This window comes from Cervus canadensis, chromosome 1 (assembly GCF_019320065.1).
Source record: "Cervus canadensis isolate Bull #8, Minnesota chromosome 1, ASM1932006v1, whole genome shotgun sequence".
NCBI classification, from domain to species: domain Eukaryota; kingdom Metazoa; phylum Chordata; class Mammalia; order Artiodactyla; family Cervidae; genus Cervus; species Cervus canadensis.
In genome coordinates this window covers 28,498,419-28,569,756 of record NC_057386.1, presented here as the reverse complement: position 1 = coordinate 28,569,756, position 71,338 = coordinate 28,498,419, and the positions used below count along the sequence as shown (strand labels likewise).

Below are 71,338 nucleotides of genomic sequence, written 5' to 3'. Positions count from 1 at the left end.
ATCCAGTCAGCTTAAAGAAACAAGACCCCCAACCTGGCTCATGAGTTGGAGGTGCTGCCTAGGAAGTGGAAAATGAAAGAAGGAGGACCCCAAGTACAAGAGAGCAGATCGGCTAGACTGGGGGGTGAAGATGGCATGTCAGGGTCTCGGTAGAAGCCTCAGCAGACAGCTGGCTCTACCCACAGCTCCTCTCTCTAAAGCCAAGTCCAGAACAGAGCCACAGAGGCTGTTCAGGGTGGGGCTGGGGCGTGGGGGAAGCGGGGGTCGAGACAGGAAACTCTGAAGGGGGCAGAGAGGAGTGCCTGGCAGAGTAACCCCATCCCAAACATCTAAAGACGGGCCAGGTGACAAGACAAACAATTCCCAGAGCATTAGCCAGGCGAACACAAACAAGCCCCCACCCCAGCTTCAACAAATAGACAAACACAAATCAAACAAAGCATCCTCGAGGAAAGAAGCCTGCCCTTCTCATCCACTGAGCAAGTGACCGTCCAGGTGCCATGAGCTGGGCCTGGTGGGAACAAAGGGGCAAACCCAGCCTCCAGACCCCAGGAGCTTACGCTCTGAAGAGTTCTGGACCAAGGGGGCTTGGGGATTGTGGCAGAAGCGGGAAGTAGACAGACAGGCCATTCCTGTTTCTGCCCTGGAGTCCTCAGGTTCTAGGTTCTTTGGCCAAATAACTAATTGGCCATACGGCAACTCTGCTAGAAAAATAAAAGAGGGACTTTAAAAAGGACACAGTGAGAAACGAATAACAAAATTAGACTATTGCAAAATCAAAATACCTGAAAACATTTAAAAGATCTGTAGGGAATTCCCTGGCAGCCCAGTGGTTAGTTTTCGGCATTTTTATAGCCCAGGGGCCTGGGTTCAATCCCTGGATGGGGAACTAAGATTCTGAAAGCTGTGTGGCATGGCTAAAATTTTTTAAAATAAATTAAAAATTTTTTAATTAAAAAAAAGTAAAAGATATATAGATTCATGGCAATACTGTGCAAATAACTTAATTTCCTTTGCGGACTGGACCTCAGTGCTAATCTTCCAAGTCTTTCATTCATAGTATTAGCCTTTTTTTTTTCTTATCTTGTTTGTGGATTCATCTCATTTGGCATCATGCTGCTTATTTTTCACTAAAATTTCTCCTTGCAGTAAGAGACATGTCAGTTTCCAGACCCGAGTTTGCACCAAGCTCCGTCTCATGCTGTGAGCCCCTCTCCTGCTTGATGCCCTGGACACGGGGTCAGGTGGCCTCTGTACAGACATTCCAAGTCCTACAGGAAACCAGGGTCCGGCCCCCACCTTCAAGACCCTCAGCCTCTCTCCCCTCCAGTTTCAAGATAAGAAACCAACTCAGGACAAAGTACTGTGATGCTTTGTGCTTTAGAAAAAAGGCTCAGGCCTTGGAGTGACAGGTAGGTGGGAGGATGGAGGAGGGGGAGACCCCAAGGGGGTCTGGGCAGAAGAGTGCAGGGCACAGAAAGAGGTCCACACCTTGGGGCGGGGGGGGGGTGACTGCAGAGGGAAGATCCGGGCTGTTCCCAGGCCAGGGAGGCAGGGTGGTGCCACTCCCCAAGAGGGGGCCCCCCTTCCCCAGCTCATGCCCTCTTCCTGTCTATAGTCACTGCTGGGTCTACCTTCTGTGGGAACCACCCCCACCCCCACCTCACCCTGTCCTCCAGCCCCAATCCACACGTAATCCAGCCTCCCTGAAACAGTCCTTCCCTGGTAGCTTAGATGGTAAAGAATCTGCCTGCAATGCAGGAGACCCTAGTTCGACCCCCGGGTCAGGAAGACGCCCTGGAGGAGGGCACAGCAACCCACTCCAGTATTCTTGCCTGGAGAATTCCATGGACAGCGGAGCCTGGTGGGCTACAGTCAATGGAGTCGCAAAGAGTTGGGCACGACTTAGCAACGAACACTCACTTTTCACTGATCCCCCAAGCGTGATAGGATGGCCTAGGATCCTAAGCCTCTGCCCAAAAGTTTCCAGAGCAGGAATTACTTCCCCACACTCCTCCCTTCCCTCCCTCTCCCCACCTGCTGAGTCCCTGCAATCTGAATGATCCAGTGACCTATCCACCCTGAGGACTTGAGCTCACTTTGCAAATAGTGGAACTGTTTGCCCTAAAACCTACCTAAATCAAGGCAGAGACTCATTCAGGCCTCTCAGACTGAATTTGGCATTTGTTCACATCCAGATGTAGATAATCTATACAGAACTGGGAGAAGAATTTACAGCTAATGTCATAGCAGAGTGTGTCCTCATTAGTTAACCTTTAACCTACCTTCCTGTACCAATTTAGATTCATAATTACCAGTGACAGGAAACTCAACTGAAACTGGCTTACGAGAAGTAATGTTTTGGCTCCTGTAATTGAAAGATCCAGAAACAGCTGACTTCAGGCACGGTTCGATCCAGGTGACAGAATGTTCTCTCCACTTGTCATTGGCCCCACTCATAGCAGGCTCTCTCCCCTTAAGAAGGAGACACCCCCTGGACACTCATTCATTCCTTTATTCACAAGTATCTGTCTATTGCGTACCTTGGGCCAGGTGCTGGGGGCGCCACGGTGAACAAAGCAAACCTCCCTGCCTTCTGCCTGCCACACCTCGAGAAGAAACCAGAAGCCCTGGTAACTGTGCTCCCCTCTGCGGTGGGCTGCCGGGTGACTAGTGACAGCTTCTTGTTCAAGACTAGAGAGAAAGGAAGTCTTGACATTGAGATGCTGGCCCCAATTAGCCTGACTTAGGGTTTGGGCTTATTCCTGATCCGATCAGCTCATGTACAGGACACAACTGTTCCCGCCCATCATGAAGTTTTGAGGAACCTGCTAAGAAGGGGATGGGCAAAGGGGAATTGCTTTGCAGTTTGGTCCTCAGAGAGGCCTTGGGGTCCCGAAGGTGAGGAAATGGACCCCAGGAGAGGCCCAGCAAAGGCACTGCCCAGCGACTGCAGATCATTAGATGCCCAGCACCACGAAGGCAAGTCTGATCATATACCACCTGTGGTCCCCAGCTCATCATAAGGAAAAACCTCGTTATATATAGGCATGGGTGAAGGTCCGTTTATTCCAAGGCCATTAACAAGGTGAAAACCCAGGGCGTCTCACTACCTGCTCTTTACAGCAAGTCAGCCACACCCGCGGGACTTCCCAGGCCTGCATCCTCTTCAGAGAGGCGGAGCTGTCCTTAAAGCTAAGTCAGTTCCCGTCAAGACTGTTTGCATCAGCACCTTTCAACTTCAGCTGCTTTCTTCTTCAAGTAAAGTGCTTCTTGGAAGACACTTCCACATTCTAAGGAAATTGTTTAGGGAACACTTTGGATGGAAAAGTCAGGAACGAGCCAGGAGGGTCCGTCTTCGAGCCACTCTGACCCTGAGCTTCTGTGAGCATCAGGTTCCCCTGTGCTCAGCTCCTGCCCAGACACTCGGGAGAGGAAAGCATCTTCTGAGAGCCCGACTCCCCCACCCCAGGCTGTGGTCCCCTCCCTTGGAATTGCCCCCGCTCCCTCAGCTAGAAAGGGACACTGGGCATTCTCCGTGAGGCATTTTAATGCTAATTTATTGAGTCCAAAAAGAGGAGCCCAACAGACATGATCCACTGGGTGGGATGCCGTGCGTTTGTTAGGCAGTATGAGAGGTTCCTTGGCAGGATATTAAATATTACCCTGGCTATTCACAAGCACTTCATATTTCAAGAAGGGAAGGGAGGCTAAGGCTGCATCCCATAAATCAGCCTTTCAAACAGGCAGAAAGAGGCAAACATTTGATAAATCTATGTCATCATGCTTGGAGATCAAAGGCGCTGACGTCTGCACTCACGCACCCGGAGCTCCGGCAGCAGCTCCAACGCTGAGGCTGGGCGGCTGGGGAGGGAGGGCTTAGCCGGTTCTGATCTGCGATCGGCCGGAACTTGGGAGAGGAGGAGGGCCTCCCGCTTCAGACTCTCAGTTGGGACCGTGGTCCCTCTGCTCCCCGAGCCCACTACCCTGTGGGATAAACGAGACCAGGGATAGACCCGCAGCCGCCAGCATCGACAAGGTGAAAACATATTGGCTGCTGGGCACAGCAGGAGGCCAGGTGGCCAGCCCCCTCTAACGAGGGTCCCATCCAGCCCAGGGCTCCCTGGGTCTCAGGCTACACTCGCCCCACCCCACGCCGGGCCCCTATCCCCTTCCATTTAGTGCCTCCCCCACAGCCCGGTCCCTTTTCTTACTCTTGCATCCCCTTTGCTTCTCCCCAGCTTCTATTTGACACAAAGGTACTATTGGGAGCCCCACGGAATGAATGAGCTCCAGAAGCTCTGACGCTGGCGCCCATCTGGACAGAGGGACGCTAAGTACAGACAGGTGGATAACTTCCTTCAAACACTGCAGCTTAGAATTGATGGGAGATGCTGAGCCACTTGGCTGGGCTTCACCAAGACCCATAGGCCTGTGCCCACTCTCTGGTGTATCAACTATCGCCCAAGATCTAGATTTAGAAGCTGGCCACTAGGATTGTCCCACCTCATTACTGAGACCTAAAATGATCCCTTCAATGATTATAATCCCCGATTCACAGATGAACAGGCTGGAAGCTTGGCTTTAGCTCCAGGAGAGTTTTAAGGAAGCAGGAAGGGCCCGTGGCTTCTTGCCGGCCTTGAAGTGCCCACAGGTGTTCCTAAGCTGCTAGACTGTGAGCAGGCTCAGCAGACATGGACAGAAATCTTCTTTCTTTGCAGGACACAGATGACAGCTCCCGTGGATGCATTCTAGGTCTTAGAACAAAGCTCATCCTCAGCTCGACTGACGTGTGTGTGTGCTAAGTCACCCAGTCATGTCCCACTCTTTGTGACCCCTGCCAGGCTCCTCTGTCCAAGGTCTTCTCCAGGCAAGAATACTAGAGTGGGTAGCCATTCCCTTCTCCAAGGGATCTTCCAGAGCCAGGGAATGAACCCAGGAGATTTTTTTTTTTTTAAATACCATTAGCGCCATATGGGAAGCCCCAGGTTTCTGGTTTCTCCACCTTTAGGCAATTCTTGAGGATGTTTAGGGCTTGAAGGGTGAGGACTGGAAGGGGAATTCACTGTAGAGGAAGTGGGACCCTCTTCCTCTGGGTCTGGAGAGGAGGGTGAACCAGAGGGTAAAGAAGCAGATGGTGTGATGGTCAGCTTCACATGTGTGTATGTGCGTTTAACTGAATTGAAGCACAGCTGATTCACACTGTTGTCTTAGTTCCGGGTGTATAGCAAAGTGATTCAGTTATGCATATATATTATTGTTCAGATTCTTTTCCCTTACAGACTATACAAGATATTGCACATAGCTCCTTGTGCTACAAAGGAGCTGCTTGTTGTTTACCTGTGTTATAAGTAGTAGTGTATGTCTGTTAATCCCAAACTCCTACTTTATCTCCCCACCCCACGAGACCCCTGCCCCATGTGGTGGTTAATTTTATGTGTCAACTTGGCTGGGCTGCATGGGGCTAGATATCTGTCTGCTTAGAGGTCATTCTGGGTGTGTCTGTGCAGATGTTTCTGGATGAGATGGACATTTGGATCAGTGGACTGAGTTCAGCCGCTCACCGCCCCCCCGCCCCCAGTCTGGGTGGTCCCCTCCGGTCCGTGGAAGGCGGGAATAGGACACAGAGGTGGGGAGGGAGAGTGGCCCTCTGCGCCCTGTCCTTCACCTGGAGCATCCCCGGACTTTAGACCCTGTTGTCGGCTGTCCTGCATCGACCAGCTCTGCAGGTCTTAGGACTGATTCTCCATAACTGTGGGAGCCAATTCCTTACCAACCAGCCAATCCATCAGTCCTATTGGTTCTGCTCCTCCAGGGAACCTAGGCTAAGCCAGGTGGGTTTTAGCAGAGCAAACGTGTAAGGAGGATATCCTTGCCTGTCACTGACTCAAGCTTTCTCTTCCTCACTCGTCTGCGCTTCTCTAATGTAGAGGAGGCTGCCAGTTTATTTTATTTTATTTTATTTAAATAATATTTACTTATTTGGCTATGCTGGGTCTTAGTTGTGGCCTGTGGAATCTAGTTCCCCGACCAGGGATCGAACCCTGGCCCACTGCACTGGGAATGCGGAGTCTCAGCCACTGGACCACCAGGGAAGTCCCCATCCTGTTTACTAACCTTTGTCACCTCACTAAGAAGGGATCCTAGCAGTTTAGAAAGTTTCAGTGAGATGAGCAGGGCTGTAGACACAAGGTTGTAAAGAGTTTTAATAGAGTCTTTACGTAATTGTCAAGGACTTGGCAACTTCTGGGTTTCCTTTCAGGGGGCAGGTTTTATATCTTTATATCACACCTACATGTGACCAGAACTGCCCAGACGGAGGCTGCCGAGACTGAAAAATAAAACAAAAATATTTATATGTCAATTTTATAGACTCTTCCCAAAGCACCGTCTTTATTTATGGGTTATGGGCAGCCAGCTAGATTTAGGAAGACTGATGATTACTCATAACACTTGGCACAGTGTCTTATGTCTAGAGCAGTAAGACTAATGTTTTTTGAGGCTCCCATGAGAGGTAACGCCATCGCCACCTAGAAAATGAACCCATGCCGCTACAACTCTGCAATTTCAGAGGGTCCATGCACCCCCCTGGTCTCTAACACAGGGCATGCGTGCATTTGTGCCCACTCATGTCTGACTCTTTGCGAGCCCATGGACTATAGCCTACCAGGCTCCTCTGTCCATGGAATTCTCCGGGCAAGAATATTGGAATGGGTTGCCAACTTCCCCAGGGGATTTTCCCAACCCAGGGATGGAACCTGCATCTCCTGTACCTCTTGCATTGGCAAGCTGATATTTTCTCACTGAACCACCTGGGAAGCCCCCTAATACGCGGAGGTGGCTCTTAAGAGATTTTCCTTCACTCTTTTCAAGTGTCTTACTTACGCTGACACATGTTTCATCTCTGGCTGACGGCCTCGGAGATTTCCAAGACCATATATATCCATTCCGTCCACACACTGATGGAGAAACCGCTGAACATGAATCTGGGTCTGCCCCTGGGCGCCGTGATGGCAGGGGTGTGTTCCCACCTCTCTGGGTTCCCATCTGTAAAGTGGGCACAATTCCTGCCATTTCAGAAGTTGTGGGAGGGGGAACCACGGAATAAAGAATTCATATGCTTTGTTCTGTACTGGGCTGCCCCGTGGAACTGTTTGACGAATGATTTCCCTGAATCGCCCAGTTGTTCTGGCCTCGGGCAGACACTGCCAGCGGCTCTGAAGTCGAGTGAGATTGGAAACAGTGCCGCAAAGCCTCCCTCCAAGTGTGGGCGCGTGTGTCTGCCCGGCAGGGCGTCTACCTGAGTCTCCTCCTCGTTTCCACCACCCGCTCCTGGCAGGCGTCTGGTCCTTTCAGTTTCTATTTTGGTGCTGAGTTCGCCTTCACACAACAGTGCCTCCTAAAGGGACCTCAGTCTTCCACGCACCCCACCTCCTCCTCAAATCTCTACTGCGCGTTTAGTACTTCAGATTTCTGTTCTCGTCTTTCAAGGCTGAGCACGTGCAGTTCACAGTGTCCAGCGGCATCGCTACAGAACATGTTTACGGGGTGGAATCCTCATCTCTCCACCCCCTGCTTCCCTTTCCTCTGCACGAGCCCCCAAGTCCTCCAGGCCCCTTCCTCCTGCAGGAGCCAGGACTTGCGGGCAAACCAGCCTTGTGTATTCAGTCACTTCAGTCGTGTCCAACTCTTTGTGACCCTGTGACCGTAGCCCGCCGGGCTCTTCTGTCCACGGGATTCTCCAGGGAAGAATACTGGAGCGGGTTGCCATGCCCTCCTTCAGGGGATCTTCCCAACCCAGGGATTGAAGCTGTATATCCTGCATTGCAGGCAGATTCTTTTCCACTAGCGCCACCTGGGAAACTAACCCTTACCTCCTCCCCACGTGTATGAGATTCCTAGGGGTGCTGTAACCAATGACCACAAACGGAGGGGCTTAAAAATGACAGAAATGTGTTCTCTCACAGTTCTGAAGGTCCAAAGTCTGAAGTCACTGAGCTGAAATCGAGGTGTTGACAGGAGTAACCGCCCTCCACAGCCTCTAGGGGAGGCTCCTTCCTCACCTCCTCCAGCCTCTACCTCTCCTTGGTATGACCATCACACTTGTCTCTGCCTCCTCGGTCACATTGCCATCTCCCATATGTGTGTGTGTGTGTGTGTCTGTGTGTGAATCTCCCTGACCGCCAACCTCTCTCATAGAAGGACATGTACATCCTAAGCCAGAACCCACCCAGACAACCCAGGTCAGCCTCCCTGTCTCAACACCCTTACCTTAATCACACCTTTTGCTATCTAAGATACTAGTCCCAGTTTCTGGGGGTTGGGGCCTGATATCTTTGGGGCACATTTTTCAATGTCATCACCAGCACCTAAAGCTCCAGCCATTCATTCATCTGCTCCGTTCTTGCCAGATAATCCCCGTCAACAGTCCCCTCCCACCCTCCTTGGGTCATCTCAACCCTGTATTTATGTCTTTTCTTCTCTCCCCATCCTGCCACCATCTGCATGGACAACAGCCTCCATTTTTAATGAGCCAGTGACACCCTTCAGTCTCACAGCCCCCAGCCTCCACCCACTTTTCTTCCAACCTCACTTTCCACCTGGCGCTTGCATGCAAACCTGCTCCTTAGGTGTCCTGCCCCCTCCACGCAGGTCTGCAGGAGGAGCTGGGACACGCACTTGCTTACCTGCTGTCTCCTCAGCTGCCTCTTCCTTTCCCGGTCTTTGTGTGGACAGCCCTGTGGGTGTATTTGTTCATATGTGGTTCCTAGAGCCACTGTCACAAATGACTACACACTTGGTGGCTTAAAGCAGTGAAATTTACTCACTCGCATCCTGGCACTCATGGTGTAGGTGGCCTCACTGGTTCTGGAGCCACTGGTGGAGGACGGGTCCCTGGCTCCTTTAGCTTCTGGGGGCCACTAGGCTCCTGGCTGCAAATTCTAGACTCAGCCTCCAGCTTCATGTGGCCTTTTCTCTGTCCTCCTCTTTCCTCTGAGGACACTTGTCATCAGATGTAGGGTTCACCCTGATCCAGAATGATCTCAACTCAAGAACTCAACTCTCAACTCAATGAACTCAACATGAAGGATCCTTACCTTCATGCCATCCGTGGAGACCCTTTATCCAAACAGAGCTGCATTCTTCAAGTTGTGGGTGGGCATTCCTTCTGGGAGACTGCCACGCAGACCTCTGCACCTGTCCAACTTCAAATCTGCAAAATACAGCACGCAGCAGTGCTGCAGCCAATGAAGAGCCAAGTGATGCAGGCTGGAAGGCTGAGGAAGTCACTCCCAACTGATGAACCTTCACCAGTGTGGGGCAAGAGACAGAAGAACCCCCATCCAGTGGTAGATAAACCTCCATCCCATCCCGTGAACCTCTTTCCACTCTTCTGAAGATGGCTAGTGGGAAATAAATTAAATTAAAAATAAAAAAGTCAAAGGAGCCAGTCTGCCTGTCTCAGCTCTCCTCTAAGTCGCCACCCACAAAATACTGGCTCTCCTCTCCTTCCCTGGTCTCACTTCTCGTGACCACTTGTAAGAAGGACATCTGCATTTGCTATTTGGATTCTGTACATCTTATAGATTTTTTTTGGTCCCTCATTTCCTCCATTACTACCATCTTTACATTTAGTTGATTTTTTTGTAGTGAAACACTTCGATTTCCTTCTCACTTCCTTTTGAGTATCTTCTATAGATCTTTTCCTTTTTAAAAAAGGAAACTTTTTATGTTGTACTGGGGTATAGCCTATTAACAATGATGTGATAGTTTCAGGTGAATGGCAAAAGGACTCAGCCATACATACACATGTATCCATTCTCCCCCAAACTCCCTTCCCATCCAGGCTGCCATATAACATTGAGCAGAGTTCCATGTACCTATAGATCTTTTCTTGATGGTTACTATGACACATTTAAAGTCTCAAAGATATAACAATCTAATTGCAATTGCTATCAACTTAACTTCAGCAGCACATTCTCTGATCTCATACAATTCCTTATCCACCTTTTTAATGTTGCTATTGTTACAAAAGATTATGTCTGTACACTGTGTCCAGCATCATATGATATTGATTTTTATGTGTCTGTCTTTTAAAACATATAGAAAATAAAAATAATACTGGCTTTTCTATTGGCCCATGTATTTACTTTTATTGAAGATCTTTATTTATCCAACTTTAAGTGGCTCTCCAGCATCCTTTCATTTCAGCGTGAGGGATTCCCTTTATCATTGCTTATAGAGCAAGCCTGAATTCACCAAAACAAACTTTCTCTGGACTTCCCCAAAGGGATCTAATTGCTTGAATCATTGCTAGGTAGTATCTGTGTTTATACTCAGGAGTCCTTGAGGCCAAAGACAGATGGAAGGTCATGAAAGTCTGCTTTCAAAGGTCATTAATTCCTTCCTGGATGGAGCCAAGGGCTCACCAAAGCCTCTTCCAGATCTTTGCTCCTACAATGCCAGCTTGCAGTACAGGAATCATTCAGGCTTCCTCAGTTCCTTTAGGGAAGAACTGTTTGTCTCTGAGCCACCAGTTAGGAGGGCCAGGAAGTGGGGAGAGATTCCACGTCTATGGCTATCTGTTTCCAAAACAATTCACCCTTAGTGTCCATGTTCTAAGCTAATCTGTCTTCTTCATTTGTATAATGAATAGAAACCTTTCTTGTATCTATATTTAAAGCTATCAAGATGGTTCTGCAGATTTGTGAGTTGTATGAAGGCATGTATTGCATTTCTATGTATTTATTTTTGGAAAAGATTTATTTATTTATCTTTGGAAAAGACCCTGCTTCTGGGAAAGATTGAAGGCAGGAGGAGAAGGGGACAACAGAGGATGAGATGGTTGGATGACATCACCGATTCAATGGAGATGAATCTGAGCAAACTCTGGGAGATAGTGGAGAGGCTAGGTGAGCCTGGTGTGCTGCAGTCCACGGGGTCAAAAGAGTCGGACATGACTTATCAACTAAATGACAAATTTTTATTTTTACATTTTTTTGGCCTCATGATGCAGGGATCTTAGTTATTTGATCAGGGATTGAAACCATGCCCTCTGCATTGGGAGCATGGAGTCTTAACCACAAGCCACCAGAGAAATCCAATGGACTGCATTTCTGTTACTAACACAGGGACTAGCCAAAGAGGTAGCTCAAGAAAATACAAATACATGAATGAATAAATGAATGAATCAAGACTTTGAGCTAGTGGAAGATCCAGAAACTCACTCACTTTAAAATGCAGGAGCTCTAAAGCAAACCACAGACTGACATTAAAAAGTATTTAAGTGGGCCATTAAGTAAGTTATTACTCTCATGCAATAACCCAATGTGCTTAATTACTTTAATTACTTTGAGTAACAACAATTTGTTGGCCACTGACTGTCAGTCTAGGATGGTGCCAGGTGCCAGGGCAGGGTTGGAGGAGGGTTTTCACAAAGTGGGAGAGTTGGTCTGTGGATAATGATGAAATGTACCAACAGGAGAAAGTGAACCATTGACAATAGTGAGCCATTCACAGTGAGGGAGGCTGGACTGGGAGTCTCTTGCATGGTGGAGTGGAGGCCATGGGGGATGAAGCTCTGTCTAGTCCCTTTTGCTACAGCTTAGATGACCTTCACTTTGTTGGAAATCAGTGTTCACTTCTGTTAACGAGAGTCAGAAGTCTTTTTGATGCAAACATTGTTATTTCCCGCTTGGGCTCAGGAACTCTCTGGAAGAAACAGAGGTTACCAGTTGGAGTTTCTCAGTCTGATCTACTTGTGTTTGGCTTGATGACCCCCAAGGCTCTTTTAAAACTTTATTTCAAACAAATAACTTTTAAAATCCCCTCCCATATAAAATGCAGGCAATTTCACATAAAAACCCAGTTTTCTATTTTAGCTTTGCTGGAAAAATTAGAAGATCTGGCAACACCGACCTACCAGCCCAGAGTGCACCTGCTGCTTTTCTGTTTCCTCAGCCTCCCCTCCTCAGCCTTCCTCTCTCACCCAGCCAGGCATGGTCTACACTGTCGGCCAAGTTTCAAGACATGTATCTGAACAGGAGGCATTCAAGTGATGCTCGTGGGGGAACGTCCGTGGGGGTGGAGGGTGGGAGGGTGCTCCCTGGGGGGTTAGACCAGAACATCTAAGTGTGTTTTCAGCTCCAGAGGTTCTGAAGGCACCCCCTCTCTACTTGCTCATCTGAGAATCATGGGCCATCATGAATTACAGAACAGAGGAGGGCACTGTGGCAAGGGATAGTGAGGTGACAGTCATTTACTTCTGATGCGGAAAGCCAGCATATCCTAGATGCCAGGGTGGGGCTGGGACTGCTCTAAGCCCTGATGGCATTACCACCCATTTTACAGAAGGAAATTGAGGCATAGAGAGATTACTAACTTTCCAAAGAGTTGTGGGAAAGCAGGTGACAGAACCAGATAGTCTTGTCCAGATGAAATCCGAATCGAGAGCCACAAGTGCACACAACCAAGAACCACTCTTTGAGCAGGAGAGGGACAGGCAGAAATTAGTGATGATGAGTACAGTTAATTAAGATGAGCACAGCAGAGCCTGTGGGCTAAACACCCATTGAATTAATGATAAAAGCGATTTCCTCAGAGAGAATTTTTCTCCAGGACAGTGTGTTACTTTCAACACATGAGTAACTTCCTCAGGACACAGAATTAGGGAAACCAAGTAAGAAGCTGCTGTGGGTTTTATAAACTAAGCTGGTTCTTAGGTAGATTCACTTTTGTACTTTTGTACCTTCCAGATAGAAATGGGGTTGAAAGTCTGATGCTGGGAGTTTAAGAGGTGGGCAGACCACTATGGGGATGAAGCCCACCTTTCAGGCTCAGAACTAATTGTCATGCATGGATGATGGAAGTCAGCATCACTATTTTATATTCACACTCTTACTTCACAAAAAGTACCAGGCGTTCCTATTTCAAGTGGGTTTCCCAAAAGTTCAAAATTCATCAAGCGCTAATGGAAGTCAACCGGAAATCCATCTTCGTTGGTTGTACAGCCAGTTTTTTCCATAATACACTTAGCAAAGCCAGGGAGACGGGGCAGGGCGGGGCGGGGAATGGCGTTTATGATGATGGGCAACTCACTTATCTGTTATGTCTGTCTGTTTGGTGACTGTTGGGAATTGGAAATGAGGAATAGGTTACGAAGGTGATTTCCAGAGGGAGAAGTGGAAAGCAGAAAAGAACGGTCAGAAATGAAAGAGGACAGAGCGTCCATCGTGAAGTGGGTGTGACACTGGCATGAGACTAAAGGGACTGTGAAGCAGAGCTGGAAACCCCTGGAATCAGCAGCCTTTTGGACACAAAAGAGAACAAGAGGTAGTGTGCGTCTGCATTTATTAAAGGCAAGCTGGAGAAACTGGTGATGATATGCAAAAACAGGGTCACAAACGCCTGGCTCTGGGGACCCTTCCAGGCTAAACATGTCTCAGGATTTAGAAGGGATGGCAAGTTATATTTCAGCGGCTTTGGTCTGAGAAAAATCTGTGTGTGATACAGCAAGTCTGTGGCTGTTGGTCCACATGACACTATGTCCAGCGACTTCCTGCCACTTTAAGGGGAATCAGTGGGAAATATCTGGAAACATATACATACCTTTGGGAGATAAGTTATAGGAAGCACTAGTGCCCCCAGACACCACTGAGGATTCTCAGGGTTCCTCTTCAGCCAATAAGCAAGGAGAATCTGCTCAAAGGTTTTCAGGTGGCCACCCGCTACTTGAAAAGCTCTTTAAATTCCCTGAGCCGATGACTGTAGGGCATTTACACTCCTGGGTGTGCTGCTGCTGCTGCTGTCGATTCAGTCGTGTCCGACTCTGTGCGACCCCATAGACAGCAACCCACCAGGCTTCCCCGTCCCTGGGATTCTCCAGGCAAGAACACTGGAGTGGGTTGCCATTTCCTTCTCCAATGCATGAAAGTGAAAAGTGAAAGTGAAGTCGCTCAGTCGTGTCCGACTCTTCGCGACCCCATGGACTGCAGCCCACCAGGCTCCTCTGTCCATGGGATTTTCCAGGCGAGAGTACTGGAGTGGGGCGCCATTGCCTTCTCGGCTCCTGGGTGTGGTTTCTACCATTCTCTCCGTGTGCTCCTCTGCGTGCAGTGAGAAGCTGTGTCTCTGAAGGTGGGTTTCAGTACAGACCAGATGGGTATCTGAAAAAGGTCCCACTGTGATGGCTGAAAAATACAAGTAGGCCAGGATTTTAAGGGCATTGGTAAGGAATCTGGATTCATGTTCTATTTTTAAAATTAAATGCTGACATGATTGAAAATTCCCCATCTGTATTACATCAGATGCCCCCATCCGTTCTATAAGAGGGGCTTATAAACTATAAAAAGTTTATCCTATGAATGTGTAAAAATACCGCAAGGTGCACTAATTATTAAAGAAATGTAAATTAAAAAACACAGTGAGGTCTCACCCATTAGGATGGCTGCTATGAGAAAAAAATAAGATAACAATTGTTGGTGAGGGAGTGGAGAAAGTGAAACCTTTGTTTTCACGTTGGTGAAAGTGAAACATTCCTGCTCTGTTGGTAGGAATGTAAAACAGAGCAGATGCCGTGGAAAACAGTATGGCTGTTGCTCAAAAAGTGAAACAGAATTACCACAGGATCTAGCAATTCCACTCCTGGGTAGATATTCAGAATAACTGAAAGGAAGGTCTTGAAGAAATATGGCTATACTCTTGGTTATAGCAACATCATTCATAATAGCCAAAAGTGGAAGGACCTCCACTGTCCATTGATGGATAAATGGATAAACAAAGTGTGGCTTATACGATGGAATATTGTTCCATCCCTAAGTCATGTCTAACCGTTTGCAATCCCTTGGACTGCAGCATGCCAGGCTTCCTTTTCCTTCACTATATCCCGGAGATTGCTCAAATTCATGTCCATTGAGTCCATGATGCTATCCATGGTTTAAGGATGGAATATTATCCATTCTCAAAAAGGAAGGATATTCTGACCCATGGCACAGCAGAGAGAGGGAGGCTTGCTTGCTCGTGTGCTGGGTCATGTCCTTCTCTTTGCAACCCCATGGACCTACCAGGCTCCTTCTCTCCATGGGATTCTCCAGGCAAGAATATTGGAGTGGGGCTGCCATTTCCTCCTCTAGGGGATCTTCCTGACCCAGAGATCGAACCCATATCTCTAATGTCTCCTGCATTGGCAGGTGGGTTCTTTACCACTTGAGCCATTGGGGAAGAGCTAGACAGGGAGGGAAATACATCAGGTCTGGCTCCTGGACAAGCGTGCAGGTTGCCCTGGGACAAACACCTGGAGGAAGAGGAGGCGAGGCAGGCTTGGGCAGAGGGAGACTCCAGAGGCAACTCGAGCCCCACATCCTCTGCCCACCCAGCAGGAGGCTCTCAGAGATGCCTGGAGCTGGCTAGGATGACCAGGCCTTATCCTCCTGCGTGGTCATTGGATGTCCCCATCCCACCCCCCAATCCCCTGCCCCTGCCTGGGAAAGGGCATGACCTCCGGCCTCTGCAGGAACCCTCTGCAATCTGGAGGGACTGACAGCTGGAGGCTGTGTGCCACCAGCACACTAACAGCTGAGACAGCTCATCCTTCACTGACCGGGACTGGGTGGCCTGTCTGTGTCCACACAGGAGGGCTGATGATTCATGGGTGAGGAGATAGGAGGTGAGAAGGGCTGAGGTTCAGAGTAGGCCTGGGGCTCACTCTGTGTCAGGCTAGCTAGCCCACAGCTTCCTCCATTGTGACAAGAGGGAGGAAGGAGGGGTCGGGAGGAGTCAGGTGGGTGGTCGTCTGGTGGTGTAAAGGTGTGGACATCTATGTTCTCAAAGAGGTTTTGAGAAATGCCAGAGGGATCATAAGAAATGCTGTCTCAGGGGCTGAGGAAGTGGGCCTCCTGGGGACACTTAGGAGAGTCGCACCTTTACATGCCCATGGAAGTTTGTGGAGCAAAACTTAAAGCTGGACCCATCATCTCTAAGACGTGACCTCCTCCAGCTCGGGTCCGGAAGACTGAAGGCAGGACTGGCTTTGGAGGATTTCCATGGCCAGGAGACCTTGACGGAGAAAGAAGCGGCTGATGGCATCTGGAGCAGAGGCATGCAATGACAGCCAGTGGTACTGAGGCTCAGAAGGTGATTCATTCAAAGTCACACAGCTGGTAAGTGACTGGGAACCAGATTAGGCAAAGTAATGCAACCCTAGTGACAAACTTCCCTGGTGGCTCAGATGGAAAAGAATCTGCCTGCAGTGCAGGAGACCAGGGTTCGATTCCCGCGTGGGGAAGATCCCCTGGAGGAGGGCAGGGCAATCCACTCCAGTGTTTTTACCTGGAGAATGCCATGGGTAGAGGAGCCCAGTGGGCTACAGTCCATAGGGTCTCAAAGACTGAGCAACTAACACTAACAGTGACAAAGTCAGGGTCCTGGCAGGAAAGCTGTGGGACATCACCTGAGTAACACACAGGTTGTGTAACAGAAGGACCACTTACAAAGATGCTGGAGGGGAAGGAGAACCTGGGGAAGGCATGTATTTGGCGCTGGAAAGGGGAGGTGTCATCACCACCCTAGATCTGCAGAGGTGAGCAGGCAACCATTCCAGAACCTGGAAGCAAGGCAGTGTAGGAGGACACAGGGGCTGTGTCTTGCAAAAGAGGGAAGCTGCCAGCCTTTGATGACCTGGCCCAGAGGGAGCCTGTGGATAAGGGAAGCCTGAGGACAAGGGAAGCTGCAAACCCAGAGCACAGGGGCCACGGGGAGGGAGCTGGAATCAGCACAAGACCTTGACTCCTTGGGACATCAACTACCAGAGTTCTTTTCTGGTGTTTTTGGGCACCAGAGTTCTTTTATCCTTAGGACAGGAGAAGTCATCTCTCTTCTGTGATGTACCGAGGGTCCTCCTGGGACCTCAAACTGCCAGAGCCCCGGCGCCGGGGTGATGGATTCAACTGAGGTCACTAGACACACTGTCCCCCAGGTGCAGCTGGAGCGCAGCCTGGGAAGCCATTTCCACTTGGCCGTTTCCCTCCGGCCACTCTTTCAAGGGGTTTCTGATGGCCGGTCTGCTAGCCTGCCTCTAGCCCTTAGCTCTGATCGGCGCTTTCCGCGAGGACAGGGGGCTCCGAGGCGCGCCAAGGACAGCCCCCTGGGAGCTGGGGCGCCGAGACCCCCGCCCCCACCCCGCAGCTGTCGGAGCGCCCCCCTGCGGGCGGGCATCTGGGCGCAGCGGGGCATAGGGTGGAGGGAGCTTGCAGCTGCCAACTCCGGGGTCGTCTGGCTGGGGGGCAGGGAGGAGACACGGGTTCCGGTGACAGGAACCGGGCTCCGGGCCACCAGCTCAGGCAGTCCAGGAAGTGCGACCTTTGCGGCAAGCAGCTGGGGGCCGGCCGGGGAGCTGGAGGGAGGGCGGGATGAGCGGCAGGGGCCAGAGCCCAGAACCAGAGAACCTTCAGGCGGAAAAGACCACGGGGATCCTTTGGCGCAGGTCCCCTTCTTTACAGATGGGGGATTTTAGCGCCAGAGGGTGAGCCGACAGGGTAGTAGGCAGCAGGAGGTGAAGAGGGACAGGAGGTGGCCTCTGGGGCGGCCTGTGCGTTTCTAAGGGGAAGGGGCTGCCTGCCAAGTTAGACCGTCCGTGGTCCTGGGTGAGCACCCCATTAGGTAAGCGCAAAAAACCAACCCAGAGAAAACAGCCCTTCCACGTGTGCTGAAATCCCATTCGCTCCTCTCTGGGTTTCCCGGGGGTGGCAAAACTTAGGCATAAATGTATCCAAGGGCGGCCTTTCTCGCATCTGGGTGGTCGCGTGGCGTGGGGACCCAGGACTGCTGAGCACTGGTTAAGGGCAACAGCTCCAATTGGGTTCACGGTCGGGCGCGCCGACAGATCCCTGCAGGTTGACCTCGGGTTACGCATCAGCTGATTGGGACGAAGTGGGGAGATGGCTTTGACTGAGGCAGCCGCGCCCGGGGATTTCGGGGAGCTCTTTGGGGCTGACCAGCCGAGTGGGAAGAAGGGTCAAAGAGCAGGGTCGCGGGGCAGGGCTGCTCCGCCCGGCTGAACTGCCCGCCGGGCGCTGCTCAGGCCAGGATCACCGCGGACATCAGCTCAGCGCGCGGCCCTTCGCTCGGCGGTGGGGATCGAACGCGGTCGGCTGGCTTCGGCGGCGAGTTGGCCCGGGGTCGCTCGGCTCCGCGGCGCTCTCCTGACAATTTCCGATGCCCAAGTCTTTGCTTCTATCCCCTCTTTCCCTCCGCCCCCGGAAAAAAAAAATCCTAAATATATCCGGCGAACTTTTTTTTCTTCTTTTACACTGGACTTTCACACTGGTCCCTCGGGACAGGAACCATTTTTAATTCGAATTATCGATTTAGAAAACCAAAAACAAACTATAACATTCACACCCAACCACGCCCAAAGTTAGCCATGTGGTAGCTACAATTCGTGTGAACACGCACAAATCATAAACCACTATCACCCACCCCCAAATCCACAGACGTCCGCAAACTCAAAGCCGCCTAGAATATACAGTGACTTCATTTCCCGAAATAATATGAATTTGAGAAAATGCTTCGGAGACACTAAGATTTTCCCTCTCGCTTAAAAAAAGAAAAAGTTGGCCTAAGCTAATGCTCAGAAATACACTCTCATGTTTCAGAACTTTAAAATAAATTAGTAATAAATTAATGTAATTAAAAACTAAGGGGAGATAAGTCACTTCCGAAGGAGAGGGGAAAGGAGCGCTGGGAATAAAATTTCCCTGAGAATATAAAAGGGGGGAGGAATCTTCTTCCTAAATTACTTCCCCCGCAGCCACTCTATTAGAAAATGTCTTGGGCTCCAGAGTTACCAGGAGGTCGCCCGGGGCACAACTGGGCGTGGGGGCCGGGTGGGGGCCGCAGGGTCACCCGAACCCTACTGGGTCGCCGCTCCCGCTCTCCAGCAGACTTTCCAACTTCAGAAGCTCACGACCGAGAGGCGTCCTCGGTGTGTTCCCGGCGGAGGGGAACAGGACCCGCGGCGAGACTGCGGGACTCGGGGAACTTCCTCGGGAGGGGACAGCGCGGCAGGGGGACCGGGGCTCGGCGATTCCGCCGCCCGCCCGCGCGCACTGGGAAGGCAGCGGGGGCCGCGCTCAGCCTGGGGCCGCGTGGAGGTCGGGATCGGAAGGAAGGTTCTGTCCCGGAACCACGCGGGGCGAAGCGTGGGAGGCCCGCTGACCCCTCTGGGGCCGAGTCTTCTCATCCAGAACTTCCTGAGTGCCGCCGGCGTGAACCGAAGCTTCCAACCGGAACGCGGCGCATCAATGTAGCAGCGAGGCCGCCGCCAGGCCGGGACGGGTCACTCTACGGAGGAAACTCTTGGAAAAAGACTTGGAGCGGACTTTAAGTGCAACTCCGGGATCGATTTGCTCCGAGTTGACTTTTGGCATAGAAAAAACACCTAATACTTGGTGTAACAGGTCAGCAAATCAAACCGACTCTTGATGCAGGCAAATGTTGGCTTTGATATTTATTCATGGGAGGGGAAGAGAACGTTTTCCAACGTCCCCAACAACTCATATCCGCACAAAACTTTCACACTCATTTTTCGGCGCCGGGAAAAATTCCCACAGCCTTTAACTCCATGTTAATTTCTCCCGACCTTTCTCCAGCACTTGGGGAAGCGAGGGAAGAATTTTTCCTAAGGACAGTTCCTCAGGAACTATCTAACGATCCACCGATCGCGTTAACCTGCTGCCCGAGAGAGATCAACTCCCAGCAAAGAGTAAGAAGACTTAAAAAAAAAAAAAAAGTTCGACAGCGTTTTCCACTTAAACTTCCTAAACCATGCCAGTTCCGGAAGGGCCCCCCTCCGAGTCTCGGCGTGGGGTGGGCTGGCATCTCCCGCCAGACTCTCGCGCTTCCACCCCTTCCCTACTTCTAACGCGCGCACACACCACGATCCCGCCCGCGAACCATCTGCATGGAGACGCGTGTCCGCACACAGGGGCAAATGCAGCCGAGCCCGGCTCCTCGGGAGCAAGTGCGGAAGTGCGCGCGGGCGGCGGGGTGCAGGGATCGCAGGGTTGGTGCTTTCCCTGCGTGCGCGGTCTCTCCAGCATCCTTCCTCCCAGCTGCGCCTGTCACCAGCCCCTGGTTCCGCCCCTCCAGGCCTGCCCCTTGTCTCTCATCCAATAGAATCCCCCGATTGCTCTCCACCGCCCCCAAACCCTTTCCACACCCCCATGTTCCGGGAGCTGGTTGGCTGCCGAACCCTCAGCTAAGCGGCGGGATTTGCATGGCGCCTCGGGTTTCTGGTAGGTGGAGCGACCCATCACTCCCGGTGGCCGGGCCCGCCCACTCTGCCTCGGTCTCCGGCGCTCTTCCTGCGCAGTCCTCCTTCGCAGCCTCCGCGGGGGAAGCGCCGGGGCTGCGCTCAGAGCTCGGTTCACAGGACCGCGACGAGGCAGCCCCGGCGAGCGGCCGTGCGGCGCGCACAGTCCGGAGGGGTCGGGACGCCGGAGGGCGGAACTCTACCGGCCCCGAGCGCGGCGTCGCAGCCCCAGGCCGGCAGTTGCCACCACCCGACCTTCGTTCCAGTTGTGGCTCCTCCCGGCAACATGTCAAAAGCCGCTGGCCGTGCAGCTGCCGCCGCCACCTGGGGCAGAGCAACAGCGGCGACCGCGGGCGCGCGGGGCCAATAAGCCGAACCGCCCGGCGTCCAGGGAACTCTCGCCGCGCTCCCTGCTCCCGCGGGCCCTGCGCCTTGTGCTGAACCATGCCCCTCGCCGCGCGCGCGGGCAGCGCATGGGGCAGCGCCTGAGCGGCGGCCGGTCCTGCCTCGATGTCCCCGGCCGGCTCCTGCCGCAGCCGCCGCCGCCCCCGCCGCCGGTGAGGAGGAGGCTCGCGCTCCTGTTCGCCATGCTCTGCGTCTGGCTCTACTTGCTCGTCTACTCTTGCGCCGGCTCCTGCGCCGCCGCGCCCGGGCTGCTGCTGCTGGGCTCCGGGTCCCGCGCCGCCCACGCCCCGCCGGCCCCGGGTCCCGACGGGCCTCCCCAGAGGCTCCCGTTCCCGGCGGCGCCAGCCACCCAGTCGGCTGCGGGCAGAGAGATGGCCGAAGGCGCCGCGAGCCAGGAGGAGCAGAGCCCCGAGACGCCGGACTCCCCCAGCCCCATCTCTAGCTTCTTCAGCGGGTCCGGGAGTAAGCAGCTGCCGCAGGCCATCATCATCGGCGTGAAGAAGGGCGGCACGCGGGCGCTGCTGGAGTTCCTGCGCGTGCACCCCGACGTGCGCGCCGTGGGCGCAGAGCCCCACTTTTTCGACCGCAGCTACGACAAGGGCCTCGCCTGGTACCGGTGAGTGTCCCGGGAAGGGCCAGGGGCTCCAGCCGCGATCCTGACGGGGAGAGGACGCGGACGTGGCATGCACCAGGGAACTGACAGGGGTACAACTTCAGACCACCCGGGCTGGAAGGGGAGCCGAGCGACGACCGCGCGGTGCTGCCCCGGGCTCCGCTCTCGCCCCAGTCTGGAGACACTTCTCCAGAATATCTGGCGGCTCAGCGGCCCACAGTGCCCAGGGATTAATCCGGTGATCTTTCCTCAGGATGGAGGCCAGCCACTGGGAAGGTGCTCAGAAAAGCGCGCAACCCTCTAACCGTGGCCGCCTCCCAAACGAATCTCGTGTTTTATTTTTCCTCTCGGATCCGGGACGGTCTCCGCCCCAGACCAACTTCTAGAGCAGCTTCTGCTGTCCGGATGGGGATGGGGTGGGAGCGACGCCGTGCTGAGCAGGCCGCGGGGAGTCCGTTCACTTTCCTAAGGGGGTCAGACCGCTCGCGGCCCGGCAGCCTGGGCTGCGGAGGGCGAGCGGGCAGGCGCGCGGCGCGTGGAGCGGTGCTGGTCCCTGTCGGGCAAAGGCGCGCACTGCAGCCGACGGGAGGCGCGCAGCTTTGAAGGCTTCCCGGCGCCGGGGGCACGGCCCAATGGTTTTCCGCCTCCCCAGCCCGGGTGCTGAGAGACCCGGGGGAGGGACGCGTGTCTCCGCGGACCCTTGACGCGCCGGGGTGCAAAGAATATTCTGGGTGCATGGATTTGAGAAATGCGGGTTGCGTGGGCTCCCGTAAACTCGGTTCTCGGGTCGGGTTATGGGTGCGGTTCCAAAGGGACATTGTCCCCCACCCCCACCCCCCCTCCGGGAGTCATAATCACGACCTCTTACCAAGGTCTCCCGCAGTCTTTGGGGGTGAGCTGTTGGGTTGGTTGAGTTTCCGGTGAGGCTCGGGTGAGCAAGGGGTCCAGACTCCAGCCTCGGGAAGTCTCGTCGCCAACCAGATGTCCGGCCCTTCTCCCCGGTCACTGCCTCAGACCCCCACAAACATAACTCCCTTGACTCGCCGGCACCCCTCCAGGCCCAATCAGCCTGCAAGAGGCTGGAGATTTCGGAAGACAAAAGAGGAGAATCGAACCAAACCCCATCCCTGCCCCCATCCTCTCTTTGGGGACCGGGAGAGCTCGAAAGATAAAAGGGGGCTGGCCGAGCGGATTAAAACCGCTCTCTCCGCAGCCTCGCCCTCCCCCTCCCTTTTGTCCTAACATTTTTATTATTGTCAGGAGTTGCCCAAATCTCGAGGTTTAGCCAGCCGTGACCGTCACCCTTCCCACCGTCCCCAGGCCCTGGACACCGGTTGTTGCGAATGGTGGCTCTGGAGCCCGGCGCCTGGATGCTCGTCCCGACCCCGGCAGCTAGCAGGGGTCCTGGGCACCCTCACCTGCGCTCCGGGCGGCGCGCGGAGGAGCGACTGCGCCGGCGCGTGCGGGTGCCTGGCTGGCAGATGGGGGCCGCGCTAATTGCCGGCTATTGTCATCGACTGTATTGTTGTCATTATTCCAGCCCCACCGCGCCTCCTCCTGGGGGATAACGATTCCGGGAGCCCGGACTGGCAGGCTTGTTACTAGCGCCCTCCAGGTAGAACCCATCGGAGGCCGGAGGCAGTCTGGCGTTTTCGGAGATCAGACGCGCCGGGGAGGAACTGGCAGGAAAAGAATTGAATCCTTAATGTCGGGCGGTTCCAGCAGCACCTGGGCAGGCAGTGGAAATCCCCACAGGAAGACTCGCGCAGGCTCCTGGGCGGCCGCCCTCCACCTGCCACGTTCCTTTTGATTGACTCAAAATGCTGAATAAAGAACGAAGTCGCCCTGGAAAGGCTGGCCGCGCGCCTGCAGCCGCTCGTATCGTGGCCCCCGGGGCGGCTGGGCTTGGGGGGCGCGGGGGCTTCGCCGCGCCTCGGGGCGGGAGGGGGTAGAGGGGGCGGGCGGAAAGTGCCTTCTTCCCCCACAGTCACATCGCTACACTGATGGGCCGAACTGTCCGGCCCGGAGGCCCAGCGCTCGCGGCGATGACCCCGCGGAGCGCGGCGCGAGGAGCGAACTCTAAACGTCGCAGCTCACCCCTAAAGCTGGGTTCCGGGGCTGCCTCGATTCGCGCGGGGCGTGGCCACAGGGTTAGTGGATTAAGGAATCTTTTCAATGCCATCTGCTTACTTACAACTTTTTAAATTAACTTGGAATATTCTGAATGTCTGCGCAAATGTGTGAACTTAATTATTTTGAAGGCGGCCGTTTTAACTTGAAAAACCGACCACACCGGGAGAAGAAGCCTAACCCAGAAGGCTTTTCCTAAAATCGGTGTCCAGGGAGTAAGCCCCCCTTCTTGCCCTGCCTCTCGGAGTTCTGTCCGCGGGCCCCAGTCTGCTGCTCCCTAGAGGAGCTCTGCTCGGCTCTGTCTATGCCATCAGACACTGGATTGAAGAAGAGTATAAATAATAATTAGCCAGCGTTTCAGTTCAGAAACAAGTAGTTAAAACAAATCCTCAAAGCTGGAAAATAGGAAACAGGGGAGACATTCTGAAGGCAAGGATGGATGGTTGAATCCAAGGGTCAACATCCGTCATGGGTTGGAGAAGGAGATTCTGCCTGAGTCTGAGCTAGCGGTTAGTAAGTTTCAGGGATTGATAACAGCCCGGTGCAGGCCTAACCGGTGACCCAAGGCCTAGGCAGATTGGCTTGAAGGCTCCCAAGTTGACTGTAGTTCCTTTCACGTGGCAAAACGAGACAGCATCAGCCCCAACGGGCGGGATCGTGGTGGGATGGAGCCCACAGTGGTAGCGATGTGGAGCTGACCTGCCATCCGCCAGAGGTCGAGAAGTTTGCCACTTCGTTCGTGCAGTGCGAGCTCAGTCACCCGCTTTCTTCACTGCTGCCCTTCAACCTAAGAGTTTGTTTTAGTCGGGGATGCAGACTCTTCTGGGTTTACTTTTCCAGTTCATCACTCAGCTTACTCTTGAATCTGGCCTCCCAAATTTAGCAGGTACTTATGAGGATCCCAGGGGAGGGGCTTAGCAGGACTTCTGGTGAAACTGGCCCTTACCTTCTGTTGCAGGGGCTGATAGTGTTTGAAAAACAGAGACAGGTGGTTCAAGAGAACCTCATACTTGCCAAGATGGTACATTTAGGCTTTCAACATTGATTTAAACTGTGACCAGTCAGTCAGCCCTGTCTGGCTCTTTGCAACCCCATGGACTGTAACCCTCCAGGCTCCTCTGTCCATGGGATTTCCCAGGCAAGAATACTGGAGTCGGTAGCCATTTCCTTCTCCAGGGAATCTTCCTCATCCAGAGATGGAACCCAGGTCTCCTGTATTGCAGGCAGATTCTTTATCATCTGAGCCACCAGGGAAGCCCAAAATTAAGTATATACATTCTTTAATAAGTTTTTCTTTTTGATTTGGCTTAGGCTTCGTAGATTGTCACAAATTTGAATGACCTCAGTTTGGGATTTAAGTTAGCCAAATATGGTGTAACTATTTTTTTTTTTTAATATGTAGAAATATTCCTTAGACTTTCCACCTTGACTCTTCTATCCATGTTTGGCTATAAAAACTAAACTGACACTTTAATGCTGTGGCCACATTAAAACAAAAGTGCAGTGTGTGCGTGTGTGTGTGTGTGTGTAGTTTAGTAAGGTTGGCAGCTAACACTTACTGAATGTTTTCCCTATGTGCCAGGACCTGTTTCAGGTTCTACAGGATTAGCAAATTTAATCCTCATCATGATCCTGGGAAGTCTGTACTTCTGCAGATGAGGAAGCACGGGCACAGAGAGGCTAAGACACTGGCCCGAGATCTCACAGCTAGAAAGTGGCAAAGCTGATACACCAACCCAGGCAGTCCTGCTCCAGAGGTCACTCTGTGCCATTCTGCCTTGCTTAAGTGACAAAACGTGACATTGGTCATATATGATGAATTCATAACTGAGTTGCTGAGTTTTTTTTTTTTTTTTTAAGGGTTTTGAGTTTTCTGTTGTACCTCCAGTGACCTCAATGAGGGTTGCTCACTTTGTCATTCAGCGTAAAAGAAGACCAGCTCCAGAACAGGATAGTAATAGTAAGGACGTCCAAAGTTGGTTTATAACCAGAGTGAGGGTAATTACATTACCCGGGCAGTTTCCTTTCTCTGCCTGCACCAGATAGTGAGAATCAATGGAGAGTCATTAAAATGACAAAAATATCCCCAAGCATAAAGACTGAGAAAACATGGCAAGTGTCCCCACTGAGAGTAAATTTATTCTCCTCCATTTGTCCTCTTTTAAGGCTGGGAGACGTGGGAGAACACAGGGTTAAATGAGATGTTCCAGAAACTCCTGGAATGAATTTATTCATTTTAAAAAGTACAGTTTCAAATCAAGACTGAAAACATGGACTTCTTAACCAGAAGACCATTACAAAGCTTACATTTTGAGTAGAGTTCTTTAGTTCTAGAATCTAAAACCCAGTAACTTCAGAAATCTCTGTCTGGAAAGCTTATACCTGAAAATAGCAACTTTCCCTACATTTTAAATTTAACAAATGCTGAGAAAACTAATTTCTCCCCTCTTTATTTAGTCTGTTTTCAGAAACTTGGTGGCAAAGACTGTTTCTGTCTTCCCTAAGGGAACTTTAAGATAAGACCTGATTGGGGATAATCTTTTGTGAAGTAATTGCATTTTTTCATTCTATGAGTTTAAATCAAATATGCAGCTCACTTCAAGCTGCTGAGTGAAGATCAAAAATCTACATTTATATGCAACAATTTGAAATACAAACCATCTTGTTACAAAGCTGTCAAGATTTATTAGCAAGACAGTGTAGCATGTGTTGGACTCTGTTTTCAATTAGGCACCTAAATTAGACCATAAAATGGTTGATTAATCTTTTACAAGTTGAGGGGAAAATATAACATAAATTAACCTAATCATAAGTGTTTTCCCAGATGCTCTGGGTTAATAAAATAGTCAATATTAAATAGCAACCTATTTGTTTTAGGTAAATAAAATGCTGAAGTTCATGAATTAAATTACACTTATTATTTTCCAAATGATATGCTATTATTGAACTCGTCTCTAAAAATCAGGTTGCAACCCACATCATTAAAAATATGTATCAGAATACTGCAATTTGACTAAGCTACTAAACTAGATTTTGCTTTTTTAATGGAGCCAGATTATTGAAAATTTTCAACTTAATGTAGACTAATATTTATAAATATTTATCTTTTATAAATATAAATATCTTTTATATATAAAAGATATTTTTCCCAGCTAAAGTTATATTTATTGCTAGATATTTTTTAAAGTAACCCATCACAAGCTTCTGTTGTTTTTTTTTTCTGCTTTGCTCTTATTATTTTTGTCTGAAGGAAAACTTTTAGATAGTTTGAAAAATCAAACTATCAAACATTTGGAAAATCAATAAGCCACAAAAACCTCACTCCAGATATATATGCCGATGTACTGTTTTGTTGAAAATGTTGTAGGACATAAGGTTTTCTGATTATATGAGATGACTCTTTGAATCACCAAAATTATTTAGAATTAAAAGCACACCAAGAATTGAAAAAAAAAGGCATTTATGTAAAGCTTCAGGACTGAAATACATGACCAGGGCTGCCTGCCCATGGCTTTGGTTGTCAGAGTTTTTGAATACCCTATGCTCTCAATTCTGTGAACATGGAAATTAAGTTGATTGACAGAAACACAAAATGTCCAGTCTGGAGGCACAGCATAATGAGCACTTCTTTTGCTGTGAATAGACTTAGTTCCCAAATAGGGTGCTACTTCCCTCTTTTAACAGTCAGTGATTCCAGAGAGTAAGGGAAATTTCAGTGCTAAGCTGTTGGGATAGTCAGGCATCTCAGCAAAATGAATTCCCCAAGTATATGGCATATTTTCAAGGGTAATGAATACAATATGCTGCCTACCTCAAATGAAAACATTTACCATGACCAAAAAGAAATAAGATACTGATATCTTTGAAAACTCTTCGGGAATAGAACATAAAACTTTAAAATATATATATATATTTTTTTAAAAGATGACCTTGTTAGAACTCTCCTATTCTTCTCAAACTATACCAAAATAAAATTAACACCAAATAAAACTGATATTAGTGTATGTTGCTTTTTCTTTCAGATTTTAGATTTGGGGGAAAGTTTAGGATGTGAGGAGCAATTACCAGCTTACTGATATGTTAATGAATAATTTTTGTTCCAGTCAAAAGACTGTGAAAATAGGTCTAATGCTTATAAAATCCCCCATTAATTTTCTCCATATGGAGATGAGTGACATTGGTTTCCTTTATATCTGAAATTCTTCCCTTAAATACCAGCTTTGTGACTTGAAAAATATTAAAAGTAGCCTAAGTTTACTGGGGCATTAAAAAATTGTGCTTCACTGTGTCAAGTATGAAGCATTTTTAAATTGCAAAGCTGAAATGCAGTTTGTTGCATCCCAAAGAGAGCTGCTTTTAAAAATAATGAGTCCAGGTCTGGAGAGAAAGAGCTGGCATAAAGAGTACTGCCAGCAAGGCATTTATATTTTCTGTTGCATTTTAAAAGTGTGTGTGTGTGTGTGTGTGTGTGTGTGTAGACAAGAATTTGCTGTGACTTTAAGTTGATACATTTGTTACAGAACAGATGAATTCTTGGCACAAAATATTTTTGTCCTAACTATAGCAAATGTGTTAAGACTAATTTTTGTACACTGCATTTCAGTCCAAACTAGACTATTGCCAAGGGGTCACTTCTTTTAAACTACACTTTGAGTAGATGTGAATGATGCCATACGCGTTCATCAGGCAACTTGGAGGCACATGATCCAGAATTCCTGTTGTTTTTTTTCCCCCAGATCTTTGCCCCACAATACTTAACAGGATTACACTTGCTTAGAAACTCACAAAATGTGGAGAGATAGTTATGGGCAACATGAAGCTTGGGGCTACAAATGGAGAGTGGGAGAAAAAAAGGTACATATACATTGGGAAGAGAAGATTTTTCAGACACACTCGACATAATGAATGGGGGCGGGAGGGAAGGTCTGGTGACAGAAATGGCCAACAAGTCCCAGCAGGCCCGACAGGCCACGTGTCTACTCTCTGGCAGCCATAGGGGCGTTTGCGCGGAGACCCCAGATCTAGAGGGGGTGGGCGATGCGCAGTCAAGGGCGCGAGACGCGGCTCCTCCGCCCGCTGGCCTCGGGGACTAGAGCGCACGGCCCCTGGGTCGCGTGGGACCCCCGCATCTGGTCGGAGGAAGCAGATGGCGGCGCCGCCTCGTGTCGGGGGCGGGGCCCGCGGCCCGGCTGCCCCTCGGCCCCGCGGGTCGCCGGCCGCGGCCACGTGACCAGCCGAGACGCCGCGCTCGGGCCTCACCTGTTGGGCGCAGCTGGGTCAAGCATCCCGCGCTCGCAGGGGGTGGTGCCGGCAGGCCTGGCCCCACGCTGATTGGCCCGAGCGGAAGCCGGGAGGCCAATGGTAGCCCGTCTTAGGGATGGCCCCGCCCAGAGTGGGGCGGGCGGGGGCGCGGCCGGGCCGGGCTTCCTCGCTGCCGCGCATCCTTCCTGCGAGCTTCGCGGATGCTGTGAGCCGCTTTACAAACTGGGCTTTTCTGCTGATCTGTGTCTCTTTGAACGTTTGCCTCTGTTGGGTGGAGCAGTTAGGACGCCGGAGTCTGAGTCTGCCTTTCCTGCGTCCTCGATGTCCGACGTGCGTCTGAATGAACGAATTCTGTAGATCTGGGTGTGGAGGAAGCTTTGTCTTTTTAGGGCCTTATTGTGGGTGGAGAAGAGAGTGGGACCGTTTTCAACCTTCATGGTTCTTTGCTTTCTCCTCCTCACTACCACTCCTCACCTTTCTCTTTTGGGGGTGGGATGGGCTAGGGTGGGGAAGAAATATGTAATCCTCAGTTCACTGACTTCTATAAGGGATTCTTAAAATGCAATTCAGCACGTAGAAAGCCAAAAATAGGTTCATTTCTATAATGTGACCCTTCAAGTGACAGAATGAAGAGGAAAGGTGGAGAAGACTCCAACGGACAGGAGAGGAGGGCAAGGAAAAGCCAGTAATTCTCAGCCCCCCTTGCGAATCCTGAGTCTCTGCTGCACTGAGGTCAGGGCCCGTCCTCCCCAACCCATCCCCGCGGCGCCCTTGGGGTCCCCGGAGACACGCTGTCCCGGGCGCCCTCCGTCTTTCTGACACGTGCCCGCAGCCTGCAGCTGCCTCTGCCTCTAAGGGGAAGGAATGTCTTCACCGACAGTCTGAAAGCTGCCTTTTTGCTCCTCCAGCCACACCGGCGGGCATCGGGGGAGGTGGGGTGGCACTAATAAGCTGACCTTCCCTTGTTCAGGCAGAATCTGAGCTCCTCTCGGGATGAACTTTACACAGTGGCACTGAGAATTCTGCTGTGGGTTTGGATGAGGGCGGCCTTGGCTTTCCCAGGTGGCACGCGGTTGGTAAAGAATCTGCCTGCCAATGCAGGAGATGTAAGAGATATGGGTCAGGAAGGTCCCTTGGAAAAGGAAATGGCAGCCCACTCCAGTGTTCTTGCCTGGAAGATTCTATGGACAGAGGAGCTAGTGGGCTACACCCCATGAGGTAGCAAAGAGTCAGACAGGACTGAGCACACACAGCTTTGTCCTGAAAGTTTTTTCCAAGGTGCAGGAGATGACCTGTCCTAAAAGGGCAGGAACTCATTTAGGACATTGCTTACTGCCACAGGAGATGCTGAAAGAACATAGGACTTGGCCCACGTGTCCATTAAAGTAATCTTCCGGAGGGAGACCACACACCCAGCTGACAGAGAAAGGTAACCTACAGATCACTCCTGGTGCCTCTCCCTCATCCCCAGCTAAAAGGTCTCTTCCTACTAGTCCTCCTTCTGGCTGGAAACCCTGCCCCCTGACTGGAAAGGCACCCTGGCTCAGCATGCCCAGCCATTCTACTCGTATGCTGGTCCTTGCTCTGACTGTTTCATTCTCCAGGCACTTAGCATGTGCTGGTTCTGTAGTTAACACAGATCCACGAAGAAACAGACATCCTTTCCTAGCAAAGAGTGTTTATAGATGCCCAAGTATGTGTGTGTGATCCGGGGTAGGAGAGCAAGGTAAGGAGCTCTCCTCACATTGTCATGGACTTGAAATGCTTATTGGAAGAAGGGAAAGGTGACCATTTTAAGTCTTTTTCTGTCGTCAGTGAGGGCTTCCCAGGTGGCACTTGTGGTAAAGATTTTGCCTGCCAATTCAGGAGACACAAGAGATGCGGGTTCAATCCCTGGGTTGGGAAAATCCCCTGGAAAAGGAAATGGCAATCCACTCCAGTATTCTTGCCTAAATAATTACATGGAGAGAGGAGCCAGGTGGGCTTACAGTCTACAGGGTCGAAAAGAGTCAGACACGACTGAGCATGCACTTCTATTACATGCACACTACTACATAGTCAATGAATAATACATTCTTATAAATCATGTGTACCTTTTTAAAAAACTTACCCAGCAAACACTTCGTTGTTGTTTAGTTGCTAAGTTGTGTCTGACTCTTTTTGACCCCATGGACTGTGGCCAACTAGGCTCCACTGCCCAAGGCTTTTCTTAGGCAAGAATCCTGGAGTGGGTTGCTATTTCCTATTCCAGATGATATTCCAGATCAAACCTTTGGCTCCAGCCTCATTTCCTTCATTGGCAGGCTGATTCTTTACCACTGAGCCACGGCACTTACTTTATATATATAGAGAGAGAGCTTGCATTTATTTATTTGTTTATTTGCCACACCGTGCGGCATGTGAGATCTTAGTTCCCTGACTAGGGATTGAACCCGTGCCCCTGCTGTGCAAGTGTAGACTTAACTGCTGGACCACCAGGGAAGTCCTGGTTGAGTACTTCCTTTTAAAAATATATACATAGTCTTTATTTCTTGGAGCAGTTTTAGATTCACAGCGAAATTGAGTGAAAACACTGTATATGCCCTGCCTTTCACAAGCACCACACACTCCACCCACCATCAACCTGCAGCCCCAGAGCTGCACTTTTGTTCCCACTGATGAACCATCATTGTCCAAAATCCTTAGTTTGCATCAGGATTCACTTCTGATGTTACACATTTTATGGTTTTTGACAACTATATAATGACACATTTCCATCTTACACAGCAGCATCAATGGACATGAGTTTGAGCAAACTCTGGGAGATAGTGAAGGACAGGGAAGCCTGGTGTGGTGCAATCTATGGGGTTGCAAAGAGTCGGACATGACTTAGTGACTCAACAACAGCAGAACCATATCAGTGCCCTTAAAATGCCCTGTTTGAGCACTTTTATCAAGGGCTTTCCCAGGCAGCATTTGAGGCCCCAGGGAAGATCAAGAGACATGAGCTTGTCCTTGAGGGGCCCATGTTCGTCGGTGAAGTAAAATCTACAGGTTCAAAGAGGTTTCAGAGCAAGTTCAGGGCAAAAACCATTAGTCCTGTTGAACCACTAATACATCTAAAAACTATTGGAAGGAGACAGAGGAGTGTGTAATAAAATAGTGAAAATTAAGAAATGTGATTTTATATTTCACTTTTCTGGGATGTCCCAGAGAAAGCTGAGAAGAAGGAAGGAGAGTGGATGTCTGTTACGAGGTGATGCAGTAGGGGGGAAACAGCCCCTCCTTAGCGAGCAAGGTGTGCTGCATGCGGGCCAGTGGTTGGAGCCGGTTTCATCTTAGCAGCTTGTTTCCAGTCTGCAGAGGAGGAAAGGAGCACTCACAGAGATGGCCATGTCATCCACCTCTGTCTGTAGGTGGCTCAGCCCCTTGAACCCAAGGCCTCCCTGAGGGCCCTGCAAACTCCACAACTCGGAGCTTCTCTCCCAGGCTGAAATGCAACAGGACATTCCTTCTGGAGCAGATTAAGCCCTGTCCTTTGTTGTTTCTTTCTACCCACCCCACCCCAAACACAGGTTTTCTATATTAAAGTGTCCCCAAGATTATATTTTTTTCCTCTTTTTCTGCCCCAATTTATGCTCAGTCTCAGCCTTGTCTCTGTTGCAAAGACATTTGCATGGGTGCTGGTGGATTTCATGCATGTCACCGCTGCACTGACCCCAGCCTCTGGCGTCATCGCCCGTGCCCTTCCTTCCGAGATAAGATCTGTATCTCTGTGATGCCCCTTTTCTGACCGCAGCCCCCCTCCACGTCTTCATTCACCAGCCCATCTCTTTCTCTCACCTGTTCCTGGAAGCTGCCCACCATGAGCAGGACACTCAGGTTCTTAGTTCTCAAGATGACACTGAAACCCTCTGCGATCTCCTGCTACCGCATCATCTGACACCTAACCACCCTTGCCCCCACTCTGCACACTCCCTGTTGCGTATCATCCCCAGAAGCTGGCAGGAGAAGGTCCTCCCCCAGAGTGGCCCTGGCCCATGGAGTTCCTAACCTCCACAAAGAACTCAGACCATTAGCCCTGCTGTCACCACCCCTGACCCATGCCAGGACTGCCACGTGCATTGATCCTTCTGAATGACATCCTCTGCCTGCAAGCATCTGTCAACACATCTCACCCCAACCCCAACATTGGGAGAAACTGTATAGAAATTGAAGCACCTCAAGGAATTCTGCTGTTTCAGCCACCTCTCTGCATGGCCTTGTTTCCTGTATACTTTATCTAAAACATCCCTCCATTGTTTGCAGGAAGTGTACTCTCTTTTCTATATTATTTGAAGAAAATAATATTTAAAGAAATAAATTTTATCTGTATATCTGACCTATATATATGTGTATATATACAGATACATACTTAGGCTTGCCAGGTGGTTCTAGTAGTAAAGAACTCACCTGCCAATGCAGGAACCACAGAAGATGTGGGTTCGATCCCTGGGTCGAGAAGATCCCCTGGAGGAGGGCATGACAACTTACTCAAGTATTCTTGTCTGGAGAATCCCCGTGGACAGAGGAGGCTGGGGGGCTATAGTCTATGGGGTCCCAAAGAGTCGGACATAACTGAAGCAACTTAGCACACACATGTATACATGTATATGTATTTCTTTGGTAACTTTTGTTCATATGCCTATGAAAAACTGTACCGATCATTAAGTGTGCACCCTGATGAATTTCACAAGCCACATCCCTGTGTAATGGTGGTTTCAGAGTCCCCAGGGCCACACCCATACTCCCTTCTGAACACTGTCCCTGTCCCAGGGATGACCACTGTCCCACCTCTCACCACTACTGATTTGTTCACCTGTTGATGGACTTAAATTAAATCCTTGAATGAATATTTATCAGTTCAGTTCAGTTGCTCAGTCATGTCCAACTCTTTGTGACCCCATGGACTGCAGTACGCCGGGCTTCCCTGTCCATCACGAACTCTTGGAGCTTACTCAGGCTCATGCCTGTTGAGTCGGTGATGCCATCCAACCACCTCATCCTCTGTTATCCCCTTCTCCTCTTGTCTTCAGTCTTTCACAGCATTAATGAGTCAGTTCTTCACATCAGGTGGCCAAAGTATTGGAGTTTCAGCTTCAACATCAGTCCTTCCAATGAAAATTCAGGACTGATTATCTTTAGGATAGACTGGTTTGATCTCCTTGCAGTCCAAGGGACTCTCAAGAGTCTTCTCTAACACCACAGTTCAAAAGCATCCATTCTTCGGTGCTCAGCCTTCTGTATAGTCCAACTCTCACATCCATACATGACTACCAGAGAAAGCATAACTTTGAATACAGACCTTTGTCGGCAATATTTATAGTGTTTTAAAAACATGCAAATTCATTGCCGATGTTGACAGATTTGGGGATTGCACTACAAATGCCAATTTTCTTTTCTTTTAATTTTTACTTTTTATTGGAGCATAGTTGATTAACAATGCTGTGTTAGTTTTAGGTATACATAATGATTCAGTTATACATATACATGTACCTATTCTTTTTCAAATTCTTTTCCCATTTAGGTTATTACACAATGTTGAACAGAGTTCCCTGTGATATATACTAGGTCTTTTGGTTATCTGTTTTAAATATAGCAGTGGGGGACTTCCCTGGTGGTCCAGTGGTTAAGAATCCACCTGCTAAATGCAGGGAACATGGGTTCAATCCCTGGTCCAGGAAGATCCCACATGCCGCAGGGTGGCTAAGCTGCTTAGAGCTGATGCTGCACAACAAGAGAAGGCACTGCAGTGAGAAGCCCGCGCACCCCAACTAGAGAGCAGCCCCCGCTTGCCGCAACTAGAGAAAGCCCACACACAGCAATGAAGATCCAGCACAGCCAGAACAATGCCCCCCCAAAAGCCCTTCCCTTTAGAAAAATAAATATAGCAGTGTGTACATATCAATTCCAAATTCCTAGTCTATCCTCCCACCCCGTTTTCTGTTTTTGATGAAGGATCTGACAGTTCTGGGCTTGCCTTCCTCACGGCAGCAGCTGGAGAACAGCTGAGTCTGTGAATTGGGGTGGGGCAGGCATCTGTCTCTCCCTTGAACACAGTCCACACTGTTCCTTATTGTCTCACAGTCGGGTCTGGCTACCAACTTCTTTCGCCAGCTTCCATCACTGTGCCCTCAGCAGGCTAATTGCCGGTTAGGCTTTCCAAGAAGCTTATGATGTCTGTTTTCAAAGATAAGGGCTCGTCTCTGTGCTGCTTATACAGAGCAGGATGTCTGATGATGCTGGGCAAAGGGGCGAGGCTGTTTTATACCCTGCCTGGTCCAGGATCGCCCCCGTGGTCTCCATCTCTGTTATCATCACTCCAGGCTGACTGCTTTCCCCACACGGAAGCCTGAGAAGTAACTGCAGGGCCAAGTGGAAACACTGGCAGCCTTGAGCCGCAAACAAAGCCAATAGCCTTTTTTCCTTAACATGCATTTTCCCCTCTTTGTGTCCGGGCCAAGGGGGGAACACTTAGAAGTGTTCTTTGGTGTCACAGCACTGGAAATGAAGGAAACTTTCAGATTGGGTGTCGCTGGTAAGGGAGATGAGTGGGACCTTTTACGGAGTGAGATGGGGATTAGTTTTCCTATTGGTACAAACCTTGAGTTACAGGAGGGTGGATCTGCATTTCCCTCCATGCGCTCTGCTTGCTCCAATGACTTTGTTATCTCCTGACGCACTTAGCAAGGACCCCTCCTCATCTTGGGTGAAATCCGAGTGCCTGTGTGCGTGGCCCCCTCACCCCGCCTGGAGGTGGGGGAGGAGTCTGGCTAGGGCATTTCCCACAGTCTGGAGGTGAACAGTTTCACACCGTAGTGGGGTCCTCAATGGTGTATTCTTGACTAGCTTTTCACTCTTATCACACTTCCTTTCCTATAAAGTTACGTATCTTTTACCAGGACACTTAATACCCACCTTTTCTTTCTATGGGGCTGTGAGCATCAGGCAGTAACGACACAGCCTTCCTGCCAAGTCATGACCGAAGCATCTGGGTGGCCGTCCTAATGGGACTTCCCTCATGATTTGATTGCATCCACCAGACGGTTTGGAACAACTGGGATGGGCCAAGAGGTGTGAAAGTACTTGGAAAATCAGATGTTAAATTGTTGTCAGTCACTTCAGGGAGCTCATGGTCTTATGCAATGGGTTGTAGTGATAGATAACATACAACAAAATGAGAAATGCCAGAGGAGCAGAGAGAAGAGGGCCCAGAAGAGAGGTCACCATTGAGCTGGGCTTTGATGTATGCATAGGAGTTTGCTGGCTGATTATCCCAGAAAGCATGCAGGGTAGAGCCGCTCTGTGAAAAGGCCCAGAACAAGGCCTGGTCGAGTGCTATGGACATGTCGGGGATGGGGAGAAGGTACAGGAAGCTGGCTCAGAGGCAGAGTGTTATGTTGAAGCTGGGCCTTCAACTCACTGGGAGATTTTGGGGCGAGCAGAGCCTCCCACACTGAAGAAATTCAGATTTTACACAAATTATGCATTTGAATCATATTAATGTATTTTTAAGGCAAATGAAACAATTTGGTCTTTCCAAGGCAGAGAAAGCAAGAAATGTATATGGATGGTTTTCTGGGGTGGACAAAACGCAACCCCACTGGATGGTTTGTGCGAGGCTCTGGAATTCCAGGACGAGGCTGTGTCTCCATGGTGCTTAGGAGGAGGAACAGAACCCAGCATTTGTCTCTGGGGACTTGGATGACTGTCCCAAAGGGCTCTGGGGGAAAGACAGCCCTTCTTCCCAAGTCCCAACTGGGCTGCAGATGTGGGGAAGGAACAGATGGCCGCAGCCCACAGGCAGAGCTGGCCCCTCCTCTGGTCCCTGGTTTTGCAGCGGGGGCAGCCCTGTCATTCCTCTGGGGTGAGGTTCTGAGCAAGCAGAGGAAACCAAGAGAGGATGCCACATGGCCCCTGCTCCCTGGCCCTGCCGGGCAGGGCTGACCCTGGCCATTGTCTCAGAACCTGGGCAGATCTGAGAGAAGCACTCTGGGCTCCTGGTTGCCAGTGTCCCCAAAGTGCTGTAGTCCTATTCCCACCACTTACTGTGGAGGAACTCAGTTAAACTTGGGAGTGGCCCATGTTGGCTTATAAAAGTGATGGGAGTTTTTGATCAAGCCTGGCTTGGAACTGCATTTACCTGATTCAGAGGCTATTTCAGTTTGGAAGAACCAGAGCCAGAGGTCATGGGGTGGATCCAGGAGAGTGTGGCCAGGGGCTCTGGGTAAGGGGGCTGCCAGTGTGACCAGTGTCGGGCCCTGTGCCCCGGCCCTGTCTCTCTCCATCCATCCCCTCTGGGGGGATGTTCTGTGACTTGTGGTTATTTTTAGGGTTGTTTTCTTCCAGTCCCAGCTGGAAACAGAAGTAGGGAACAGGCTGGTGGCTTTTTTTGTGTTCTGTTAAAGGAGCGTTTGTGCAGGAGGGGGATGAGTGCCAGTTTCCCCGAGAATCAAGCTTGCATTTGTTTTGAGGACCCTGATCAAAGCCACCTCATCCTACCCCAGATGGTGTCTCTGAGGGACTCTTCATTGGGGGATGGGAAGTGCCAGGGCTTGGCACGTAGGGGCGTGTATCCTCCATGGTTGCTCACCCCCTAGCTGCGGCAGACGGGAGGCAGGTCCCAAATGCTCGAGCTGTGGATCAGGCACTAGTGGACAGTGGAGGTCTGGGCAGCAGGGAAAGATGCTCTTGGGGGACAGCACCATTCATTTCAGCCCCACTCATAGCACGTGACCTCCTTGAAGAATTTTCTGGCTGCTGGTTGCTTGTCGATTACATTCTAATTTAGATTTGGGGCTGTTCTGTCTTGACTCTAAAATCCTTTGGCTTCTCTTTCCTCAGTGAAATCTCTCGAGAGGACACCCTGGGGGTGGCAGGCATGAGGGGTATCCCCACAAACCTGATGCTGAAGCTGAAGCTCCAATGCTTTGGCCACCTGATGCGAAGAACTGACTCACTGGAAAAGACCCTGATGCCGGGGAAGGTTGAGAACAGGAGGAGAAGGGGGCAACGAGGATGAGATGGTTGGATGGCATCACTGACTCGATGGACATGAGTTTGAGCAAGCTTCGGGAGATAGTGGAGGGCGGGGGAGCCCGTAGTGCTGCAGTCCACGGGGTTGCAGAGAGTCGGACATGACTTGGCAACTGAAGAACATCAGCAACAACAAATCCTGTGGATTGTGTCCTTTGAAAACCAGCTATGGGGGCAGAGAATTGCAGACAAATCCAGTTGGTTTCACTTAGCTCGTGGTGTCCCTGGTTTAGAATGGCCACAGATGTCAGCTTTGTTCCTTAGAGTTGCATATTGATTTTATTAATTTGCTGAGCAGCTATTCCGTGCCAGGCTCTGTGGATGCAGCCACTTATTGATCCCACAAATATTATTGAGTGCCTATTTTGTCAGCACTGATCCTGCCTTCCTGTCGCTTACATTCTACTAGGGAGATGGGCGAGAGACCGATATGCAAGCAAACTACTAGAAATAGAAGATCCCCTGCAGTGATAGGAGCCATGAAGAGACGTAAAACAGAGAGGCGATGGAGAGTTGTGGGGGAGAGGATGATGGGAGAGAAGGGCTATTTTAGGCCTTTTTAAAGGGGTGATGTTGGGCAGAGACCTGAAGGAAGAGAAAGGATATCTGGGGCCCCTGGCGACAAGAGCAGGCCCCTGTGAGCAGCCACTGTGATCAGAGACCAAAGAAAGAGGGCAGGTTAGGGGCAGAGAGGAAGCTCTCTGTGTTCTTAGCCTTGTTCTTAGTGTGGAGCGGTGCCCGTTGGGGGTTCTGTAAATGAGGGCGGGGACGAGGCTTAGCCTATGATGTGGATATTGGGTATAGAGTGTGCGAGCAAAGGCAGGGGGTGAGGTGGCTAAATACAGTCATGTGTAATGCAGGCAAAAAGAGAAGGATGCTCAAGGCAAAGAAATATTGCAGAAGAAAGAGTGATTGAATCTAAGTGGGGAAAGATCTTCCCTGGAAAGGCTTCAGAGAGGAGGGTTTTGATGGGGGGTTTGATGGATGAATGGAGTTCGTGTGCAGACCAAGTAAGGAAGGAGGTCTTCTTGGCAGAAGGAACACACGTGAAAACACAGTGAGGTTTGTGTGAAAAAGTGTTGTGGATGAGGGAAGGACCAGCAGAGGAGATAGGAAGGTGAGGAAAACAGCATCAAGGGGACTGAGGTCTTTGGTGAGCGAGTCTTTAACAATCAGGGGGCAAGTAGTACAGTTTATCGTGCATCTTTCTTTTCCTCTCTGTCAAGTATTTCAGCTTGGAAGAGGTATTTACAAGGTGCCGCTCAATAGTATGAAACAGGAATTGTTTTGCTGGCGATCAGAGAAGATGCCATCCAGAAAAAACAAAAAAAGGCGAGCGTTAGGGAGCCTCTCAGGATGAGCTTGAAGACCTATATCCTCTTAGCTTCGTGCTTTTTGCCTGCCTGGATGGAGCCTGTCATTAGGGTAAAGCCCAAAGCCGTGTAATTAGAAATTCTACTTCTCGACTCACGGACCCACGGCAGGAACAGCCCTGCAGAGGCTGGTTTCTGAAATCTTAGGATCTGCGCGGACCCAGCTGCCAGCGCCCAAATGCCAAACCCGGTAATTATGAGGTGGCTTTGCAAGCACACACCTGTTGTGTAGGTGCAGGCGGGACCTGCTGCCCCCTCACTGGGCAGACGACTGTGCACGGAGCATCCCTGAGGATGGTAGTTGCGTATGTGTGTTTATCCTCTCCCTCCTCACCCTCCCCTGCCTCTCTAATCTTTCTTTCTTTCTAATCTGCACACTTCTTACCCTGTCTCTTTCTGAATGCTACATTCCTGACCGTGTCGTCTCATGAAGCCACCTCTTTGGTTATTTCCCTAGGAGTGGCCCAGGTGAACTGTGCTTTTCTCCAAAAACCAAAACCAAGAAAGTAGTCTTGCCCCTTTGGCTGCGTTGTTTTCCTCATTGTTCAGAAAAGGCACTGCACCGAGGGGCCCAGCTGGGAGGGTGGGAGTAAGCTGCTTGGGGAGTGGTGTTGGGTGGTGGAGTTTTTTTTCCCCAGGATGGCTCATCAGATACTTTCCACTCGACATTCCTGGTTTATAGCCAGGCTAATTTAATTTCCAGCCGAGAGGCGACTCCCCACACGATGGTAATCTCAAATAGTTAATGAACTAGAAGAGGAGGCAGCCTATTGAGTTGATTCTTGGGGGCTCCGCTCTGTGGCTTCCAGGACTAATTTATCAGCCTGTTTTCCTTGGTTGGAGAGCCTTGTTCAGCCTGGCACAGCTTTGTGTATCTCCCGGCTTCTAAAGATGGATTGAGCCGTGACTTCTGGCCTCTGGACGTTTAGAACCAGCTCGCTTTGCCTTCTGCACCTGATTTGTTTAAAGAGGAGAAGGAGAGCAGACTGGATGCAGCCTCTGTCTGTGGTACCTGAAAACACCTTGTGAGAAATCCTAGCTCTTTCCTTGTCCCCAGCAGAGTGGGGAGCAGAGCCTTCTGGGCGAGCCGTATAGAACCATTTTGGTCTTTGAGGTTGGTCTTAGCGTTTGGGGCAAGTATTTTTTCTCCTGCAGAATGCTGGAATTTTGAGAGATTTCTTTCTTTCTTGGCCTCGCTGTGTGGCGTGTGAGGTCTTAGAGATTCCAGAGAGCACAGTCCTTTCCCCAAATTCTCTGCAACCCCTAAAAGTGGGAGCACTCTGCTCTGAGGGCATGACTCTGAGATTTGCATGCCTGTCTTGCAGGCAGCAAGGGTAACATTCTGTAATGATAATTAATAAGTCCCATTTCTGTCCTGAGTGAGAGGAGAACCCTCTCTCTTCAGAGGAAGAAGGGCCTCAGGAAAAGGGGTCCTTTCCTGGATAGACACTGTATTTGTCTTGTAAAGAAATCTCTCAGAATTCCACATTCATGGAGACAGCTTAAGGAGATGTGGTATATACAATGGACTATTACTCAGCCATAAAGAAGAATGAAATTCTGCCATTTGCAACAACTTGGATGACCCTGGAGGGTATTATGTGAGTGAAATCAGTCAATCAGAGAAAGGCAAATACTGTATGATATCACTTTTATGTGGAATCTAAAAAATAAAACAAACACATGAATTTAATAAAACAGAAACAGACTCACAGAGAACAAACCAGTGGTTACCATTGGGGAGAGGGTGGGGGGAGGGGCAAGATAGGAGGAGGGGATTAAAAGGTACAAACTACTTTGTATAAGATAAATAATCTACAGGATATATTGAATAGCACAGGAAATCTAGCCAATAATTTATAATAACTTTAAAAGGAGTATATGTATGAAAATATAGAATCACTATATTGTTTAACTTACATGATATATATCAACTATGCATGCTAAGTCACATCAGTCGTGTCCGATTCTTTGTGACCCCATGGACTGTAGGCCACCAGGCTCCTCTGTCCAAGCGATTCTCCAGGTAAGAATACTCGAGTGGGTTGCTATGACCTTCTCCAGGGGATCTTCCAACCCAGGGATCGAATCCCCATTTCTCTGTCTCCTGCATTGGCAGGTGAGTTCTTTACCACTAGCACCACCCGGGAAGCCCAATACTTCAATTTTCAAAAAAAGGGAAAAGAAAAAAGGTGGTCAAGACCAGTTCTTGGCATCGTTACACAGTCAATTGATTCCATACCTGGCGGTCCTGCGTGCCTCCATGTGACAAGTTAATTGATGTGCGTTCAGCCAACCCAGGGAAACAGTGTCCCTGGGGGGAGTGTGGGTGGGGGAGGTATATTAACTTCCCAAATGTGCTAATGGGGCAGCAGAGAGGAGTCTCTTGTTCTCTTCTTTAGGAGTGTTTGCTCATGGGCTTAGTGCTGTGTGTTCCCAGCCCTGGATTTGGAAGTGGATTCATTTGGGAAAGTAGCATCTTAAAGGTCTTTATTTGGTTTTGTCAGTGAATGGAGGGCAGTGCTGAGCGTTGCAGGGAGAGGCAGTCGTTGTTCACGACCCCGGCCTCTGGCTGGCCTGCCAGGGAGCCTCGCACCCCACCCAGGCTAATCTGTCTGGACCCAAAGCTAGCTTAGAATCTGGGGTCATGTTCACCTTACCTCCATTTCTGCTTTTTACATAGACACTGAATCCTAAACCCTTTTGTGTTTGTATCATTTCTGGGCTGAGCGCCTTCGTTGTGTCCTGACTTCCATCCTGAACACTGGGTTAGAAGCCACAGTTTCTGTGGGTGAACTCAGAACCCATAAGCGTCCCACCCTCCGTCCATCTTGCTTAAAAAACTGAGGTCTTTCCTCGTCTCTAACCTGCTTTCCTTTTCCCCTTCCTTCCGTGTGTTTTCCAGCCAGCTGCCCTGTCCGTTTCGCCCCCACACCCCCTTCCCGTTCAGATCTGCGGAATTGCATTTATTCTGCGTCCGCCTTCTTGAACACGTACTTCAGGTGGTTTTTGAAGGATACTTAGAGGGCCACGAACACATAAAATGTGAGAGTAAGAACGGAGAATCCATAGTGGGGGCCACAAAGTGGAAGTGGCCTTCAGCTTCATGGCAGCCTTCACAGACAGACAGGCCTCAGTTACACAAGTCATTCAAACAGGCTGTTTGCTCAGCAGAAAGCATTACTGTTCTGGGTACTAAGATGGGAAGGTGGTTGGTATCAAGAGGATGCTATGGGGTAAAAGCCACTGGTGTGGATAACACTCTTTTTATATTTATTTTATTGAAGTATAGTTGATTTATAATGCTGTATTAATTTCTGCTGTACTGCAAAGTGTATATATATATATACATTCTTTTTCATTTTCCTTTCCATTATGGCTTATCATAGGATATTGAACATAGTTCCCTATGGTATACAGTCAGACCTTGGTTATCCATTCTATATGTAATAGTTGCATCTGCTAACCCCAACCTCCCACTGCATCCCTCCCTGCCTCCTTAGCAACCACAGGTCTGTTCTCTATGTTTGAGTCTATTTCTGTTTCATAGATAAGGTCATTTCTGTCATATTTCAGATTCCACATATAATTGACATCATATGGCATTTGGGTTTCTCTGTCTGAGTTACTTCACTTAGTGTGATAATCTCTGGGTCCTTCCATGTTGCTGCAAATGGCATTATTTCATTCTTTTTTATGGCTGTGTAGTATTCTATTGTATGTATGCATGTACATGTATGAAACTGAAAGTGTTAGTCGCTTACTCGTGTCTGACTCTTTGTAACCCCATAGACTGTAGCCTGCCAGGCTCCACTGTGCATGAAATTCTCCAGGCAAGAATACTGGAGTGGGTAGGCAAGAATACTGGAGTGGGTAGCCATTCCCTTCTCCAGGAGATCTTCCCGATGCGGGGATTAAACTCTGGTCTCCTGCATTGCGGGCAGATTCTTTACTATCTGAGCCAGCAGGGAAATCCATGTGTGTACACACACACACACACACATGCACACATGAATACCACATCTTCATTTGGATAGCACTCTTATGAAAAGCACATGGCTAATCCAGGCTTTTGGCAAAGGATAATTTTCTAAAGGCAAAAGGTAAAATCATGATTCATTCACTTACAATGTTAAGGATTATATTTCCTTAATGACCGTGTTAAGGATTTTATTTTACTTATTATTAATGAGAAAACCTGACAGCTATTACCATTGGTCCAAAGAAGTCAAAAGAACCTAAGTTTCCTTGGAATAAAGGAACATTGAGATGACTTTACAAGTGGGCAAAATTGACTTTTCCCATGTAGTGGGTAGTGGAGAGGGAAACCCACAGAAGTTCCACCAGAAAGCACTTATTTGCATGCCTGTGGTCAAGAATCATATTACCTTGCTGGGTTGTTACTTATAATTTACAGAGTTGCAAAATATCTCAAAAGCAATAAGAAAGCTATCTCCAGATAACTTGTTGTTGAGTTTTCCATTGGAGATGCCCAGTATTCTTTTCTGCTTATTCCAGTTTTCTTTACACCTTCTTGTATCAAGCTTCAGTAGCCTCACAGAGTTTATCATCAGCTAACAGCCCAGATCTGTCACCCCCACTCCTGATACACCTTCAAGTCACTCACTGCCATGTTTGATGTGGCTTCTCATTGTCTGAGATCAAATCCAAGTTCTTTCTAGCAATTGTTCGTTTATTTATGCACCCTTCATTCATCTAAGAGCCGTTGATTTTGGCCACAGTGCAAATAAGGCAGAGTCCAGGCTTCAACCCCCTGGAAGTGGATAATAGCAGATAGAGAAAGGGTATGCTAACTTTGTGTGTGTGTGTGTGTGTGTGTGTGTGTGTGCACGCACGTGTGTATATTTGCAGGAAAGCTGATGGCAGGGTGGGATCAGAAGAAGGGAGCAAGAATTGCTAACCCAGCCTAGGGTGGGAATGAGCGCTGTAGGAACGTACAAGAAGGAGGGGGAGGACTCTGCTTGTCCGTGGCTGGGGTGAAGGGTAAGAATGGAGGAAGGGGACTAGCATGTCCTTGTGGAAAGGCAGGGAGATTCCCAGCCAGGAAACTTGAACATCTTGTTGAACATCATGAGAAGCTGTCAAGTTTTCTAGGTTTGGCTTCTGGAAAAGATGTTGGGGAAGCAGTGGGGGGAGGGCTGGGCAGAGTGGAGAGCGGGCCACTCCAGTCACTTCCTAATCATTGTGGTCTTATTTCTCACCATTCCTCAAACAAACAAACAAACTTCAGTCCAAGCCCAGTGTCTCAACCACTGCCTTATGTTCCTACACTTGGGTATCTTTTCTTCTTGACATCTTTGTTCCCCTTGGCCTTGGCACCAGCTCAAGGAAGCTGCAGACGTCCCGAAGAACATGACTTTGGATGCTTGTTTTGCACATTTCAATGCAGTATCTATTAGGGAACTTCCTGAATGTGGAATTTCTCTCCAAATACACAGTGAGCCCCTGGAGGGCAAGAAACATCCCCGTGAATGATACCTTCACACCGTGTCACTGATTCCTTAACCATCCACGAGCCATCCCACCCACATTCCTAGTCCTTCCTGATTCCTTAACCATCTGTGAGAGATCCTGCTCACACTCCTAGTCTTTCCTCTTATGACCAGGGGAGAGACATCTGGGGTCTCTCACCCCAGCATCTCTTGGAGAATGCAGATGAATTTTAATAATTAAAGCAAAATTATAAGTAAAATGACAATGAATATAAATCAGCTCATTAGGGTCATTTTTTCTCCTGTTAACCTCTGCAACCACTTATTATTTGAAGAGAAGGCGTTTTATTATTGTTGTGGTTCAGTTGCTGTGTTATGTACGATTCTTTGAGACCCCATGGCCTGTAGCACGCCATGCTCCCCTGTCCTTCACCATCGCCCAGAGTTTGCTCAGATTCATATCCATTGGTGGTTATTACTGCCCCCCGCCAAAACTCTGGGGCATCCAAAGTTCAAAAGTGAGAGGAGCTCGTGGATGGCGTCTGTCCCTCAGGTGAAATAAGGGACTTGCTCTTTGCTATAGCTTAGCATGCAAGGTCAAGACCTTCTTTATGTGGATGGCCTCCTGATGGAATAGTGTCACTTAATGTAATGGGTGTGAAGGTACATAAGTGGTGCTCTAGCATTAATTACTTTGGGCATTCAGATCCTGATATGGTCACCATTTTCAAACCTTCCCCAAATGGTAATTTATCATCCCAGGTTGCCCCCAATTCTCTTCACATATTTGCCCTGTGACCCCCAGTCATTAGCTTTAAGCACTACAAGTTAATTTCCTTTCATTCATTCATGTGTTCATTCAGCAGATTATTTTCCATTGCTTCCTATCCCAGGTTTTTTGCCATTTTTCTTGTATTTCTTTTGAAGATGTACCGTCTTACTATGTACCGTCCAAAGAAATACAAAACAAAACATGGCAGGCCATAACATTGAACCAAACATCTTGTTCTTAGAAATCATCATTAGGCTTAAAAGTAGTTACAGGGTTAGTTTTTCACTGGGGCTAATGCAGGGTAAAAGGCTAATCTCACTTGTAATTCTTAGCAGCCCTCTCACTAACCATTTGGTTATTTGATCTCCCTGGTGCTTACAGTTTTGTTCCCTTGTGGGAGTTGTGGGGTAGGGGGAGGGAATGCTTTGTGTCAAGAACAGAGAAAGGCTGGAAGTTTTAAGACTCACCATCTACCAAAAGGTTCTCACAGAATATGAACAGTCATGAAGGAATGTGCTCAAATAATCCAGAACACTTAAGCAAAACTTCAAGCCTCCAAGACTTTCCATTTCTCCTATCCTCGGACGTGAAATATACAGGCGAGTTGGACTCTGCTTAGCAATCTGTTACAGATATATTGACGTTTTATAAAAAACGGTGACTGTGACAATAAGTGGATGAGACTCTAAGGAGGTTGCACTTACCTTTCTCCTCCTGAAAACTGGCTCTTAGAAGCCTCCATCCTTTCCAAACTGACAGTCTCCATAAGCGTAGGAGAGGGTGCACTTTGATGGATGTCTTTAGAGTTTCCATCAGCCTTGCGTGTCGCTTCCTGTTTCAAGGCACCTTCTGATCAGCTTCAAGCACTAGGTCAGACCCACTGGAAAGAAACACGTGCTGCTGCTGCTAGGTGTGTGGGATAAGAAACTGCGGGTCTTCTTTGTCTGCAGCATCTGTCTCCAGCTTAATACACTCCCAGGGATGTTCTCTATGGGCAGAAAGCACCTCTTTTCTTCTCTAAAGTGTTCTTAGCTATTTAGAGCCTGTGATAAGGGGAGTTTACTTGTTCTCATTTCCCATCCGTTGAGCTTCCCTCAAACTTATGTCTGGGGTTTTTATTGACGTAATTTACTTTATACTCTTTTCAGCTGATAACCATAAAATGGGGTTCTGTTTGTCAAGTGGAAGGGGAGCGGGGAGCAGGATGGAGCCATTGTCTTGGACTTAAGAGTTAACTGGGGTTTCTCTCATCCCCAACTCCTGCTGGCTCCGCAGTCAGGGGGCAGGAAGGTAACGGATTATGTCAAGTCTTCACTCTGTGGATCTGGTTTCAGCAGTTGGGTTGTTTCTTTTCATCAGCCTCAGATGGCTCCTGCCCCTAAACGGGCTGTTTTACTTCATGTAAGCCTCATTCTCGGCCATGGAAAGAAAGAGGGAGACAGAGAGAGGTGAGGAAGGAGAGTAAGAAAGGAAGAAAGGAAAAGAGAGGGAGGGAGGGAAGGAGGAAAGAAAGAGAAAGAAGGAATGAAAGAAAGAGAGAGGGAGAGAGAAGGGAGGGAGGAAGGAAAGAAAGAAGGAAGGAAGGAAAGAAAGAAAGAACCTTCCAAGGCAGGATGTGTTCATATGAAAGACTGCCTCATTTCCTGTTCCTCTTTGGCTTGGATGATCACATCCATTCAGTGATGTCAACGCAAGAAGGGGGAGTTTGGTTTTCTTGGTTGCCAAGGTCCTACCATGGGACTAAGAAAGAAGGTCCAAACATGGGATCCTTCCTGGCACAAGTGAGAATTTCAGGAAATGGAGACTCTTTCAAATACGTGTTTCACAAGAGACTTTGAATGTGAGAACCAACGTGGAATTTCTTTTTCCTTAGCAATATTTCCCTAGAAATCTCCCTAGTACCTAGAGTCGAAAGTCAAAGGAGATAAAGTGGGGACATGAGTGGGGGTCATCCCACCTTACCCTTAGGTAGGGTTTTGCTGTGTTAGGAGCTTGTTCACATATGAACTACAAGTGAGTCTCATTTTTGTTTTTTTTTAATAAACAGGAAAAATATCTCCATTTTACAAATGAGGAGAGACAGCTCAGAGATGTTAGACGACTTGCCTGAGGACCCACAGCCTGACCTTGAGCTCTACTTTCCTTTCTGTCCCCTCAGGCACCAGGTTGCCTAGTTTGAGGGTGCCCTTTACAGTAACCTCCGTCTGAATTACATTCTTGGGGTTGACCTGTATCCTCAAGCATGCCTGAAGCACCCTTTGTACCTATTCAGTTATTAAATATTTATATAGATTCTCCTGTACCGACTTGTGCCAACCTGGCTGGGGAAGGAGGTGGCATGAGGGTGTGGTGGGAGAGATGGAGATTGTAAGGGTCCCCTTATAGAATTTTAGAGCCAACCTCCCTTTTAAACCAGTCCATTCGCTTTTTAAAAGATTTTTGATGTGGACCATTTTAAGTCTTTATTGATGTTTTTTTACAGCATTGCTTCTGTTTTATGTTTGGGGTTTTTGGCCACAAGGCATGTGGGGTCTTGGCTCCCCGACCAGGAATCAAACCTACACCCCCTGCACTGGAAGACGGACTCTTAACGACTGGACCGCCAGGAAAATTCCTATTAAATTTTTTTTTATTAGTGTCAAAGTCAACCTTTTTTATGATTAAACTTTTTATTTTGTGTTGGAGTATAGCCAGTCAACAATGTTGAGATAGTTTCAGACAGCAGAGACTCAGCCATACATATACATGTATCCATTCTTCCTCAAACTCCCCTCCCATCAGGCTTCCAGGTAACACTGAGCGGAGTTCCCGGGGCTACACAATAGGTCCTTGTTGGTTATCCATTTTAAATACAGCAGCGTGGACATGTCCATCCCAAACTCCCCAACTGTCCGTTCTCCCTGTCCTTCCCCCTGGCCACCTGAAGTTGGTTCTCTAAGTCTGTGAGTGTGTTTCTGTTTTGTAAATAAGTTCATTTGTACCACGTCTTTTTACAATGGAATACCACTCAGCTGTCAGAAAGAATGAAATCATGCCATTTGCAGCATCATGGATGGACCTACGGATTGTCATACTGAGTTAAGTAAGTCACCCATTCATTTTTCTACACTGAGCCCGAAGCTTTGAGAGTCAGGTCTTAGGCTTTTAGCAGCGGCTGCGCAGGAACCAGAGCCCAGGGCCTCAAGTGTCCAGCACCCGGTAGACTCCACTGTGTCGGGAAGCCCCCTCCCCTCATCCTGGGTGCAGGCGGTGGGGGCGGTGGGTGGTGCGCTTCCCTGGGTGGGGAAGTGATTTCCATCCACTCTGTGTTGACTGGCAGTGCTGAGTGGTTCAGTCTTGAGTGAGGGTCTGTTTACTAACATTTGTACCTGGTTGCCAAGAGCACAGAGATGGGGCGGGGGAGGGAGGAGCCTTTCTTGGGGTGAAGCCTGAGCTGGGAGAGGATTTCAGGAGCCTATGAAACATACCAGCCAGTGCAGCCGTCTGAGGGCTGGCCCCTTGTTCCTGGAGAGTCACCGAGGCAGAGCCAGGCTCCCAGCACCCCAGAGAGAAGAAGCGGATTTCAGAGGGGAAGCCCACACGGATCAGAGGGGAGGGCGGGGCGGGTCTACACAGAGAAGAATCTGTCCAGGGAGGGACAGCCTTCCCACATCTGGCTGTGCTGCTGAGGTCTCCTCTCCCTCTGGGTCCTGAGCTCTGTCCCCACCCCCCTGCCCACGGACAGGCTGATTTTACTTTCTAAAGACTGCGCTTCCCAGAAAACTTTTTTTCCCTCTCTTTCTATTGATCAAAAACAATTTTTTTTTTCCAGGAAACGGGGGACACAGATTACTCTGATTTCACATGGTTTGTGCCCGCACACAGTGAGGTCTAATAAACACGAGCAGTGCCCCAGAGCGCCCAGACACAAAAGGCTATTAGCTTTTAATTGAAACCCTCCCTCCGCCCCCCACCCCGCACCCCCAGCCCCTTCCAGGAACAGGAACTCAGGCCTTTGTGAAGCAGGGTCTATAGTGGAGGATTCTGCCAAAATGAAAGGAATCTTGGGTTGACCCAGAGCTGCAAGATGCTCTTTTGAGCACCACCCCCTTATGGCACTCAAAGGCTTTTCATTTTCTGAGCAGTATTGAAATTCACATACAATGGAGGCCAAATCCTTGTGGTGGGGGTTGGGGGGTGGGAGGGGCGAAAGGGGCGAGGGCTGGCAGAGGAGGGGACCTGGGGGAGTCCATCCTTTGTTATGTCTCTTCTTTCCTACCACTTACCTTTAAAAAAAAAAAGTAAAAAGACCCAGTAAACTTTATAATGAATAATGACATCACTTCCGGGAGCCCAACTGCTCCAGGGACCAGAGAAACCAGGAGAACAGCAGACTATTTACAATTTCATTTTAAGTTATTTTAAACACTCCCGAAGGAGTTCTTTGATATGCAAACATCTCGCCCAAACGGAGATAATTATTTATGGAGATGTGTGGCCCTTTCAAAGGGCGCTCTCAGCATCCTTGGGCTCAGAGACTTCCTACAAAGGAAGAAGGTTCCAGATAAGAAGGGGGCGAGCTGATCCCCACCTTCCTCCCAGCCCTCCTCCCCAGGGAAGAAAGCTGCTTTAAAGATGAAACTTCCCAGGGTTACCACTTACAGCTCGAGTTACAAGCCTCAGGAGCAACCGTGTCTGCTCGTCCGCAGTTGAGGTTGCAGGAAGGGTTCCTTTCTCATCTCTTCGGCTCTCATCTTCTGGAAGGGAACAGAAGCCACAAGCCTGGACCATTGTCTTTGTCCCCCGTCCGCCTGAAGTCCACTGTAACTTACAAACTCACAAGGGAGAAGCATGCTGCCCCGGGGACAGTTTGGGGTACTCACCCGGGACAGAGGTTCAGGGCTGGTAGACAGGCCTTCGGGAAAGAGGACCCCAGCTTCCCACACTTGTCACAGCAGAAACCCCTCTGATTAGGATGGTAATGACCCCGGAGACTGCTCTTTTTCTTCCCCCTGGTTTTCCTTTTTAAAATATTTTATTTTATTTTTTTTACTTACTTTTGGCTCCGCTGGGTCTCCATTGCTGCGTGGACTTTCTCTGGTTGTGGCGAGTGGGGGCTACTCTCCAGTTGCGGTGTGTGGGCTTCTTATTGCTGTGGCTTCTCTTGTTGTGGAGTACGGGCTCTACAGGGCGCATGGGCTTCAGTAGTTGTGGTTCACAGGCTTAGCTGCTCTGTGGCACGTGGGGTCCTAGTTCCCAGACCAGGGATTGAACCCACGTCCCCTGCACTGGCAGGCGGATTCCTAATCACTGGACAAACAAGAAAGCCCCTCTCCCTGGTTTTTCTTTTGAAAATGCTCTAACTCCAGAGCACCCAGTACCAGCTGAAGCCTGGGGACACGTCCCCCTGCCTCTCCCCCCAACCGGTCAGCATCTGTCACCTCCTGGACTGTCAGCAATTTGCGCTCTTCCTCCAGGCAGCATGGCCTCCCCTCCATGCCCCCAGCAGCCCTTTCTGCCCTTTTCAAGTTGGCCAACTCGTGTGCTTCCCTGGCCTCAGTGATGGGAGGTTGAGGCACTCAGCTAACCTCAGCCTAACTCCCTCCCCTGCGGACCAGGCAGGGCAGTGGGCCTCTGAGCCCAGGAGGAAAAGCTAAAGGAGGGGCCTGGGCAGCGAGCAGTCAGATCCCAAGAACCCAAGGGCATCCTTTCCTAAGAGAAGGCTTGTTATGTTTTGCTTGTTTTCTGAGTTTATTTTTTGTCATATATTTTCAAGGCAGGAAGTTGGAGATTTAGTCCCTTATCATTCTGCTTACAGGTTAAGATGTTCTACCTGTGTTCACAGGTCAAGATGTCAAGGACAAACCCCAGGAGGAAAGGGTTTTCTTTCTTCCTGAGTGGTTGGGGCTGAAGGAGGCAGCATAGAGAATGCAACGGTGCTGTGACCCCAGCATCCCAGGAGGAGCCCTCGGCCCGGAGTCGCAGGTGGAGGCGAGGGTACAGAAAAGACTCACGTGAGCACGGTGCATCAGTGCTGGTGGCCCAGGCTGGGGACACAAGGGTGCCTGACCCCATCCTTCCCAAGGAGGAAGCCATGGGCCACAGACAGGAAGAGGACAGACAGGATCTCAACCTTCTTCTTTTTCTTCTGTTTTTAAGCAGTTTTAGGTTCATTGCAAAAATCAAGCAGAAAGGGCAGAGTTCTGAAAACCAAGCATGGGCATTCATATTGGGGTTCAAGAACATTCCCTTGTGCTTCCTGCTCCCCCTCAAGCACAGCCTCCCCCACCATTAATACCCCCCATCAGAGCGGTCCACTGGTTACGACGAGCTCATACTGCCACATCAGGCGTCATCACGCCAAGTGCATGGTTCACAGCAGGGTCCACCCTTGGTGAGCTGTGTTCTGTGACTTTGACTGTGAGACATGGTGCCATGTGTCCATCATGAAGGTATCGTTCAGGGTGTTTTCACTCCTCTGTGCTCCGTTCAGCGTCCCACTCCCCACATCCCTGGGATCCCAGGGCTTTTGAGTTTTGCAGCTGATACTTGCGGGTTTAACAGCTATTTTTTAAAAATGGCGCCTCATTTGTTTAACCCTTCTTAGGGGGGACATCCTTATTTCCCACACTGATTTGGGACTGTGAGAGGAGGTTTGACTATTTACTATCTGTTTGCAGGGTGGGAGGAGAGATATAACCTTCCTAGACATGCTGATAATTCTGTTTGTAAAGGTTTCTCCTGGCCACACCATGGGCTTTTGAGCTCTCAGAGGCTGGATGTGGGCTTTGAAAGGGAAAGTGTTAGTCATTCAGTCATTTCTGACTCTTCAGTGACCCCATGGACTGTGACCCCATGGAACCCCTGCCAGGTTCCTCTGTCCATGAATTCTCCAGGCAAGAATACCCGAGTGGGTAGCCATTTCCTTCTCCAGGGGATTTTCCCGATCCAGGGATCGAACCCACGTCTTCTGCATTGCAGGCAGGTTCTGTACCATCTGAGCCACCAGGATGTGGGTTTTGGGAACAGCTAAAGATGATGCGGCATCATTGCTTCCTGGCCTGTGCTCCCCACCCTGAGTTTGTCCTCAGGGCAGTTTATCAGAATTCGACCTCCTCTGTGTTACTGATTTACAGACCAGGAAGCCGAGGACGCTGGGATGTGGGGGTGGGGGTGGGGAACAAGCTAGTTAGGAGCCAGAACTGGAAGACAGACAGAGACCTGGAAACAACTTGTAGCTTCTTCTTATTCTTTTAAAGCAACGGTAAATAGATTTGTGATGTCAAAATGTCTAAGTCTGTATTGACCATTTTCTTTTCTCAATCAATATTTCCATCCCAATGGTATCAACACAAGGATTTGGGCTGCCTAGAGCCATTTGTAAGGGGATTTGCCTTGTGCACAGAGTTTGATTTTAGATGTTGGTGGAAAGGAGCAGTGCCAGAGAAAGAGTGGGGAGTAATGGAACTGAGCTGGATTATGACTGTGATGCTGGCTCTTAGACAATTCTATGCATTTGTCCAAAGTCATAGAACTGGACAGAATGATGATTTATGTATGTAGGTTTAAAAGTAGGTTCTAAAAAGGAAGGAAAAAGATCTTTACTGGAGGTCAGGAAACATGGGAATATTTCATTTTTTAAAAAAATTGGAGTATAGTTGATTTACAACTAATTTATGTTAGTTTCAGGTGTGTAGCAAAGGGATTTAGTTATACGTATTCCTGTCTCTATCTGTTTAACTATAACTTTCTTCAGATTCTTTTCTCAAATAGATCATTATAGAATATTGAGTAGCATTCCCTGTGCTATCCAGCAGATACTTGTTGATCTATTTTATCTATACTAGTATATACATATAGGGTATTTCTGGAACTAAACAGAGAGATCATCCTCCCCTCTTTCTAGTTTTCCTCAGTCCCAAAGGAAGCTGGGCCCACCCCACCCCATTGTGGCTTGCAGCTTTGTCTGCTCTCTGAAGTTCAAGTTCATTCACTTCCATCATCTGTTTTGTGTCAGTGTCTCAGCATCTGTTTGGCTGTAGTGCTGTGGGTTACACCCATCTCAATAACCTTCCTCTTTTTTCTTGCGTAACTTGCCAGTTCCAACAATAAGTTCACTTGCTGGACTCTGGGAGCCGACATGCCATCCAAAGAAAGAAAAGAAGCAGAAAAAGAAAATTAGGGCAACGTTGGCTGCTGAAGAACATCAGAATTACAAGGCTTTTAGAACTTGTCTGGTTCATTCGAATTTCCTCTGCCTATTGGCTTGAAGGTTTGTTTTTAAGAGTCTGCTTTCTGAGGTAACACATAAGAGCCCCGGCGAGACATGGGCTGTTCATTGTAAACACTGGGCTTCTCCAAAGCCCATGACGGCCATGCCCCTGGGGAGGCTGAGTCCACAGGTCGGCTCTCAGCTACTTCTGAGTCTGGCGAAGGCACAGGTGCAGGTGAGCGCCCAGACCTGGGGCTGAGATTCTATATCCTCAAACCTGACTCTAGACATCCTCCTGGTTCACCTGCCACAAGCCTGTGAAAGAGGAAATGGCCCAGTGGTCATTTTGACCTCAATTCATCTTAGTTTCATGAGCTTTTCAAAAATGAAGAGACATTAGTTTCATTTTAAGCCATGAATTTAGCGAAAGCATAAATCAGATAATTCGGGGCTTGTACTATTCTTCACCTGTTTGTTTTTTTATTTCTTCTGTTTATGTTGATGTTATCTAACTTTTGATGATGAAAGAGTTAGATGCATCTTTTAGTCTCTCATCACACGAGTTTCTTCTAGTTCTTTCAGTTTGCCTCATTTTGTTTTACGGAGAGCCTGATTTGTGTTTGATGATTATCTGGGTGTAGTGTGTGTGTGTGTGTGTGTGTGTGTGTGGTGTGCATCTCTGTGCATCTGCATACATGCATGTCTTTGTTGTTGTTTAGTCACTCAGTTGTGTCTTGACTCTTCGTGACCCCATGGACTGTAGCCCGCCAGGCTCCTGTCCATGGGATTTCCCAGGCAAGAATACTGGAGTGGGCTGCCATTTCCTTGTCCAGGGGATCCTCCTGACCCAAGGGTTGAACCTGTGTCTCATGCTTTGGCAGGTGGGGCATCACCCTCCCTTTGGGGCCTGGTCTGCTTTGCACTGGGAGGATATGACCCCGAGTTCTCTAGACTTCACTCCAGGAATTTGGTTCAAATCCTGCTTTGGATTAGTTGAACAGCTTTTGTTCTGTTAACAATATTGTTTTCTTGATTTTTTTTCCACCATGGGGGGCCTCCATCACCACCCAGCACCACGCCCCCCCCCAACCCATAGGTGCACATGGCATGTGCAGAATAAGGGGCTGAAGTGCAGGGCAGCTGCCAGGCTCATGGATGCCCCAGGGTGACAATTTCTGGGACCCCACCCACAGGGGCCTGATTCTGTGGGTCTAGGGCGGGGCCCGGGCATCCAGCACCCTCAGCATCAAGGCTGAATTCCGCCACCGCCAAGGGGCCCATTGCTTTCTTTTGAGTTTCCTGAAATATGTTGAAAGCCCGAAATACCTGCTGCAAATCCTCCAGTTTCCCAGGTTCCTGCTCCGTGGTCCAGGTCTTTGAGGGCCCTGGTGTTCCCAGACTGGTCATCCCCAGGCCTGAATGTCGTGGGTGTCACCTGAGACCTCTGCTTAGCACCTCTTCTTCTTGTCCTGAGGATGGGTGGGTGGGAGCATGCATCTTCCTGAGACTTGCCCCAGAGAGACCTCCAGGTCCACTGGCTTCATAAGCACCGTGGGGAATGTGTGCCAGGTGTGGAAGAGTGTCCCTTCCCACCCACGTGGTGGAGAGGGGAGGATGGGGTGGGGGGTGGCCTCTGGCAGGAGGAACTACTATTGTGTTCTGTCTTGACCCCCCAGCCTCATCCTATGCAGTTAGCAGAAAGCCTGTGTGAGCCTAAGACATCTATTATTTCAAAATCTGACTCATCTTTGAACAATTATGATCATAGTCATGTGATTCTAGCCCTGGAATATCTATTATTAAGATGCTAATCTCCAAATGAGAAGAAGAAATACAGGTATCTCTTTAAAGAAAGGACAGGTGTGTAGCTCTTTGTACATTTCATCATAGTAGGAAAAACACAGAAGGCTGGGTGGAGGAGGTGTGGTGTTGGGGGTATCAGAGGGCCCTACTTCGGGTCTCAGCTCTTGGCCTGCTGGCAGCGGGTGACCCTCCCTGCCAGCCCCAGCTCCCTCCTCAGTAGGTTGGGGCTGGCAGTGCCCCCTCGAAGGCTTGTGCACGAGGGGTTAGGTGAGGCACAATATGTGAAAGTTTCTCTGGGAGCCCCAAAGTGCTGCCTAGATTACTAGCTGTGGCTATCAGTTTGAGAAACTGGCTTTCCTAATGAGCTGCTCAATTAAACTGCAACCCGCCTGCTGGCTTGGGAGGCCTGCCTGCGGCTGGAGCCACCACTGGAGGGGTCACTGGGGTGAGCTGCAGGGCCCATGTAAGGGGGATCACCCTCGGCCATGTCTCCATCTTTTCTTCTTGGAGCCACTGCTATGCCCGGAGAGGTTCTGAGTGTCTGGACAGGAGAGCCTGGCCAGTAAAGGGTGAGGGTGGGAGGAAGTTGGGCCCAGGAAGTGAATGGAAAAGGGCTTTGCTCCAGGACCAGGGGTGCTGGGGGGCGGGTGGGGGAGGGTGACAGAAAAGCTGACGGAGGCAAGAACAGGGTCTTGCCTATAACTGCCCAGAAGGGTCAATAGCACACTTCTTGGGCCATGCTGGGGAGGTGCCCCACTCTGTCTGAGCCCAGGCCCCGGTGCCAGGGGAGGGGAGGAAAAATAATTTTCCCTCCTCCCTTCTAGGTTCTTAGCTGAGGAACCACCCCCCACCCAACCCAGCTCCCTGTAATAAAAGACAGTCAGCAGAAGAAAAACAAACAAGTTTAATAACATGTGTCCCTCCTGTGTACAAGGGAGATGCCCAGGAAACCTGAGCAAGTCTTGGAAACAGCCCAAGCCTCCATCTTAAATGCTATCTCCAGCTGGAGACAAAAGATTTTTGGAAGGGGGAGGCCAGTTCTAGGAGGTGGTGGGGAAAAGCCCAGTAGATAAGGGGACAGCTGTTGGGCAGACTTAACTCCATGGATACAAGATTCTAGAGATATAGCCAGTCTTCTCCTGGTACAGACAGGAAGACAGTCTTGTTATTCAGTTGCTCAGTTGTATCTGACTCTGTGACCCCGTGGACTGCAGCACGCCAGGCTTCCCTGTCCTTCACTATCTCTCGGAGTTTGCTCAGACTCATGTTCACTGAGTCTACGATGCCATGCAACCATCTTATCCTCTGTTACCCCCTTCTCCTCCTGCCCTCCATCTTTCCCAGCATTTCCCTTATAAATATAAATGTCTCTTCCTAAAAGTTAGCATTAACTGGTTTTCAGAGCTTTTCAACATCCATTGTTTCTTAAAAATAATCAGCCTAAAATAATCCTTAACCCAAAGAGACATATTTTGTGTGGCATATTCTACTCCCCTCCCCCCGCCACAGAAATGCACCTGGAAACCCATGGAGAGGACTCAGGGAGCACCTGCTGAAATGATGGAGAACCCAATAGCATGTTCGCCCATCAGCTGCTCTGTGTCCACACCACGCACACCCAGAGAAAGGTGTCTGTGGAACCTGCGGTGGGCGGGGACTGAGACTCGGTGTCCGCAGTTCCCCAGCTGTTATTTGATAAACAGAGAAAGTCTTAAGACCCTGAGTGCTTGCTGACATCCGTGTGCAACCTCTGGACTGCCCCGGGGAGACGGGGTCCTTTGGAGCTCATACTGCAGCGTGCCAGGGGTCACCCAAGAATCTGACCCCGGTCCAGAGATGCACTGTGGCCGAGTAGGCTGTGCCTTTGGACTGTAAGATGGTGACCATCTCCTGTTCCTTTTCTGCTCGTCCTGGTATGGCCTCTCTCACTTGGCCATTTTGTTCCATGATCGCCAGGCCCTTGTTTAGGGATGTTGAGGGGATGCAGGCAGCAAAGGTTCAGAGGTGGTTCTGGAGCCCAGGTGGGCAGAGAGCCACGTCTACTCTTCTGAGGCTTTGCCTGTTCCGGGGGCATCCCCATGGCTCCTCTGCAGGTGAACCAAGGCAGTGACCAGTCCCTGCGTGCGGGCCTTGCCTCCTTGCACCCATTCCCTGACGCTGTCAGCAGTAGGGAACTGACAGCCTTTCTTTGGCACCAGTTAGCTCCCAGGCTCGGTCCCAAGGAGAAACTCTGGGTGGTGGACATCATCATTTTTCGCACGGACCAAATGAGAGAACGGAGGCATGGACAGGTGAGGGGCTCACACCTCAATCCACAGGGTGCTGAGGGTCCGACCAGGGGCTGGACTTCAGCGTCTGTAGTCAGTCACTCAGAGCCTCTGCAGACAGACCCCAAAGCTGCCGCACATGCATGGCCCTGGAGAACGTGGCGGGTGGGGTTTTCTTCAGTCACAGAGATAGCACTTGGATTCTGACTATTGAACCCTTGTAGACTCGGTCTAGATGTAGGTGGCTGAACACGGGAAAAAAACTCGGGCTTAATCAGACTCGACCTGCTTTTGAGGGAAAGGCAGAATAAGTTGAAAGCCGGGCCCTCTTTAATCCTCCATCGAATTAGCCTGATGACAGGGCTACCTTCATCTAAGTGGTAAATGGGCAAAGTGGGTCAATCCAGCTTTAGCTTAAGCTGGGGCTGGTTGCAGGGTTGCGGGGCCACCCCCCATCAGGGAGACGCCTGCTTCCTCTAATTCGCTGTGAAGGAGTCTGTTGCTCTTTTCTGGCTCGTGTGATAGAGTTTATATCATCATTTCTGTAAACACCTTCGTAAAGCAATTTTGGTCTCAGTAGATTAGGGATGGCTTGAAGCTGGACGTTTAGAACATCCTGAGTGTTAGTTGCTCAGTCACGTCCGACTCTCTGCGACCCCATGGACTGCAGCCTGCCAGGCTTTCCTCTCCTCCACTATCTCCTGGAGTTTGCTCAAGTTCTGCCTGTGTAGTTACATTTAAATTATGTGGCAATAAATAAATATCATACAAGTCTCTCTCTCTTTAAAAATATTTATTAATTTATTTATTTTGGTTGTACCGGGTCTTAGTTGTGGCACGTGGACCCTTCATTCCCTGACCAGGAATCAAGCCCAGGACCCCTGCATTGGCAGCGAGGAGTGAGTCTTAGCCACTGGACCACCAGGGAAGTCCCTGTCTCTTTTTTAATTACTTATTTTTAATTGGAGGATAGTTGCTTTACAATATTGTGTTGGTTTCTGCCATGTATCAACATGAATCAGCTATAGGTATTCACATGTCCCTTCCCTCTTGAACCTCCCTCTCACCTCCCACCCCATCCACCCCTCTAGGTTGTCACAGAGCACTGAATTTGAGCTCCCTGCATCATACACCAGGGATCTATAAAAATTAGATTTCCACCAGCTATTTATAAAAAATGGAATCTGAAGTCGTTTTGGAGGCTTCTAGAGTTGTGTCTCAGCACATTCTCTCTTCGCATCAGTTTATACTTCATCTGACTCCTCCAGATTTTTTGGCAGCTATGTGCCTCGAGGCCTTCAGGGATGTTTTTCATAGTGAAGGCATTTGGTCGGTGGTCACTGTGATGATGCTAGTGTAGCCTGACTGGCTCAGGGGACATTTTCGTTCCCGTGTCCACTGGGCTTTTGTCCCAACATGATAAGCACAGTAGAGCAGGATAGGGAGGACGTGTGGATGCCAAAATCTCCAGGAGCCCCAGGTGATATTATTTTGAAAGGCACATACCCAGAGGTGAGAGGTCTCTGTGTTCTGAAGTCAGATATTCGGGGCCATCTAAAAGCTGGATACGCCCCAAAATAAGGGAGAGACACCCAGGAGAAGATCTCAGAGAAGGTCGAATCTTACTCCTTCTACCCTAAAGTGCTTTTCCATCTTAGGTGGAGAGCATCTGGCCTCTGACCTTCAGATAGGACATACCTGTAACTCTCAGATCTTAAATTCGACTTGTATTTTTTTTTTTTTATGTTTCTACAAACTGAAATTAGATGGAGCCAGGATTAGAAGTGCTGACATTGCAGCTCCATATTCAGTGATGACCTAAAGGGGTGGGATGGGGGGACCGGTGGGAACGAGTCGCAAGAGGGAAGGGATATATGTATACATATGGCTGATTCATGGGTGTTGTACAGCAGAAATTAACATATTGTAAAGCAGTTACCCTCCAATTAAAAAATAAATCAGAAAAAAAAAAGCAAGAATAGCAAAAAAAAAAAAGTATTGCTACTGAGACGTGTGGCCAAAGAGCTGTGACCTCTGACCTGCCCTGGTCTGTTTGCTCCGCGCAGGGACCTGATGCCGAGGACCCTGGATGGCCAGATCACCATGGAGAAGACGCCCAGCTACTTCGTGACGCGCGAGGCGCCCGCGCGCATCTCGGCCATGTCCAAGGACACCAAGCTCCTGGTGGTGGTGCGGGACCCGGTGACCCGGGCCGTGTCGGACTACACGCAGACGCTCTCCAAGCGGCCCGACATCCCCAGCTTCGAGAGCCTGGCCTTCCGGAACCGCTCGGCGGGCCTGGTGGACCGCTCGTGGAGCGCCATCCAGATCGGCCTGTACGCGGAGCACCTGGAGCGCTGGCTGCGCCACTTCCCCGCCCGCCAGATGCTCTTCGTGAGCGGCGAGCGCCTGGTGCGCGACCCGGCCGGCGAGCTGGGCCGCGTGCAGGACTTCCTGGGCCTCAAGCGCATCATCTCGGACAAGCACTTCTACTTCAACCAGACCAAGGGCTTCCCCTGCCTCAAGAAGGCGGAGGGCAGCGGCCGCCCCCACTGCCTGGGCAAGACCAAGGGCAGACCCCACCCCGAGATCGACGCGCAGGTGCTGCGGCAGCTGCGGGATTTCTACCGGCCCTTCAACCGCAAGTTCTACCAGATGACGGGCCACGACTTCGGCTGGGACTGATGGCACTCCCTTGGGCTTAGGAAATATTGAAAGAGATTATATGTATGTAAAATGTACAGAAATCTATTTTATAATAATTTATTTTTAATTCATAAGCAATTAATTCACTAAGCTGCCTAGCCACACTCTTTTAGAGAGTCACGTAATCTGTTAACATTCCAAAGTGTTTTCTAATATTTTCTTCTCGTCCTCACAATGGATGGTGCTTCCATTTTTTTTTTCCTTTGAGTTTTCTTTCTACCCATTGTATTTAAAGAAAAGAAAAGCACAACTTGAGATTTTTGTTGTTACGGGTATGCAGCCTTCGATCGCTGTCTGGATGCGTTTGCCATCTCCTTGTTCTGAAACTCCGGTCTCCCTGGCTGCCTGGCCACCTCTGGGAGCTCTGAGGTGACAGACCGCCACGTGGCAGCTTCCTCGGCCGCTTTCTGACACGTCCAAGGGCGCAGACTCCAGACCACAGCGTTAGGTCCACCCGCCCCCCCACCCCCGCCAAGTCCACTCAGCACCCGGGAGAATCACTACCTTGGCTGGGACATCCACGTCCTCTTAGAGTCTGCTGGTGAGGGGGTCAAGGTCATGGACTTTAGCTTTTGATTTTGAAGGCTGCCCCCTTGCCACCTCTTCTGCCCCATCCCCAGTTCATCAGCTGGCTTGAAGTGTATGCAAATGTCAGTCCCCTCCCCCGACTTTCCCAGGTCCTGTGCTTGGCTGCTGCTTTAGAAATAAAGATGTTCCCTTCTAATTTGCATGCGAGTGCATCCTGCGTGCCCCGTTCTCAGGCAGACAGTTTCTGCCTTGACACACCAAAGAATCCCCCTGGCTAGCAGAACGACCAGCACAAACCAGCGGTGCTGGGCGTCGAGACCTGAAGGGGTCAGGTGCCTCCCCTTCTGACTCCACCAAAATGCCAGGACCAGCCCCTGTTTGGGGTCTGGAATTCCTCTCCCTGGAATTTCTAGCTCATCTCGGACAACGTGGTCTGCAGCCAACCACCAGACAGAACCAGGAGTGGCTCTTATAAAAAGAGACTGGGAACGCTGGCCCCGTGTCGCCTGTGACACTCGAGCCTGGGCTGTCTCTTGTTCTAGCCAGGCCCTGGCAGGAGAGGTACCAGCCTTGTAGCTGCTGATGTGAAATGCTCTCCTCTGCTTCTCTCTGGAGGGAGCGGTGGGGTGGGAAGGCCGGGGGAGTCATTTGATGCTGACCAGCTAGTGGTTGTTGGGTAACCCTATAGCAATATGAGATAATAATAGTCTCTTCACTTGATCCTCAGTTTTCTAACCCAGAATGGTTCTACCATCAAAGAATTGTCATTTGCATTATACTTGCATCAAGGAATATATGGGAAGATGTTGTCAACCTGGTTGGGTTGCAGTAGTTACAAAGGACAGTTTTGTCTATTCTATGGGATAACTCACTTGCTAGAGAAGCAAAACACTGGTCTTGAAGGGATGTCTTGTGGATAAGCTGGTTTGTCTTTGCACATGTAGCTAGCTTGTGCTTAGCAGCAAACTGTCATCATGTAGGTTGGGTGTAGGAGGATGGACATGGGGTGGGGACAGGGAGCTGTGCATTCCTGAGATGCTGTAATCATTCGGTAGCTTTGTTACTGCCTCCACTAAGCCGAGGAGAACCTGCACTTAGGGGAATGCCCATAATCACAGGGTGGTTCTCCCTTCTTGCTGCTTGGGTGTCAAAGACATCCTCATAAGGGTGCTAATCATACATTTCTCCAATCAGAAAGCTGATTAGAAATAAAACCAGGAACACCTCGTCTTTTCCGTTACAGCAGAGCATGGCTTCAAGTCAGAGTCAGTCCACAGCCACCACCTGCTCCTGCCCCATCTGCTTTCTGGCCGCTCTGGTGCCCTGCCGTGGCACGTGATGTCCAGTTGCAGAGAAGTTCAGAGAAGGGCTTGCCACAAAGCAGTGGGGGAAATGCACACAAGCTTCTCTTTCCCCTCCGGGTCCCTGCTTGTCTTTCCAAGCTGAACCATTTTTGATTAAGTTGTTTATTCTCTGCCTTAAAACTGAAACAGGAAATCCTCAGCTTGAAGGAGGGTCATTTAGTCGTGAACACTGAAGTAAGTCAAGGTTCTATTCTAGGTCAAATCCTTGAATCCAAACAGATGTCGATAATTAGCACTGAAGGACTAGAGTGAGTTTTTCCATGGAAGACAAATAAATCAGGTTTCCTGTGCATCTCTTCCGAGGGGTCTGAGGGCTTGCGGTTTCTGACTGTTCCTGATGGCTCCCAAGGTTACACCCCATCGCCTGATACTTATTACAGGGCCCACATGTCTTCCTCCTGGAGAAGTCAGGCAACACATAAAATCAGGCCTTAACTTTCTTCCTGTTCCAGCCATTTGCAAGACCAGCAACTTAATTTTTTTGCTGCTAGAAGGCAAACACCATATCACCTCTTGGCAAATTTTGTCCTAACGCACGTTTTGGGTTTCTTCCAGGTTACAGGAAAAGCTCTGATATTCATGGGGTACCCTTTGCTCCACTCAGTGTGTTTAAAAGCAAGCAAAAGTGCTGAGAAAAAAATTGGCGGTTTCTGTTGTTCCTATCTAGCCCACGCTGTCTTTGAGGTGTTTGTCCGGTCATCTGTGAACTTGGTACGTGGGACCTGGAAAGGTGTTTAGGTACACTGACTGCATCATAAGCATCTAGTTGGAAGATGAAGGAGGAGAAATTGTCTCCTTCCTCCCAGGAAGTCACTCTGAGTGACAGGTACATTATAGACATTGGAGAAACAGAGTTTCTGATCCTGCCAGGATATTTTCATAAGAAAGGAAAAATGGAAGAGTCCATTCAACTAGAAACACTCAGTGTCAAAAAGGCTGAGGTGGAAGTAGATATCTTTTTCTTTTCAGTTGATCAAGAAAGATGGTCAATAAAACTTCAAGGTGTGGTTAGATTTTTTTTTTTTCACTTTTGTAACATTAATTTATGACTGAGTTTCATTCAACCCAGTAATCTGAAATACTGTGCAAATCCTAGCGGTTTCCTCTATAATCTGGATGTTAGAATAGCCAATATGTACAAAAAGGAAAAAAAAAATTAAATCAAGTATTTTGTCCTATGTATAACACAAATTAATTTTACACAGAAAAAGATGTTTCTAGGAAAATGAAATTCTGGTAATTCATACTATTTCTTTGTATGAACAAATAAAATATATTTTACCAACTCGTGGGTACTTCTATGTTTTATTATGTGTTGTGGATGGACAGGGAGGTGGTGATTGCTGTTCAGTCACTAAGTCGTGTCCAGATCTTTGTGACCTCATAGACTGCAGCCCGTCAGGCTCCTCTGTCCTCCACTTTCTCCTGGAGTTTGCTCAAATTCACATCCATTGAGTCCATGATGCTATCTAACCATCTCATCCTCTGGCACCTTCTTCCTTTTTCCTTCAGTCTTTCCCAGCATCAGGGTCCATATCGTTAGCAAACAACCTGTTTTCTTTTAACAAGGCACACCATCTCCATGGTTATATGGATTATTATTTGCCACTTTAAACATTCGATTCATTCTTCTACTTTATATTTTTAAATTTTCAATTGAGATTTACTTTCTGGTTGCATTGTATTTTATTGTTATTTTCTAAAAATATTTATTTCTTTGGCTGTGGTCTTATTTGGTCTTAGTTGTGGCATGTGGGATCTTTAGTTTTGGCATGTGGGATTTGGTTTCCTGACCAGGGATCAAACCTGGCCCCCTGCATTGGGAGATGGAGTCTTAGCCACTGAACTACCAGGGAAGTCCCTCTGGTTGCATTTTAAAGTAGCCAACACTAAGTTAATAAATTAAGACTCAAGAATCCTGACCTCTTTTTTTTGTTTGTTTTATAAGCCACTTTATTGAGGCGAGATTGGTATACAAAAGTGTGCATGTTTAATGTATACCACTGAATGAGTTTAGTGTGAGTACACGCCTGTGAAAGCAATGCCATAAACATAGCCATCACCTCCAAAAGTACCCCCCCCACCGTTTTTATTTATATTTTTGTGGTAAGAACATTTTACAAAAGACCCACCCTCTTAGCAAATGCTTAAGAATTCAGTATAGTATTGTTAACTGTAGGCACTATGGTGTCTATTAGGTGTCTTGGATTTAATTCATTTTGTGGAACTGAAATTTTATTCAATTTAAAAAGGAAACATCTTAACAGTTTCAGGTGAATAGCCATTCTCTCATGCCATAAAGAAGCGATCTTAATTAAAAGCATAAATATTAATAGAACAAAAACTAATTGATGCTAATAATTTCTAGTTATGTATAACTCAAACCATGTTTGCCATAAGCTAACCTCTGCTCCTGGCAAAGGTCACTCCTGTTGAAGGCTCGCACTTAACCTGAGATGTGCATCTTGCCATGGAGGGAAGAGAACTGAAGAGGGAATGATTTGCTTTTTGGGGTTGAGTCCAGCTTACCATTTTGGAAAAGCAATGAGAAGAGCACCCATCCAAATGGGGGGATGCCTGCTGCTCAGCCAAGAAACAGGTCTCGGTTAACACTTGGTGTTGAAAAGCCTGCATTTTATAGAGTTCGCTCCTTCAAACCCAGGAGTATGCCACTGGTTGATGTATTCGTGGGTCTTGAGTGCTGACCTGACCTCACACCCCAGCCCATCAATTTCTTGCTTTTTCTACAGAAAGGTAATAAAAGGGACCTAAAATCTACTCATTAACCTGATGGCACAGTTTAGAGCAGTATTTCTCAAGCTTGGGCAAATACTCAGATGACCTAGAGAGGTCTTAAAAATTACTGACGCTCTAACACACCTCGGAACAATTACATTAGAATCTCTAGGGGACAAGGCCCTGACACTGGTACATTTAAAAAGCTCCCTGGGCTTGGACCTGGAGGGCATTGTGCTCAGTGAAATAAGTCAGACAGAGAAAGACAAATACTGTGTCATCTCACTTATGTATGGAATCTAAAAACAGCAAACTCGGAGAAACAGAGCAGAATGTGGTTACCAGGGGCTGGGAGGGAGGAAATGGGGAGATATTGGTCAAAGGATACAACCTTCCAGTTATAAAAGCTTGAGTATTTAACATATAGCATGGTGATTACAGCTTATAATACTGTATTCTGCACCTGAAAGTTGCTAAGAAAGCAGATCTTAAAGATTCTTTCCACAAAACAAAAAAAGAAATGGCAGTTATGGGACAGGATAGAGGAGGTCATGAACTGTAGCCAGTTAGGCTCCTCTGCCCATGGGGTTTTCCAGGCAAGAATACTGGAGTGGGTTGCCATTTCCTCCTCCAGGGAATCTTCCCCACCCAGGGATCTAACCCAAGTCTCCTACATGGCAGGCAGATTCTTTACCTTCTGAGCCACAAAGGAAGCCCAGCTGATACAATGGTGGTCATCAAATTGCAATTTATTTATTTAATTTATTTATTTGGCCATGCTGCATAACCTGGCAGGTGGGATCTTAGTTCCCTGACCAGGGATCAAACCCATGCCCCTGTAGTGAAAGCACAGAGTCCTAATCACTGAACCACCAGGAAATTCCCTAAGTTGCAATTTATAAACATATTCAATCAAGACATAACTCCTTTAACTTACACAATGTTAGGTGTCAGTTATATTTCAGTAAACCTGAAAAAAATTTTTATAATATGAAAATCTCCCCAACTGACTCTAATATGGAGCCAAAGCCTAGAGCCTTGGTTCCCTGGGTGTGTTTCTTGGACCACATCAGCATTCCCTGGGAACTTGATAGACACACAAATCCTCAGGCCCGGAATCAGACCTACTGAGTCAGAAGCTCTGGGTTTCACGAGCGTGCCACATGATTCTGATTCCTGCTAAAGTCTGAAAACCACCGTGTGAGAGCCTAGACTTCACTTCAATTTAACACTGGAGAGCTTGGATTCCTCTTCGGGTACCTTTTCCTCTGCCCCGTGTTCTTTACCAAGAACAGCACTAAGCAGTCACCCCTTGGAACTCTGGGTCTTTTCTAAGGGAAAGTCCATCTGGCAGCATTTCAAACAGTGGTCATGCCTGCCTGGCATCCCTCACTCCACTGGGTCCTCTTTGATGGGTCAGCCCTCAAGTTATCACTAGCCTATTCCTGCTGCTGCTGACAAGCGCTCAGTTGTGTCCGACTCTTTGTGACCCCATGGACTGTAGCCCTCCAGGCTCCTCTGTCCATGGGATTCTCCAGGTAAGAATACTGGTGTGGATTGCTGTGCCCTCCTCCAGGGGATCTTCCCGATCCAGGGATGGAACCCCAGTTTCTTACGTCTCCTGCATTGGCAGGTGGCTTCTTTATCATTAGCGCCATCTGGAAAGCCTGACCTGTCCCTGAAACTGCCCAGAAGTGGGATGACAGATTTATCATCAGGGATTTTAAAAAGAGAGCTCAAATCCTTGAAATCCCTATTGTCACTGTCCAGTCTCAATTCAGTCTTCACCAATCTATTCCTGGCACTTTGTATGGGATCTATTGTTATTTCTCCTTATCCTTCACAACTGAATGTACAGTTAACTTCCTCAGGGACACTGATGGGCCATTCAAAGTGGAAGATTCCCCCAGGGTCACCTTTTCAATTACAAGAAACTCATCTGAACAGACAGTGCCCATCACTAACATCTAGTTTTATTTTTTTCATTCCCACTCATGTTTATTATTACTGGGGGTTAAAGTTGATCAAGTGCTCATGATACTGCCCAAGACCTGCTGTAGTCATATGTCTGTGGGCTCAAGCCTGCATTCTCCAGTTGAGAGCCTGGGATCGTCTGTCTTATGGGAACGAAAAGGGGCTTAAAGACCTCAGGGCATAGAGTCCTGAGAAAGGTGAGTAGAGCACATTGAGGCTCCTCCCTCCTACCTACATGCCTGTGCAGGTGTCAGAGGCTCTTTTTCATCTTTATAAAGATGAAGCTGTGACCATTCTCCACAGATCTTGACCTCAAAGCATCTCAATCTTGTGTGCTTTCTCTTTAGCAGAAGAAGGAGCACTGGAGGCCACCACATCTCCATCGGAAGCGTCAACAACAGAAGGCTCCGGAAGTCGTCAGGAAGGGGAGTCATCTGATGGGAGGGAAGTTCAGAGATGCCTGTTTGGGGTGCGCTGTTCCCTATGACTTGGAGCAGGAAAAGGCTGGGGGCAGAGATGAGTTTATTCATTCAGTAAATATTTACTGAGTGGTTATGGCTGCTCCGGACACGACCTAAACAAGACACACTTCCTGCCTCTAGGAATTCCTGGGGGAGGCAAAGATGTGTGACAAGTGTGACAAGGGGCCGTGAGGAGGTACTGGGGGAAGCCAGGACAGCGGGGGTCCAGCCAGATGTCAGGTGGGGGAAGGGAAGGGCCAAACCCTCCAACCGGTAGGATGCTGCCAGGTGATTGGCTGGACGGTGGTCAGGAGGCAGAGGGAGAGAATCAATCGATGCAAGGATGTAGATGTGCAGGAATCCAGCCAATTGGGAACTGCAGATGTGCTTGGAGTGTGGGGGGGGAGGGGCAAGAGGGTTCTAGAGGGGCCAGCAGAAGATGGTATCACAGGCAAGTTCAAGCAAGCAAGCTCATTGCAGTCCAACTACTTTTGAGCTGCAAACTCCGTCAGCCAGTTGCCGCCCCCCCAATCCCCGACATCTATTTGGACGTCTCCCTGAGCATCTCCAATAAAAGCATGCCCCCAGTTGAAATCCATTCAATAGGTTCTCCTTCCTAAATCTTCTCCCCTTGTCTCGCCTGCTTGCAGCGCTCAAGCTAGAAAACTTGGAGGCTTTCTTGGCATCTTTTCCCTGCACATTCCTCGCGTCCAATCCATCATGAGTCCTGTCAAGACGACTTCCAGAAGTCTCCCACATCCATCCACTCCTTCCTCTCTCCTCTGACACCTGGTACAAGCTGCCATTGCATCCGTGCACTCCTGCAGTCACCCTGCACCTGGCCGCCCACGCGTTTCCTGCTGCTCCCTGCAAGCTCTTCTGCTCACAGAAGTTGGCAGCATCTTTTAACACAACTCAAATTGGATGGTGCACTGCTCTGGCTAAAAGCACTTAAACAGCCTCCCGTTACATTTCAGATAAACCCGGACTCGCTCATTTGTCTTGGACATCCCTCCTTGTTCCCTCCTTGGTCCCCATGCTCCGGCTGCAGTAGTTTTCTTTCTCTTTGTGGATACTATTCTCCTAACTCCTTGCCGTGCTAACCAGACACTCATCTTCCAGATCTCAGCCCCCATCTTCTTGAATTCCTCAGGGAGGGTCTCTTCTAACTGCCTGTGGTGGATGGTGACCCCTGTGAGCCACATCTCCTGGCATTCACATACTTGGGTATCATGCTGACATGCTGATGTGGCTGCTTTAACCAACAGAACGAAAGCCGGGTGGAGATGGGAAGTGAAGAAGGCCGCATCTGTTGCCATGGTGATGGGGGCATCAAGAATGAGGGCCTGGTTGGAGCGGTGGCTGGGGCAGATCCTGGCTTGCTGACTAACCCCTGCCTTCCCAGTTGACCTGCTTCCCAGATATGACACTGTGGGCACCGCCAGTTCAAATGAGCTCTTTAAGCATCTGGGAGCCTGGAAGGGCAGGTTGAACTGTTGGAAGTCAGAGAAGATCTTAGCCAGACTGGGGACTCTGGGGGAGAATGGTATTATTCCACTGAGTTTTTAAATAATAATTGTTTCTTTTTTAAAGAGTTTTGTTCTGATACTATTGATGTGTCAACTGAACTCTTTTTCTTCAATGACCCATGAATGGAACCAAGTGTCCAGTAATAACTTGGTCAATAGCTGTGGAACATTCTCACCTTGAATGTTTGTTCTTTAAGGCTTCTTGGCCTCTTAGGGATCCAGGCATTTGCATAGCATCAAACAATCTACTGGGGCTTCCCAGGTGGTGCTAGTAGAAAAGAATCTGCCTGCCAATGCAGGAGATGCAAGAGATGCAGATTTGATCCCTGGGTCAGGAAGATCCCCTGGAGTAGGAAATGGCAACCCACTCTAGGCTTCTTGCTTGGGAAATTCCATAGACAAGAGGAGCCTGGCTGGTTACTGTCCTGGGGTTGCAAAGAGTTGGGCACGACTCAGCACACACACACCCATACATAAACAATCTATTACGTGAGGCATCAAGTGTTTCAAATTGCTGATTGATGACTTGGTTTAATGCAATATATCATTAAAATTTTTTGTTTATTTGCTAAGTCATGTCTGACTCTTTTGCGACCCCATGGACTGTAGCCCACCAGAGTCCTCTCTCCGTGGGATTTCCCAGGCAAGATACTGGAGTGGGTTGCCATTCTGAACTTCCCATTCGGGGGCACAAGTTGGATCCCTGGTTGGTGAACTAAGATTCCACCTGCCTCTCAGTCAAAAAATACAAATAAAAAAATTAATGAAAACAAAAATCAATGGCCAAAATCGCAGAAGTTGGAGATTTTTTTTTCACTGTTGGAAGAATCCTTATCACCATATGTGTACTTAGTCACTCAATCCTGTCTGACTCTTTGTGACCCATGGACTGTAGCCTACCAGGCTCCTCTGACCATAGGATTCTCCAGGTAAGAATACTGGAGTGGGTTGCCATGCCTTTCTCCAGGGGATCTTCCCAACCCAGGGATCAAATCTAGGTCTCTTGCACTGCAGGCAGATTCTTTACTGTCTGAGCCACTGTGTAAGCCCCCTTATTGCCATACCAGGGATAAACTCAAGGCTATCAGGAGAAGTGAAGCAAGTGTCTAAGCAGTTACTCACCTTTCAGGTGGTCCATCCGGGACTTACCCTCCTGTCTGAACCTGAGTCTATGTCTTTTCCAGTAGAATAATCAGCCTCAACTTTTAAAGCGAATGTGGACAGAAACAGTGCCTCCCTGGGGCTGAGAGTTGCTTCCTTCTTCATGGCCAGCTCAACAGGCCCTGTTCAGGGGTCTGCTCTTGCCCATGGCCTTGTGGGTTGGCCTGCTTGGAAACTCCACTACTGATAAGAAAACCCATTTAAGCTCTTCATGGAACATTAGCATCTTTCCCTTTGGCAGGCTGTTCTGTGCACGGACTGCCCTGTTTCAGAGGCAAGAAACATAAATATGTCCCTGAAAAAATAAATTTTGACTTGAAGAGTTGGTAAAATTCAGTCCTCTACCGTCTCGATCATCTTCAGCCCCTAAGCTGGTGAAATAACATTTCAGAAGTGTCATAAAGAAAAAAAAATGTGGTCTGGAAATGCAGTGATTGATTTGGAGGGCCTGACAGCTCTAGTACTTAGCTTGGAATTTATGAAGCAAAAGCTTTAAAACTGAAGCCAAGAAAGTTTTTTTAAGTACTACTATTTCCACCTAATTAAGGACTGTCATACAAGTGTGATTTATCTACAGTTATCACTCATGTATAGTGTAGAATTATCCAAGTCTTTTTTTTTTTTAAATTTCTAATGACTTTTCTGCATTAACTCAATCAAGAAACTTTCTTAAAATATTATCTTTCCCCTTCTGGATAAGGAAATTAGTGCCTACTTATTATGCAAAATTTAGAAACTATAGAAAAATATAATGGGAACATAAAAATCACTTGACTCCTACCACCTGGAATTAATCATGCTGAACACCCATAGGTCAAATATTCAGTTTTTTCTGCCCATAGTTGTATATAAATTTATTCATGTATATTATATTGGCTAGATAAAAATATGTAATTTTGTATCCTGCTTTATGTATTTAACAAAGCTTGTTCACTCATTAAACATGCTTTTAGCAATACACATTGTTAGAAAACATCATTTTTAATGACTGCAAGGTAGTCCATCTTACACCTTTATCATAATTTCTTTAGCCTTTTTCCTGTTATTGGAAAATCTGCCTGTTTCCAATTTTTTTACTGTTACAAATAATGCTTGAGTGAAAATTCTAGACATAAATACTTATCCATTTTGGATTATTTTCTTAGTCTAGATATAAGCAGAATTAGTAGACAAACACAGAATCAAAGGCTATGGCCTTTATAAAGACATCATGGAACTGCTTTCCCTCTTTAAAAATTTTTTAAATTT

At 48.9% G+C, this 71,338-nt stretch overlaps 1 protein-coding gene across 1 annotated transcript; it reads left to right on the top strand.

The window, feature by feature from the left end:
- The first annotated feature begins 20,388 nt into the window (after positions 1-20,388).
- LOC122444909 (heparan sulfate glucosamine 3-O-sulfotransferase 3B1) lies at positions 20,389-63,514 on the top strand. The gene is made up of 2 exons (XM_043473686.1): positions 20,389-21,329; positions 59,698-63,514. The coding sequence occupies exons 1-2, from the start codon at positions 20,782-20,784 to the stop codon at positions 60,314-60,316; spliced, it is 1,167 nt and encodes a 388-aa protein (XP_043329621.1). The 5' UTR covers positions 20,389-20,781; the 3' UTR covers positions 60,317-63,514.
- The last annotated feature ends 7,824 nt before the right edge of the window (positions 63,515-71,338 follow it).

Coding starts and splice junctions, on each gene's coding strand:
- LOC122444909 (XM_043473686.1), top strand. CDS start 20,782: ATGGGGCAGCGCCTGAGCGGCGGCCGGTCCTGCCTCGATGTCCCCGGC. Junction 21,330..59,697: donor AAGGGCCTCGCCTGGTACCG/GTGAGTGTCCCG, acceptor TGCTCCGCGCAG/GGACCTGATGCCGAGGACCC.